Here is a 72,089-nt window from a genome sequence, read left to right on the forward strand (position 1 = left end):
CAATTCAACCTCAACTTAACTATCCTATCTCTAGCTCAAGTAATTAGATGGATTTAATGACCTAAATCCTTGCTATCTAACTTTTTTCCTAACTTTCACTTTCTTTCTCAAGCAAAGTAAAAGTACTTAGGCACAAATAATGTTTGCAACCATTAAGAGACATTAAAGCATGAGGAGTTGATAGAAAAACATTAACCCACTTCATTATAAGTAAAAAATGTTCAATACATAAGCAAAACAAGAGATTTAATTCAACTTCATAAATAAGATGCAAGTGAGAGAATAAAATACAACACACTTAAATATTCAATACATAACAAGGAATTGAAGAAAGGGTTAAGAGTTTGCTCATTAAAGTGCTCCAATCTTCTCTTCCAAAGTGTTGGTTGAAGAACCCTAGCTTCCAAAAATCTTGTGTAAAAATGGCCAAAGATGACAATATTTTCTATCTTATCTTCCTTTTATAGTCACAAATTTTTCCCAATCAAAATTAGAACAAAATAGCCACTGATTTCCGGAATTGCAGACCTGGCCCCTTTTAGCAGATTTAGCCACTTTTTTCGTTTTCTTCAATTTGACCTCTTTTTGACTTGTTTTGACTTGGTTTCTTTTTCGATCACTTCTAAATCATATAAACCTATAAAATAGGATTAGATGACATTAAATGCACTATTTTCTCAATCAAACATTGCAAAAGTCTAAGCTTAAAGAAGAAATAAGTTGGTAAAATACCAACTTATCAGTTCTATGAGAATTTATAACTTCTTGATCTTTGTTTGAGCTTTAGAAGCACTAAAGCTCCAAGTTTTGCATATATTCTTGAATTTCACGTTTTATTTAGTTGAAGAATTTTGAATATCTTAAGCTTGGGTAAAACTTGTCTTTACTTTAATTTGCTATCCTATTCGGTTGTTGCTAGTTAAATTCTTATATCACTATGTTTAATTGAGTATGAATATTTTGAGTCACTCGGAAACTTTGAATATCATCTGGTATCATGTGGAATACTTTTGTAAGACAAACTAACTTGCCCGCATATACGGATTGCTTGAGCATTATTGCATTCTTGTTGGGACTTTATCCTTCTCGTGATAGTGACTTTGTCACTTATATTAGCATGCCTCTTGAGATTATTCGGATCTTGTCCCATCTTGACTTTGTATTCACATTTCATCTTAATTATGGATCTTGGTCCATCTTAAGTATGAATGGGGAAGCCACTTTCAACATGGTTCTTGATTCTCTAGATTATTGAGTGACGACCCTACTTGATTTGGGACTCCGGTCCTTCTTGTTATTCGATTAGGCTTTGATGTGATTGCATGATGTATGTGTTGGGGCGAAATTAACCAAATGGTGAACTTTCTTGGATTTGCTTTGGAAAGCTTCTTGATATTTGAGATTTTGAATATTGATATCTTGAACTATTTTATTATTTGATATTTTATTCTCTTGAAAGGATTGTACCTTCATTTAGTTCTTGATGGTGATTTTAACAAGCTTATTTCTAGAATTTATTCATGTACTCCTTACATATATATTTTTATATTAATGTTAGTTAAGTTTATGTGCCACTGCTTTATGCTTAGCGATAGTTTGTTACTATCGTAGGTGATGTTCCAGGATGACCATTTGAAGTAGACTCTTTGGAAGCTTAGATGAAGATCACATTTGCATGAGCATGTTCATTTTGTATACTTTTGGGGACTTATACGTGATCTATTTGATACGCTTAGATACACACCTTAGAATGAAATTTGGTCATGTTGCTAATATTTAGTAACTTGGTTTTGATGAATGACTTGATTATTTTGGGAGTGTCCATGCCCAAGTCTTGTAATATTTTAAATTCAGTACTTGTGTTGAACTTGGGAAACTTAACTAGTTTGTATTTGAGATTGGGAGTTGAATTTCATTCTTGGTATGAGCCTTGAATGCCGTAGCATGTAAAATATTTCCCTACTACGTGTTTGATGAATTCTAAAGTGTTGATTTAACTCAAAATACGTGTTGTCCATTTTTATGATTGGATATTTCAATTTTTTTAAGGAGGTTTTTTTAGATCCTAATATGTTGAGATGTATTTTGAAACTTGTTCACATAGACCTATTTCTGCTACCACATGATAAAGTCATTGTTTTAAATTTGTTTTTTCTAAACTTTGTGGTACACTTGAATGACATATGTATTTATTATTTTGTTCTACTCGTGAACATGTTGTCAAATAAATTTTATCCTTAAATTTAGTTATTAGTGTATTTTGCAAAATAATTTCGGGACGAATTTTTAAATTAGTTAGTATAGATTAATTTCGTTAAGTAGCATCCTCCCTGGGGTTGCTACAGACAAAGTGCTCAATGAGATTTAATTTTATAGATTCTAGAGATATTTTACCTCCTTTTAATAATAATTTAAAGTTTCAAAAAATAGTACAATAACATACTTAATTTAGATTATACTACTGTTCAACCTTTGTAATTGCATAGAGCTTCGTGATTTTATAATAGTATAGATATAAATAGATAAAGATATAGATGATTAAATTAATAATATTTTAACCTATTTTTCAATTATTGTGAGTTGACTATTTATGTTTTTCATTTTCTTCTCTTGCAATTTTTCAAAATTGAATGTGAAAATTATTTATAGTAGTCCTAATTTTTAGGTGGTCATAATGGATTAAGAACCTTAGATAGTCAAAACATGGACTGTACTTTGAGAACTGAATTATATGTTTTTAGGGAAAAAAATATAAAAATTTACAAATATACATTAATTAAAATAATTAATCTAAGAGAAAAATGAAGGGAAATTTTAGTACAAAAAGGAAAAAAAAAAAACCAACCTAACAAATTCATGATCAATTGCAGGTAAAGGATCACTTCCTGTTTGGAAAGCTACTCAGGTAATTGGAATTGAGTGTAATTACACAGTTTGATCTGTTTGTTTGACCAAGTAATTAACAATTAGGTGGAATTGAGTGTAATTGAGAAAGAGTGTAATTACACTCTCCAATTCTCGGGGGTGGGGGTTGAGAATCGAGTGTAACTATAACTTGTAATTACAGGGTTACTTTTTAGTTTATTTCTTTTTTGTTTATTTTTAATTTTATTTTTAATTTTATTTTTATTTCTATCATCTCAATTTCTTTTTTATTTCTATTATTTTAATTTATTTTTAATTTTTAATTAGTTTTATTTTTTAAAATGTATTTTTCTTTTTATATTATTTAATTTTCATTTCCTTTCTTTTCAATCCCAACCTACAATTGCTCGTATTTTTTATTTTATTTTATTTATTTAGCATGACCGTGTTATTATTCTAATTTTTGAAACTACACCTCTTAATATTGAAAAGAATGAGTCATTAACAAATTTGACATATAACGAGTGACGTTATTAAAGTAGAATTTCGTTGTGAATGAGGTTAGAGACTTATATTTTCCCTTTATTTTAAATTATTTACTTAAGTTACATTGGAACTTACTTATGTAATGTTAGAATTTGACATAAGAGTATTATGTTAAACTTTTTCTTTTGGATTTTGAATTTATGTTATATTTTGAATTTTAATTTATTTGCTTCCACATTGCATGTTGTTTATTTTTCACTTATATTTGATGGATTTTTTGTGTCAAACATTTTAATAGTGTTATGACATTATATTTATAAATATGATTTTTTGTCAAACATCCAATCCATGAAGTTCTCACAAAAAAAGTCTTCTTTTAAGTTTTATAATTAATTAAAATTAAATACTATTAATTTGAAAAATATATATCAATTATTTTTTACAATATTAGTTACAAATATATGATTATTAATTAATATATTTTCAAGAAACAATGTGTTATTAAATAACTAATTTAATATCATTTATAAAGGCAAATATTTTTTAAATATTAATTTTAAATTTTTTATGATTAAATTTTATTTTTAAATTAAACTAACTGTGTAATTACACTTGTGTAACCAAACGACATGCTTGTAATTACACTGTAATTACGCTATGACAATCAAACAAATCGTTGTAATTACACAGTACTACTGTGTAATTAATAGGTTATGTAATTACTACCCTAGTAATTACACCAATTCCAATTATCCGGTGGCTTTCCAAACAGGCCCCTATGGTCATTGAATGAGGAAAAAAGATAAAATCTTTCGGGCACCATAAAGCTATCGAATTCAAAACCTAACAAAAATCCTAAAAAGAGCAGCAATATCTCTTTGGTGGATGAATTTTTTGTACAATTTGGCGGATGAGGTGTAATTTGATAAGAAATCTACAAATAATAATAATAATAATAATAGAAATATCAATGATTAAAGTTTATTAATGCCCCCACACGGATACCAACAAATCAACTTACATAAATACTTAGACGGTAAAATTAAAATGCAGCGGATAAAATGATCCCATTAAAGTCAAAGTTCAGTTGGTGTTATTACATGAAACACACAAAATGGTAATTAACAACAACCTTTAACATATTAACAATAACACCAATTTTTTTTTTAATTTTAACAAAAATAATATTTTTTTAACAAATTAACAATAAATAAAAAAAAAGGATGATTTGGTTTTTGACTTTACCTTGTTCATAAAGCAATCATATTATTTGACAGGTTTTTAAAAGAAACCAAACCTAAAACTTCTATTTATTGTCTCCTTGAATAAATAGAATTACCTTCAAAGAGTATGAAACCCATTCCAAATGAATTACTCCCCGTGCGTGAGCTGTACATCTCTTTATGGACATTTCATAATTGAAACTATAAGAAACGTTTTCTATATTAAAAAAAAATAAAAAATCCAAACCCATTCTTAAGGACTCCTACGACAATTTGTTTAGTTTTAAGGCAGCTTTTTTTTCCCGTCAAAATAAGAAAAAAATTATACAGATCTTATTTGGCCAAAAATAAGAGCAGGTTTTATTGTAGTTTTTATTTTGAAAGAAAAAATATATTATTAGTGTAGATTATTACATAATAATTTAAGAAAAATAGTAATTGTCTATTGTAGAGACTTTTAATGAAGGGAAAAAAGTTCAATCAACATTTCTAAGACCCTTCGTGCTTTTAATATAGTACTAGTCTCTATGAATGTGCCTTGCACGATATCCTCTGCCAATCATAACAAATTTTAGGTAATATTATTTGAAATTACATACTATTATTTGTTTTATGAGGTACAAAAATATTACTTAATTGTATCCACTTAATACATTTCATTAAAATATTGTTTTTGGTATATATCCTTTATGCTTTTACCTATGTGGAAAGATATGTTAAAACTAAAATAATCCAACATTAGGAATTGGGTTAGTGACCACGTAATGTATTTATTTTCATTACATACTGAAAATCATTACTAAGAAAAATTAAAAGAATATGAATAACTACAATTTTAAGAAAGAAAGATATAATTCTAGACCTAATTATAAATGCAAGAAACATACCATCGTAATAGCGTCTTCTTGCGGAGCCATGGTGTTAACTTTTGTCATTCTGACCATAGTATTTCTCTTCTGCATTCTGCAACAACACCAAAAAAATAAAATAGACACTTACCTATGCGAATTAATTAAGTAAAACATATGTTTCCTTAATGAGGAGTAAACCCTATTGACATCACAAGAGAAATCATCTACCCTCAGTTATGTGCTTCCTTTCGTAAACCCATTTTTCGGTTAATATACTGTATGCATAGCAAAGTTTTTAGTATTAATTAGCCACTGAAATGTCTGGTAATATTTTTGCATAATATCAGTTATGTGCTTGCCTTGTGAATTTTGAAAGAATCAATTTTTGATTAAAAGGGTGTAGAAGTTGTTATATAAGTTTAGGACTTGATCAATGAGTAGGATATAATATCTCAAATAACCGAAAAGTTGAAACTTAATTAGGATTTGAAGTACTCCGTGATTTGCGCTACAAAAGTTGTAAATATACAAGTTTATCCAACATATAACTATAGTTGAAGTATCCATACACGTGGCCAGTGACTCTCTTGCTCAAGGAATGAAAATTTTGGATACTAATATTTAGAGGAAATACAATAACCAGACTAACAAATCAAAATTCAAATTTTTGAGAGAGAATTCATGTGATTAAGGAAATTATGATGCTTGTAGAAAAATAAACCAATAATACCTAAAACATGAGTACCTTCAAGTAAAGAATTGTTGCAAATCTTTCTAATTACTCTCACGTTCTTCATTCTAGAATATGACGACTATTGTTTATTTACGCCATAGTCTGAATTCTGAAAGTCAAAAAATTGAACCACAAAAATCATAATTGTGATAGCAGGTGCATATATGTAGCTTGTTCAAAGCAAATACCTTCCATAAATGAAAATATGTGCCTCTTTAAGGTTTTCCTTTCCTTATAGAATTTAGTATAGCCACTTTAAAACTTCACCATTAGTAGGAGACTAATTCTAAAATAGCTAAAAGGTTGGAAGTTGATTAAACTTACAAGTTCACAAATTCACATTAGAAACGTTTTAATATTACAATTTTATCCAGTATAAAATTATTTTATTAAGATATGATTTAGTTTTAAAGGGTATAAAAATTGTTCAATATTTGAAAAGCATTTTAGTCAACCAACATTTATATTCATGCTTTTAAAATAATATAGATATAGATACAGATAGATTATCCGAAGCCAATAATAAAGAAAGATAATTTATAGTTACTACACTAGTACTTCCTCTGGTCTATTTTATTTGTCATTTTTTTATGCGCTTCTTAAGAAAATATTAACACAAAGGGTAATTTCATTAAATTATTTTTATTTATTATTTGATCTCAATTTTAATACTATTTTCTTTTTCATCACATTAGCTTCTCTCCACGTCAATTAAGGGTAAAGATAAAAGCTACTCGTACTACTAGTGGAATTATATACAAATTATGTATGTGAAATTACAAGTATCTTAAAGAGTCACGCGCACAAGCACACACAGATCGAGTCGTCCCTAATTTTGAAAGGCGATAAAGGAGTGGGAAATAAATCCGTCAGAGACGCACGCACACGGGCAAATTAAAGCGGAGGAGGAGAAATGGTTAGTTCCACCAAAGAGAAAAACGTGTCTTCTTCTTGTAGCGGCAAGAGCGAAAACTCGTCGGGTGACTCAAAACCTAGTCTCTACTTTGAAGCCGAAAAGGTTCTCGCCTATCATGGCCCTCGCATCTACGAAGCCAAGGCACGTTTCTTCTTTTCCTTCTACACACAAATTCAACGATTATGCCTTTTATCCCACGTATCTTCTTTCGGATTTGCTGTGTTTATCCAAATTGACTGAAACAAAAACCGTAGGTTGTTTCATGTCTACCAAGCAAATGCACGTTTATTTACTTGTTTTTTTTTCTTCTTCTTCTTTTACACTGAAATCGCTAATTTAGTTTAGAAACGCTGTAATTTGTAGCCGGATTTGACGGTTATGCCTTTTATTGCCACGTATGTTCTTTTGGTTTTGATTGTCGGTAACGAAAAACGTAGGTTGTTTCGTTTCTTCTCTGATTTTATGTTTGATAATTGGTTGAGATTTTACTACAACAACATATCCAGTGTAATCCCACTTGTGGGGTCCAGGGAGGGTAGGATGTACGCAAATCTTACCCCTACCTTGAGGAGGTTGAGAGGCGCTTTCCAAAAGACTCCCGGCTCAAGTAAAGCATTTCAAAGCAGGATTGAGAAGGAAAATACACTAGTGAAGCATTTATATATTCATATATATATATATATACACACTGATTCTGTAATTTTTCTTAATCCATGCAACTTTGGGTGATCTGAGTATAGGAACTGGAACTGAATTTTGGAAAATCTACTTCAGCTTTTGACCTATTCCCTGCTAATCATGTTTAAATGTAAGGAGAATGCAACTCTAGACAAGATATGGTTCTTATGCAGTGGACTGCTACTTCATCTCTTATAGTTATGTGGACTAAACGCACATCACAGGTTCGAACCCTACGCAGACAAAGCCCTGGTATTTAAGTGAAGGGTAGAGGGGCAAGCCGATTATGTACCGAGTTTCGAACTGTACACCACTAGCCATCGGAAATTTCTCAATTATAAAAAAGGTTATTGAAATTGCATATTAGTGAATATTTAATTTGATTTGTTGGGATTAGTTTTGTCTTCGTTGTATACTGGATCATTGAATTACAAACTTTACAAGTGTTGTTGGTAAGTTTTGTATTTTCACTAAAGCTCGCACTTTACTTTGAGAATGCGTGCACTTTGCTTCTTGCTTATAGCTCTCAAACTTGGTTACGCTTTTGACTTTTGAAAATACTATTTGTGTATAAGTTACATTTATTACAAGAGAAAGTTCCATCTTCTCTACATGGAAAATAATCATGATGACACAATGCTTGCCTTCTACTATTTTTAGCAACCCGTTTAAATTATGTTACTTAATGCTTGCTACAAGTTTTTTGCGCCAATGTGATCCTTGCTTTTCTACTGTGAAGGTCCAAAGAGCAGAGCTACGAAAGAACGAATGGAGATACTTTGTTCATTACCTTGTAAGTTTAATTTTCATCTTCTTTCACCTTATGATTTATCTATGACAAATAGATTTGGACTTTCTTTAGTTAAAAGATGTGAAAAAACTTGTAGTGTAGCCTTACATTTTTAGCTTGTTTAAATTCCTTCAATATTCTTAACGACATTGAGAAATAATACTCCTTTATTTATTTTACATTGCAGGGCTGGAACAAAAAGTAAGTTTATGAAGTTCTTGTAGAAACTTTTGAATTCAAGAGTATTAATTAAATAGAAATTCACATCAGGATTGAAAGGTTGACCAAGTGTGATTTTGTTCGTTGAATATGCTGCCTTAATGTTTTTTGGTTGAATATCCTGCTCCACAGGAGCTAGGCCTTGCGCAAGAGACCTGAATATAATTTGATGCTAACTTTTTGATTATGGTGCTTATCTTACAAATCAAATGTAAAATGATGTGCTGCTCTGGATGTAAAGTGCAATTGTGATTGCATGATTTTGATTTGCAAAGCATCAGGTAGCACAATGAATTTGGTCTTTGTCTGTTAATAGTGAAGTTCTATATCTATCATTTCAACTAAATGCTCCTTTTGTTTCAAATTGCATGTTTTATCTTTCCTTTTTAATCTGTTGGATAGAATGTCCATTTTCCGTAAATGGGAATTACTCAAAGATTTAATACTTTGCATGGGATCTACCTTTACTCTTATCCATAAGCACTTTCTCTATGTTATTCTACCAAACGTTTGCTCAATATTTGAAATTATCCTATCTCCGCATATAAATTCAAACCATGATTTTCAAATAGAAAAGGACGGATAATAAGTTTTCTCAACTTTTTTTGTCGTGTAGCAAGGATTTATGGAATAAACATTCACAATTTCATTGTACTCCCTCTATCCTATCTTATTTTACATGGCACTCTTACACTTTTGATAGTTAAGCTCTTTGGACTACGAGTTTTTCAAATATGTTTTAATTAAAAAAATTCATTTACAGTAGTTAATGTTTCTAACTGCTTAAATTTCTTCCAAAAACTAAGCAATTGATGGCTAAATTTGTACACCGAAAGTAGATTCTATGAACTTGATACTCCAGACCCAGAATTCTTTTTGGCCACAGGAATAAAAGCTATATTACATAGCTGTGTATGTCAGGTTCTGCATCAAAATGTGGAGCTAGTTATTTGTTTAATTGACACTGAATTTTGGAGGTTGTTAGTTGAATATTTGTTAATTGTTGGTGTATTCTGCAAAACTGATTACTGAAACAATGTCTTGCAACAGTTGGGACGAATGGGTAGGTGCTGACCGCTTGATGAAGCTCACGGAAGACAACGTCTTGAAGCAGCAGGCCCTGGACAAGAAGCAGGGCATGGAAAAAAGTACTAAATCTGGACGTTCAGCGCAGGCAAAACCAAAAAGCTCAGCTGGTGCGTTTTCGCTAGGTCCATGTTAGAATGTAGACTGTATAGGACCATTTTTGGTAGACTGTATAGGACCATTTTAGAAGTCAAACTCTATTTGGAGAATTAGCTGATTGGAAAACAATAATTGGTAGAACTAAATTCCAAAAGATTAGTTTCTTAAAGATGTTTGTTATGTGCCTCAGTAAAAGTATGGAAATGCCACCAAAGTTAAGGTTGTAGATCATATATAACTTAAGAAAAATGCATGAACTCTTTTTGTTGTTCTAACTTATGTTTTCAATTTCAAAAGTTCTCTTGGCTTATCTAATAGTGAACATTAATTCCAAACCAAATGCCTTCTGGTTATGTGTATCGTCTGAAGGAAGGGATCACGTAACTGAGTGGAGGGTTAGGTCTTGGGATTGAATGTCATTGTTGTTTCTGACTTACTTTTCATTTGCAGATGTTAAACTGGATAAAGAAGACACTAAGAGCAATGGTATGGTATCTTATGATTTTGATCCTTATTCTTTTCTTTGACGTTTTAGTGATTTGCTTTGAGTTAATTTATGCTGGATTGTAATAATAAGGTCAAAAGGTAAGCATGCCCACTGTCCTCCACATAAGTAAAGCAGGTTGGTCTGAAGATGTAAAATCCATTATTTCTTGGATAAGGATTTTTTTTCTGATTTTCAGATGCTCCCTTTTTACTTCTGTTTTTAAGGCAAGTTCGTAGATGCATCTTCATTTTCTGGAAAATCTACCTCCAAACTCCTTCGTGGTTCTCCTTCTTGCCTTTCTTCTTCTTCTTCTTGGATACTGCAGCGTAGAAAGGAAGCATCGAGCTTTTAAAAGTTTATTGGTCCTGAGTTCTATCAGAGCCTTGTAGAACTAAAATGTAGTTAAAGACTATGTTGCTCGGACTCGCGTGCGGGTACCTAATACGGGTGCGGATCTAGAGGTTGGATTCTTCATCACATAAATTTCAAGATTTGGGGGTATGGATTCGACCGCAGATACGAGGTCTGGGATATGGCCAATAAATGCATATTCGACACACACACACACACACACACATATATATATATATATATATATATATATATATATATATATATATATATATATATATATATATATCGATTAATTAAAGTTATTGAACTAAAACTAACAAAAATTTGATTCCTGATAAACACCTAATGTTTAATTCATGAGATATCTCGCGTAATGTTAAAACACCCAGTGTAATCCCACAAAGTGGGGTCTGGAGAGGGTGGTCCTGAGTTCTATCAGAGCCTTGTAGAACTAAAATGTAGTTAAAGACTATGTTGCTCGGACTCGCGTGCGGGTACCTAATACGGGTGCGGATCTAGAGGTTGGATTCTTCATCACATAAATTTCAAGATTTGGGGGTATGGATTCGACCGCAGATACGGGGTCTAGGATATGGCCAATAAATGTATATTCGACACACACACACACACACACATATATATATCGATTAATTAAAGTTATTGAACTAAAACTAACAAAAATTTGATTCTTGATAAACACCTAATATTTAATTCATGAGATATCTCGCGTAATGTTAAAACACCCAGTGTAATCCCACAAAGTGGGGTCTGGAGAGGGTAAGATGTACGCAGACCTTACCCCTACCTTTGTGGGTTGGGGAGGCTGTTTCCGTTACACTCAGCTCGAAAGAAAAGAAAGAATTTGAAGCAAGGTAGCAAGTAAGATTATGACAGCACAATAACAAGATACAAGGCAAATGAGACAACAAATAATACTATACTTTGAAGAAAAGAAACTACACTGTTACTAGCTAGATACTTCTAATAGGGAGGGCCCTCGATTATCTACTAACCTTCTAGCCTAATCCTCGACCTCTACACCTTTCTATCTAGGGTCATGTCCTCAGTGAGTTGAGGCTGTGCCATATCCTGTCTAATCACCTCCCCTAGTTCTTTTTCAGCCTATCTCAACCCTTCCTAACTCCTGTCTAGTTCTTTTTCAGCCTATCTCTACCCTTCCTAACTCCTGTTATAGCCAACCTCTCACACCTTCTTACGAGTGCATCCACGCACTTCCTCTTCACATGTCCAAACCATCTCAGTTTCGCTTCCCTTATCTTCTCTGCCATGGGAGCCACTTTCACCTTGCCCTGTATAACGTCATCCCTTATCATATCTCTCCTAGTATGCCCACACATCCATGTAAGCACTTCCACCTTGCCCTCTATAACTTCATTCATCTTCTAAATGTGGGCGTTCTTGACTGGCCAGCATTTTGCCCCACACAACAATGTCGGTTGAACAACCACTATATGGAATTTACCTTTAAGCCTCGGCGACACTTTCTTATCGCACAGTACCCCCGGATGCGAGCCTTCATTTCATCCACCCTGCCCCAATACGATGTGCGACATCCTCATCAATCTCCCCGTCTCCTTAAATTATGGACCCAAAATTCCACCTCCGCCTTATGTGCCACGTCACTGAACTTGCACTCCAGGTACTCTGTTTTTATCATGCTTAACCTAAAACCTTTATATAATGTATGTATATTGACAGAATAGGGGGCTTGGTAAATTTGCTCTTCTATTGTTGTAAAACATCATTATTTGTCCTCATCTTTGAAAACCATCTTTGATATAGATGTGTGTGATACTATATGTCTTTTTTTCTCAAACCGTGTAGGCTTATTTCTAAACGTGGTGTGTTTTCGTTTTTGGTGTTGCTATGCGTTGTTTTTTTTAAAGTAGGGTAGATATATCAAAAAAATTAACCCAAAAATTAAACCAAATACCCAATCAATCTATACTTCTCGATCATAGGTCTAGTCAAATCATCCACAGTAAGTTGTCCAAGTCCGATTTGGATTCCATACCCACACCCACGCCCATGTCCGGTCGACACGGAGGTGACAGGGATTTTGAAGAGTGCGCGCAACATAGGTTAAAGATATATTGCCATATAACAAAATCTTTTGGAAAAAAAAATAATTGCTCATCCATATGGGAAAGAAGCTGAATATAAAGCATTATCTAATGAAAAATGGGAAATAATCGAATGCTTTTGTTTTGAACTTAGACAAGCAAGGAAATCCCAGATTTACGTGGGAGGAATAATTGCTTTCCTTTTCTCTAATTATTCCAATTTCGACTGAGTTGGTACTTTGATAATGGGACATGGTCGCCTTAAAGCTCTCTCAGGTATCGTAACCACTCAATGTTGTGTGTGGGTCTGATTTGCGGTTTCTTTCAATCAAATTTACAATCTAAATATTTGGAGCGTGAATTTATTGGAAATTAGGACTTAATATATAAAATTAGCATTCAAAGGGGTGTACTGACGAATCAGGTATCCTAGACGTCAGCCCTAATTTCTTTAGAACAATTATCATTGCGTGTTCCTTTTTTTTTTACTTTCTTTTATAGTTTTAAAATTAATGTTTTAGACAGTAGTCTTCCTGCATATACTGGAAATCTTATCCCAAACCTAGTTATGATGTATTTTTTGACCTAAGTAATATACTTTATTGATGATCTTCTGATGCATTATACATTTAGGGAATGCACATTTTTCTCACGAAAGATTAATCTCATGTTTAAGCCGCCTAGATCAAATGTTTGATACAAGTATAAGAAACCAGTGTTAGCTAGTACGAGTAGTATTTCAATTTGTCTGGCAAATCAATTAGAACACTGTGGTAATTACATTTATGAGGATATCAAATGAAGCATGTCTGATGGATGCCATGATAAGACACAGTTTCAGTTTGATGTGACTGGGAAGACGTGATGCTTGTACTAGGATGTTAAGGAAAGGAAGAAAAATAAGAAAAGGAGGAAAATCAAAAGGATTGCCAAGAAGCAAGATGTGATTGCGGGGAAGTAATGATTGGCTTTGGTTATCACAAAGGCCTTACCTTAAATCTTCAATAGTTGAGTGTACTCAGGGAAAGTGGAGACTCATCTTTCTGTTTGTAATTTGTAAATTAATCGGGGTTCATAAAACACAAAGATTAGGGAAGAAAAGTGGTCATTACTAGAATCTCTCGCCTTCGCTTTCTGCTTTTGATAGACTTGCTCGCACATATTTCTTTGTTCTACCATTGAGAAGGGAGAGCTCACCCTCCAAAGTTCTGAAATGAATAGGAATAGTTAATTTTGTAGTCAGTGCTAGGGATTTTATTGTGGCATGGCAAGCTTCTTTCTTTTAATGTGGTCTAAGAAATGTAGATTATGATTGCTATTGACTTCTGTGATTGCTAGCATTGACTCATTAAACAACAAACAACAATATACCCAGTGTGCTCCCACAAGTGGTGTCTGGGGAGGGTGGGGGTGTACGCAGACCTTACCTCTACCTTTGAGGGGTAAAAAGGCTGTTTCCGATAGACCCTCGGCTCAAGAAAGCATTTTTCAAAAATAAGTTTGAAAATACAAGAGTAAAAAAAGCTATGATGAAAATAGTGAAGAAATAACAAGTATTGACAGCACAAATGATAAAGATACTAAAGTAAAAGAACCAATAGTAGTAATAAAATGGAAGGGGTAAGCTAATGATAAGAGTATTTCTAATAATAATGGTAAGGAAAAGAGGGAGCAGAAAGTCTGCTCTAAACTAGCATGTACTCATTATCTAGTATAAACTTTGGTATTAAAGGTCTAATTGAGGTGAAAACTTTTGGATATTTAACTGATGGGAGCTGTATATTGGCAGTATATAAACATTAGTGTAACTCGGTCACAGTGTCCGGTTCCATTCAAATTGTTATCCTCTGATGACAACTTATAGAAAAGATTTTGGGTTATTAGATCTTGTTCAATGTTATGAGTATTTGATGACTGTGAGTCCCCCTCAAAATTCTCACTGTTGTGGGTATCATCCTTGTGGAGTGGATATGATCGTTAGGAATACATTCAAGATGGGTAGGTGAAATTCATATAACTGACACTATTCTCCTTAACTTTCCTATTGGCATTTGTCTCCTATGGACACTGTAGAATATTGTAGATGAAATAGCCTTGAGTTGGTCAAGGTGACGACTTTGTTCTAGTCATATCATGCTACGCTGGAATACACCTAATTTATCTTAGGACCAAATTAGACAGATATATTCTGTCAAGTCTTTTAGTTTCTTCTAGTGATCTGCTTATAAGATACTTATCTCTAAATTGAACTTTTGTTGCAGTTCCAAAAGGGAAAAAGCGCAAAGCTGACTCAGGCACTGAGGTTTGCTTAATTTTGGACTCTATGACACAATGCTTTTTTTTTCTTTTCTCCTTATGGTTATCGTTGACACTTATCTTGTGGAGAGAGGCCCAACATTGCTTCCATATAAAATTGTTGGTCTAAATCGAAATGTAGAGTATTTACTTATCGCATAATACTCATTTATTTAGTCATCGTAAGCTGTGTGATTTAGGCACTGCTATCCCGTACCTCTCTCATCGCTCTTCTTTTGCCTGTGAAGATAATTTTATTAAAAACTTTCTCATCCATTATTTTCCATCTTGGGGAGGTTTCTTCTTGTCGATTATGTGCTGGATTAGCTTTTAGATAATCATAGTTTAGTGCTTGAAGATATTGATTCGTAATTTGGTCATTTGATGGCAGAAGGGCAATGTATCTGCAGAGAAAGTTGTGAAGATTCAGATTCAGATTCCATCTACTTTGAAGAAGCAACTGGTTGATGATTGGGAGTTCATCACGCAGCAGAATAAGGTAAATGTATGTAGATAATGGCTAGGTTTATCCGTCTTATTTTCTGTTGATAAGCTTATTAACAGTTGAAGACACAAGTGACAACACCAACTACGCTTCAGTCCCAAATAAGTGACAATGAGAAGTATTCATTGAGAAGTTCTCTGTTGATCAATAGGCTGTTTGTTTCTGCAGCTGACGGAAAACTCGTTTGCAAAAAAAACTTGCACGAGACCTCTATTGCAACTGGAACTACTCAGGGCACAAAAAACACCTTGGATTGCTCTGTTTTGAGTTCTAGTGTTTTGTGGGGATGGACTCCTATGATTTTTGCCTTTTTATCAAGTAATATAGCTCCAATCATACTATTAAGGTTGATTAGCGGGAGCCGTGCTCCAACAAGACCCAAGTCTCCAACAAGACCCGAGTCTAGTATTGTACACATTGTGGATGCTATTAAAGTGTTTTCTTGTGTTAGCTGTGTTGGAGCATAGGTGAGAGCCATGGAAAATGGGGAGCCCATAATAGAGCAATCAACTAGAAGTAGAATTGCTGTCTCATCTTAACTTGAAACCCAAAAATAAAAATAAAGGCACAGACAAATAGATATGGCGATGCCTTTGATTTTGAGATCTTTGCCGATTGACTAGACTGAGTTCCTCCCTGCTAATCTGAACCGGATTCGTTGGGATTAGAATACTGGATAATATGACACTGACTGTCCACCTACACATCTGTATTCTTCATTTTATTCTGACTATGTTAGTTCTTAATAACATAGCCAGTGATGAAGTCTGATGTGTTCTTCTTAACAGCTGGTGAAGCTCCCACGATCTCTTACTGTGGATGATATATTGACTAAGTACCTTGAATACCGATCCAAAAAGGACGGGATGTAAGTGCTCTGCCCTTTTCTTTTCATGTAAGGGTGAATTTATTGCTGAGGTTATGCATCTTTGTTTCATTCTTCCATCCCTGCCATTCTTCTATGGGGGATCCTGGCGTCATGTAATCTGCATGGTCAATGTTGGAATATATTGGTTCTTTCAAAATCTTTTTTTTTTAATGATTATGGTGTTTGGGCCAGCTTGCGCGCACCTTGACGAACTCTACCGATACCTGCTACCTTCTACCGGCACAAATATCGGGTAACTCTTTCCACCAAGGCTTGGGCAGATGGGAAGAAATCACCTAGTGTTCTTTTGTCTCCACTTGATTTGAATCTAAGACCTCATGGTTCTTTTCCACTTCATTGATCACTAGTCCACATCCTTCGGTTATTGGTTCTTTCAAACCTCAACTTTTAACTCTGTAAAATAAGCTCATGCATGCTTAAGGACCTATAGTCTAGTCTATTAAACTGTCGATTCACTAAATTATGCTTACTAGATGTCAAATTAGTAGTTGATTTATTGCTAAATGTTGAGGATATTCCAACTTAGAAAGTAAATTACACATGAATTGCTTCTTATGAGATTCATACTCACAACCAGTTAGCTTCAACTCCTATGTGTCTGCATTAAGTCATTGGTGATTACTCCAGTTTCAGAATAGACGTAATTTCCCTTCTTGTTGACTAATATTTGCAAAAGTATATAATATCAAAGACCAACACTATTTGCAGATGTATATCATCTCTGCTGGTCACAAGTACCTTTGCATGAGCAGTGGATGCAAACACAATGTATTTAGTATGTCATAAAAATGACTTTAGAGGTGTAGTTCATTTAATAAAAATGTCTTCCAATACCTGTCTTCCAAATGTTTTATCCGCGCAGGATGGCTGATTCAGTTGGGGAGATACTGAATGGAATTCGATGCTATTTTGACAAAGCACTGCCTGTTATTTTATTGTACAAGAAGGAGCGCCAACAGTATCATGAAGCAGTTCCAGATAAAGTCTCTCCATCTAGTGTATATGGCGCTGAACATCTCTTGCGTCTTTTTGGTATGAAGAAGTACTAAATGTTCATGTTGTTTGAATTAACCCCAAGATAAGATAGAGAATATGAACCTTAGAAAATATCATGCGGCATAGGATTAAGCATAATATCCATCATTTGTTTGTTTGCACATTTGTATATCTTTACTTAGGCAAAAGATTCTTTTTACAAGACTGTGAAGCATCCTCTAGGTCTCAATTCACCCAAATATGTTCAGCAATGTTTTACATGTGTTTACGTGAATTTGAAATATATATCATGCCAATACAAGTCTTACCTTAAATTGTTTGCTGATGTTGCAGTGAAATTGCCTGAGGTACTTGCATATGTAAAAATTGAAGACGAGACATTGGTTTGCTTGCAGCAGAAATTGCTAGACTTTCTCAAGTATATGCTCTTTTCCTCTACTTCTGGACTAATGGTTTTATTATTATTTTTGTTATATGTTTCGGAAATTTGTTATGATTGAATTGCTGCCTAGTAAACAGCCCACAAGCTGAAGTGGTCACTACGGGGGCTGTTTAAGGAGGGTCTAATTAGATAATTGCTGCATTGGCCTTACCTAGTCCTTTTTGACTACTGGTCTAATCACATTTATTCTCTTCTAGAAAGCACCAGAAGGTTCGCTAGCTTACGATGGATTCCCTATTTTAACTTCCCTGACAATTTTCAAGAAAGACATCTTAAGCATTGAGAATATTTAATAATATTCTTCTTCTTTAACTTCTGAATATTAGGCTAGCACGGCAATTCACTGCAACTTTTAACCACTGTGGTGACGTGCCTGAAAAAGTTGCATAAGATTTAAATGAACAGAAGAAGGGTGTGTTAGTTTATCTTATTTTAAAGGGCAGTCCAGTACACAAAGAATCCTGCGTTCACGCAGAGCCCAGGAAAGAGCCGCCCCCCAATGGGGTGCTTTAGTTAACCTTACCGAAAAGAGAGAGAGAGGGGGGGGGGGGGGGGGTTCATTTTACGTACCTTATTAAAAGAAAAAAATAAAAGAGAAGGGTGTTTTAGTATTGTAACTGATGAAAAGTGAAAAGGAATATGAGATATTCATATGGCTTCTGCCTTCTGTAAGTTACAGAATTCCATTGTAATTTTTTTTTTCTGGCAGAGATCCGGTGCTTTCAGGATGAGTTGGACTCAGGAACACTTATTATGTTGATGTATTATTTTGTGAATGAGCCTTTACTTTGTGCGTGCGTGGTTGCAGGTTTTTGCAGAAAAACCAGGGTACGTTCTTCCTGTCTGCTTATGATGGTCCTAAAGCCTCTATAGGAAGCTGTAAGGACAAAGAGAGTTGATCAGTCTACCAATTTAGCCATTGCCAGAATGAGTCGCATCAGAAGCATTGTTAGTATTTCTTGAACATAATGCTTACAGGCGATGGCCGGCAATTATAGGCAAACTGTTTGTTGTTGTGCGTGGTGGTCTGTAACAGTAGAACCATTCATTTTCAAGTTATATAATAGTCAGGTGATAACTTTAGAGAGGAGAGTCCTCCTTGTAACTATAGTTTATTGGTTGTTAAATTGTATGCACCTGTAGAGTTGAGTGCCATAAAAACTGTAGATGATCGCTTGTAGTTCGGTTACAATTTGTAGCAGCCAATGTACCATTTAGCTTTACCATAGCGTAGGTACAGGAAGTGTTTTATTGTTTTTTATATTGGAGTTTTAACTTGACATTAATTACTCTTGAAGTGCTGTTAGATCCCTTTTGCTATTATGTAGAGCTGTTCTTAAATTATTCAAATCAATACTTAATAAGTAGTTACGTGATGTTCCATTTGTTGTGTGGGAATTCATGTCATTATTCTCTTTTCACTTCCCTTGAAGGGCGGAACTCGTTTAGAAAAGATATAGTTATTTCTTTATAAGCACATTGCATAAATACCCGAGAATTTGGTTGGTAGTCCTAATAAAATAATTAATTCGCTGAATTTGGACCCACTTATTTCTCTTTCATGATCTCTCCCGTTTACACTTTTCAGTACTTGTACTTTTTACTTCATTTGCTTCCCTTTTTCTTCACATCAAATAGTCTAGTTCTTATTCGACCTTCAATTTGTGCTGCAAAATCCCATACTCAGTATTTATGTCCAACACTTGATAGGAATTAAAAGGTATTTTTAAGATATGAGTAGATTTTACTGTAAAGGGGAACAATAGATACGGAAATTTACCGGCGTTGAATTTTTAAACCTAACTCACCGGTAAAGGGATATATGGAGCTGAAAACTTACTAGTTTACGGAATGGACAGCAAACGGAAGGTCAACTTCTCTTTTTTTTTTTTTCAAAGTGGATCGTGCTATACTGCCATCCATTGTTAATTTGGTAACGTGAAAAACACAAGTATTAAATTTTGTCTCCCGCAGGACCTTAAAAGGTAGGTGAGGAGGTAGGTGCATAAGTAATGAGTAACATACTAGTAAGACAGGTAATTTGGATTTTTATTTTAAAAAAAAATGTTTGTTGTGGATTTATGCGGAGACGAATTTTAAAATAAACTCACTTATAGATAGCAGTGATTGTAAAGCCAATAATATTCAAATTTGAGTACGACACTCTGAGCTGTAGTTTCTTTTTGTATTAGTACTAGAGCAATATATTATCCCATCGAAGGGAGAGTTTTTATATATTCTTAATAGGCAACATTTAAACGTGCACAGTGCATCCGCGGTCAATGCGTTAGAGATCGCCTTTGGCTGATGTAAAGTGAGAATTATAGCAATCATTTTTACAAAACATATCCTCACCTTTGCAGAATAGACAAAAACTTGCTGAGCTAACCCACAATTGTCAAAAATGTCCCTGAAAGCACAAAATTTTGACAAGTAGATCCATGACTAGACCGTAACCCCCAATTCCAAAGTGAGCACATAGTGTTGCGCAGATGATACAACAATAGCCACACTCCACAATTGCAATTTGCAAGATCCCCAAAGGCCCCCACTCAAACCCCCTCCATTATTATTATTGAGAGAAAGAAAGAAAGAAAACAAAAAGAATGCGTACTCAGTGAAAAATATTGGAGCAAAAAAAAAATAAAAAAAAATGGAAGCTCTGCGTGTTTCAACTTGCTTCACAGGGATCAATTCTTCACTCTACAAATCTAGAAGGAAACTCAAAGTCAATCGTAATCTCCTTCTCTCTACAGTTAAAACCAACAAATCTTCAATTTCCATTCGCAATCCCACAAAATTTCGGGGACAAATCCACTGCTCTGCTTGCAGCTGCTCCTCCCATAATCATCATCATCATGAGCATAGTCATGGTCATGATCATGATCATCATCATCATCATCACGGGCATGATGGAGGTGATGGTAAACTTACGAAATTCCAGGAGGTATTTCTTAAGTTTGCTACTGCTATTAGATGGACTCAATTGGCGAATTTCTTGAGAGAACATTTAGAGCTTTGTTGTTGCTCAGCTGCTTTGTTTATTGCTGCGGGTGTTTGCCCGTACTTTCTTCCCAAGCCAGCTGTACTGCCTCTTCAGCGTGTTTTCACTCTCATTGCCTTTCCTCTCGTTGGGGTAATCATGTCTTTCCTCATATAATAACAAATCCTTTTAGTTGTACTGTATTTGACTTGTTTAATTGATTGATTATTTCTTATGCAGTCCTAGCTTATAATACAGACTTTGGGATGCTATTTTGGCTATAGAGATACTCGAATTTCAAATGCTTAGGCTCTTAATAGTTATCCTCATTATAATGAGATTTATTAAGCAGGAGTGTTTCGATATAATTCATAGGTCTAATCTGTTTTAATCACAAATTTTATACTATAGACGTAGCGCTTCTGAATTTCAGAATTAGTACCGCATACAAGGGGTCAAGTTCCCTGCATTTGAGAACAGTGATTTTAGGATCCTTTAAGTCCTCAGGATGGGGGTTGAGTTAGGCCCAGGTGCCATATGTTTACATGGTATCAGAGCCAGGTCCATCCAAACATTTGGGTTCTCGGTCCACGCTCCAGTTGGCCCTGAAGCGTGACGGGGGGTGTTAGACCGGGTTAGAGTCCCACATTGCTTGGGAATGGACTGGCAGTCTGCTTATATGGACTTGGGCAATCATGAGCTAGCTTTTGGAGTTGACTTAGCCCAAGTTCCATATCTTTACATCACTTCAACCGTGTTGTATGATGTTGTGGATATTAATTTGTGTAAATCCATGTATAAAAAAAGTACAATTACTGTGTGTTCTCTTATGATGAAATATTGTAATTCCATAGGCAAGTGTCATATTTGAAATTTCACTTTATTGTAGGTCTCAGCATCACTTGATGCATTAATGGATATTACTGGTGGGAAAATCAATATTCATGTACTGATGGCTCTCGCAGCTTTTGCATCAGTTTTTATGGGGAATATATTGGAAGGTGGCTTGCTTCTGGCAATGTTCAATTTGGCTCATATAGGTAAGTAAAGAGTTTGGGAATGTTTTCTGAAGGACTTAGAACTTCTTTATCTAATACACATTTGTCAGTGCAGCTGAGGAGTACTTCACTAGCCGCTCCAAGGGTGATGTAAAGGAATTAAAAGAAAACCATCCAGAATTTGCTCTTGTGCTGCATGTAGACAATCAAACCTTGCCTAGTTTCTCTGACTTCACATATAGTGAAGTTCCTGTGCGTGACCTGGAAATTGGCTCATTTATATTGGTTAAAGCTGGTGAGGTCTGTATCCACTTTTCTTTTGGGTTTAGTCGCATTTAAAACTCTTCTATTTATGTGTCTCTTTCTTTTGCATGAAATGTTATGTTCTCCACATCTGTGCAATTTATTCCTACGGAAAACTTATATCATAGGTTGTTTTTATAGCTTGCACCTTCTACTTGAGCCAACAAAGTGAGAGATTAAATAGCAGCGCGTCACGTGTGTTATGGGTTCCAAGTTCTCTATACATCTGTGGTCTGGCAACTTTTATGATTTGCAGTACAAGACATACTAATAATTTTTTTTTGATAACGTAAATAGTTTTATTGATATTAGGGTAATCCCAGTATACCAAAACGTAGAGAGCCTACAATAAAACATGGTTCTCTACAAAAGTCACGCAATCATCTATAAGGCATACCAATAATTAAACTGGTGACAATTGCTTCTGTTACGGCGGATTTGAATAATAAATCTGGTTTATTTGTATTAGGAGTCTTTGTTAAATTTAAATTTACTTAGATAAGTTTAATTGAGATAATTTAGGTCTTTTGAATTTTAATCTGCAATTTTTTTGTTTTCAACTTGGCTATTTAAAGCCCTCCATCCCTAGTTAAATTATTGAGAGACTGTTAGATGGGAAAGACCACTCCCTTAGACAATTTTTGGCCTGTTAAATATTTATACCTCTAGATTTCTTGGGTTAATGTATTTTGTTTTTGCTACTGTTTGAATCATTCTTTCTACTCTGATTCATAGAAAAAGTTACTGATGTTTTTTTTTTCATGATCAAATTTTGTTCCTACAAGGGCTACAACTTGTATTTGGTTCCCTTTAATTCTGGATTTTACTTGTACATTTTGTGCTTCAACCCTTTTATTGTGGTGAGCTTCTATACTTGTCTAACTCTTCCTGTTGCTTTGATCAGTCCGTACCGGTGGACTGTGAAGTTTCCCGAGGTAGATCAACAATTACTATTGAGCATTTGACGGGAGAAGTCAAACCTTTAGATAGGAAAGAGGGGGACAGTATTCCTGGAGGTGCACGAAACTTGGACGGTATGTTGATAGTGAAGGTATGCCCTTCAATGTTCGATTATTTGGATTGCATTCAATTGATTTAAAATGAAACAGGTTAAGAAAATAGTCAGTTTGTCGCCACGTTGGCATTAAAAAGAAGACATATATTTCTTTCTTTTTTCTTTTTCTTTGCGAAAAGGGGAGGATTTGTCTATCTTAATCTATGGTTTAGATTAAAAAAATTCCTTGCGTTTATTCCTTGACCCAAACCTTTTAGCATATCTCCTTATTTTACATTTACATTATCCTCCATGGTCTTTGCATAATCCTGTGTCAACTATCAGAATGATTTATAAAAGTAGAAACAAAAAGAAGAAGAAAAAGAGTCCATCTAGTGCTTGTAATATAGAAACTTGTTAGTTGATTGCTGAGTTGCTTATGCTCACTTTGATAGTCACATTAGCAGTTTGACATTTGTAGTGGCCTATACAATCACAGAGCATTACTAAAAAGAGGCGTTGGACATGTTCCCTATGTGGGATGGAACATATTAGTTTTGGAACAATGGTCTACTTTTAATATAACTGATTTTGCAATCTGTTGGTTTAATTTTAGCTGTGGAGTATTCAGATAAAAAACGGGGTTTACTATCTTCCCTCAGAAAGATTCCGTAATGAAGTGGAGACATATGCTTGATGAACCCGTATTCCAGACATCCATTTCTTTCCATCTGTCCTAAGAGATGTTTGAGTACAAGTAGTGTAAGCAAAAATTGCTGCAATAAGGAACTATGATGCATTATGATATAAAGTTTAATGGATAAGTGACTTTTAAAATTGATATCCATTAAGCGACTTCCTTGATTATCTATAATATTATAGATTCTAGAACTCCCAGACTTGCAAATCCACAAGGATGTCATTCAAGAGTCCTTAGATCAACTGGCGACTATTATCTAAAACCATAATGTTAAGCGACTTCAAAGTCGTAAAGTGAAGTTGGTAACTCAAAAGTTATAGTCCTATTTTCTAAACAATGTTAAGCAGTTAATTAAGGGATTTTGAACTAAAGCATTGTCATTTTAAAACCACCCACTTTAATTGGTCTAATTCAATCTTTGTGATCATTGATTATCTTATAGGCAAAGAAAACATGGAAAGAGTCCATGCTCAGCAGAATTGTGCAGCTGACAGAAGAAGCTCAGCTGAGTAAACCAAAACTCCAGAGATGGCTTGATAAATTTGGCGAGCAGTACAGTAAAGCAGTTGTGTTGTTATCTCTAGCAGTTGCTTTTCTTGGTCCATTCCTTTTCAAGTGGCCCTTCTTTAGTACCGCAGGTACTTTTAAGGAGTCTTATTTTGAGCATATACTTTTTTATTTGTGCTTAGTTTTTGCTATCCACAGCAGTCTTTCTACCATTACTACATATACCTTCCAATCAAGAAAAAGGGATTTTAATACATATGTTTTTTTAGGTGTTAAATGGATTTTAAAACAACTTTTATTGAACTTTGTGTGCATGCTTGGGCTCGGGTCTATGTGGAGGCATCTGCTTAACTGTTTACCTAGTATCAAGTAGAACCTATTTTATGATTTGTAATGCAAGTGAAAAGCAGGATGTTTCTATATGGATGTATCCATTTCATCGTATAATCTGTGTACCGTTTGGTTATCTAGTGTCTTTTTTTTTTCAGCTTGCAGAGGATCAATTTATCGAGCATTGGGCCTCATGGTGGCTGCATCACCTTGTGCATTAGCTGTGGCGCCATTGGCTTACGCAACCGCCATCAGTGCTTGTGCAAAAAGGGTAGCTCTTCAAATTGGCAGACAGTCTACTTATTAACCTTGTGGAGTCAAATCTTTTTCACCAGCCTTTTTAATTTTAATTTTTATGTTTTATATAGTTTCCTATTCTGGAAAACTTGTATAATACCTCATCATAGTCTTACAGTATGTTTGAACTGTAATCATCCCATTACTATTATAATGTTATTGCCAGGACCTGAGCAGAGCAATTATTATATGTTGTTTCAGCCTCAGCCATTTCTGTTCACAGGTTGTGATGTGGTGAATTTTCTTTCTAGGGGATATTGCTTAAAGGTGGACAGGTGCTTGATGCCTTGGCTTCATGCCATAGTATTGCATTTGACAAAACTGGTACATTGACAACTGGGGAGTTCACGTGCAAAGCAATTGAACCGATACATGGGCATGCTAGCAGTGTTGGAAAAGAATATGCTTCTTGTTGTGTCCGCAGTTGTGAGAAAGAGGCACTTGCTGTTGCAGCTGCAATGGAGAGGGGTACAACTCACCCAATTGGAAGGTGGTTTGACTGATAAGTATCTATAAATTTGTTTATTTATTTATTTATTCATAATCTTATTTTATCTGTTATTAATTTGATATGTCTCTTCATATGAATTTTGAATGCTCGCCTACTCCTTTCTAATGTTATGATTATATACTATCACCTTTTAGTGAGTCTAGCTTAGAAGTCCTTTAGACCTCTTAATGCTTCTTCATTCATGCAGAGCTGTTGTAGATCATAGCACAGGCAAAGACCTTCCTCCAGTTTCAGTTGAAAGTTTTGAGAATTTACCTGGTAGAGGCATCTTTGCAACATTTACAAGCTTTGAGGTAATCTTTTTCATATCTGCTCACTATTAATTTTAATTTTCTCCATTCAATATTTAAATTTGTTGTTACATAAAGCAACCCAGGGTGTGGCCTAGTGGTCAATAAAGTGGGTTGAGAACCATGAGATTTCAAGTAGCAAAAACACTAGGTGATTTTCTTCTCATCTGTCCAAGCCTTGGTGGACAGGGTTACCCAATACCTGTGTTGGTGGGAGGTAACAAGTATCCTGTGGAATTAGTCGAGAACACCGCAGTTGTCCCAAAAAAAAAAAAAATGCTGTTTCTTAATTTGATTAAAAAAAGTTAAGTGATTGTTCATTATATCTGTCTTATAGCCAGGACTTGGAGGCGGTAAACCATGCAAAGCTTTTCTTGGTTCTGTGGAATACATCACCTCACTTTTCCATTCTGAAGATGAATCGAGAAGAGTTAAGGAGGCAGTAAGCACATCATCTTATGGAATTGATTTTGTCCGTGCTGCTCTCTCTGTTAATAATCAAAAGGTCAGTTGTTTCTAATGAGTAGTTAAGACAGAAATATACATTGCTCTTATGACCGCCAAGGGTTTTCATTTTTTGATTTTTCGGTTTCTTTCAATTGGATTCAATAAGCTACTTGTACTTCATAACATTTAGTACTCCCTAAGTGTCCACTTAGCCTTTTTTACACCCCTTAAGAAAACACTAACTCCAAGAAAAAAATTAGGTATTTTGACTAAACTAACCTTAATTATTAAGACTCTTGCCTATTTATTGCCTCGAGTAAATAGGGTCAAATCTGGAAAAATAAAGTTAATACCTTCTTGATTATGTAAGTGGATACTTATATTGAACCAAAATAAAAAGGCTAAGTGGACACTTATTTTGAACCGGAGGGAGTAATATCTTAACCGTTCTTATGTAGAAATATTTGATACTTATCTCTTTGTAATAAATTTCCCTCAAGCTTCTCTCCCAAAGCCCAGTGCACAAACCATTTTGCTGATTCTGTCTTGGAGCCAGGTAACTCTTTTCCACTTTGAGGATAAGCCGCGACCTGGAGTTTTAGATGTCGTACAGACATTGCAGAATCAAGCTAAACTTCGTGTCATAATGTTGACTGGTGACCATGAGGCAAGCGCATGGAGAGTTGCTAAAGCAGTGGGCATCAAAGAAGTTAACTGCAGCCTAAAGCCAGAGGATAAGCTTTATCACGTTACAAGCATTTCCAGGGATACAGGTGAGTCACAAAATCCGGCAAGGAGAGATCCTCGTTTCAGGTTTTTCTGACCCATTTAGATTTCCAAATTTTAAACAAAAAGATTATTTGTCTTCTGTACATTCTCTCACTTAACTAGTTCATGTTCATATTTAACTTGCATCTGAATAAACATGCCAAGTGACAACTTATCAAAAACAAAGAAAAACTACTCATGCGAAGTCACCAGATTAATGTAATAAATAGACTGGGCAGCTGTGGCTGAAATTCCTCTTTAGAATTTAACAAATGTTCTATGAGCCAAGTAATATCTGTGTAACCGGTGGTTCTACGTAATGAGGTGTCATTTGCCTCTTTTTAACCCGTACAGCTTGCCTAGACTTTTAAAACATCATGGGAGTAAATGTTGTTGACCCTTCTGATTCTTCTTCTCCTATCAGCCTCGAACCCTTGACCCAGTGGTGCAGAGAGGACTCCTGACCACTATGAACAAGCAAAGGCGGTAAATATATAACATTAACTACGACAGAGTAAAAAGGTGTTGCCCTGATTTGGACAAATCCATGATACTTCTAGAACAAACTTTGAACGGTTTTCGGAGTTGTGCTTGGACGTATTACCCATTTAGGCCTGAAGTTCATGCAGTGAATTTGCTCCTTTTCTTGGGCTCTCATTTCATGTTATGTAATGACACTATAGTGAGTTCATAGCAATAGCACTCCTGAGCTGTTTCTTTTATTAAAACTTAATTCAATAAGTTTCCTGGTAAATTTTGCTTAATGAGTAGCAGCAAATCCCGAAAATCCTCTCGTTCTACTACTAATCTGACCTTCTTTGGTTTTTGTGCTGTACTTTTTAGAACTTCAAGTTTGTTTCATTCCTTGTAAATTCCCTCTTTAAGTTTTTTGGAGATCGAACTGTGTTTTAAGATCTTTGGATCAGTCGACTGGAAAATTAGCACCAAACAAGAAATTTAAAATGATATAAAATAATAAGTAGAAAAAGAGACATACAAATAAAAAAGAAAAAAAAAAGCTTCATGCAACAAATCATTGAACTGCGACTTAAAATATTGAAATTGTCGCAAAATTTTGATCTTGATTTAGCGACCTTATGTTAATGTTTTCAAAATAGCTAAGGACAATTTAATTTAAATAATGTTAAAGAAGTTTGAATAGTTTCATTTCTTGATCAAAAAAATAATGTTAAAGAAGTAAAGTTAACTTTAAGCACGGTAATCAAGCTCGCATATGCTTCTGCAGGGACTCACTCGTGTTAAATAAGAGGACCTTATAGGTGAAACTGGACGTAATAGAACATGCTCTCGAAGTTATTTTGATGTTCATGGCAACAAGGAGAAATCACAAATAAGTTAATCTTTGTCATAATTCTCATTTCTCTGGACTTTAGGGTTCCAGAAATGTAGATGTACCGGGTGCAAATTGAATAGATGCTAATCAACTAAAACTTTTCACAGTAAATCTCGTGTCCTTGCAGTGCTAGCTAACCAATTACTATGCTTCTGAGCAGGTGGCCTTATAATGGTAGGGGACGGCATCAATGATGCCCCAGCACTTGCTGCAGCTGATGTTGGTATTGTGCTGGCTGAGCGAGCTAGTGCTGCTGCCATATCTGTTGCTGATATACTGTTGTTACAAGACAATATTTCTGGTGTCCCATTTTGTGTTGCCAAGTCTCGTCAAACAACATCCTTGGTATTTCCTTTCCCTTCCTCTGTAATCAACATGTGTCTTTCTATTTGCAACTGATACTCGGCCCTTATTCTTACAGATCAAGCAAAATGTGGTACTTGCTTTGTGTAGCATTTTTGTGGCATCTCTTACATCAGTTATGGGTTTCCTCCCACTCTGGTTGACGGTATGACTCTATTCCAGATAAATGTTTCCATATTGTTTCGATCAATCCGTGTATCTGTTCAGTTTCCTGCTGTAGTCTTTCTGCAAGCTATTAGGTCCAACACAAGTTTACCTACGTGAATTTTTCTTATTTCTAATGATCCAATTCCTGCTATTCGTGGAAAAAGAGTAGTCAAGACTCATAAGAGTTACGTTCTGCTGGACTTGCAACTATGGAAAATGAGAAAGTGCTTTTTCGCCGTAGCTTTGGGTGTTATCTTAGTAAATTCATTTGATCTGGTATGTCAACATGCAGGTGCTCTTGCATGAAGGTGGCACACTTCTTGTTTGTCTCAATTCGGTTCGTGCTCTAAACCCTCCAACATGGTCATGGAAGGAGGATATTTCACATATCATGGACAGATTGCGTTCTCTAATTATGTTTTTGAGGCACGGCACACTACCTAGCACCATTCAAGCAGCACATTTGTGATTATGGACTTGCTCTTTAGCTGCTCACCTCCCAGTTGCGAGACGGAGTGGAGACTAATTTCTTCCTGTGACACAAAGTGAGGATTCAAGATGTGAAGAATACACCGTGCATTTTGAATTTCCTCATCAACTAGATTACCAGGTGGAGGGTTGAAGCTAAATCAATCATATGTATATTCTTGTCCATGTTTCTGAACTTCGCATGGTATTAGGTTGTATTGAAATTTTTCTGTAAAAAGCTGGTTGGAAGAAGTAACCAGCAATGCATCTAATTTTGAAGTAAGATGTTAGGGAACCATTAATCATGAGTTGTTCCTCTTGCACCACATTTCTACAAGTCTCCTATTGAATAACGGCTTTCTGGTCTTATCTTTATCTGAATAACTTGGTCAAACGTGCAACGTTCAATTTCAGTTATGATAATCCAACAGATTTTATTTCATGTGTTTACAGTTCCCACGGAACTAAAGACGGATAATGATTAACTGAACCTTAATGTCAAAGGTGGTGGAACTGATATAATTTGAGAACTTATAACTGACAAAACGCTTTCTCCATTGTGGAAGAGAGACCGATACAGATGGTGACTACAACATCAACATAACCAGTGTACCCCAGGGTTTGAAAAGGGCAAGATGCGCAAATCTTGCCTAACCAATGTACTCCCGGGGTCAGAGAAGGGCAAGATATGTGCAAATCTTACCTCTTGGGCATATGCACAATGAAAAATGCAGCTCTCCTCTATTTTTAACTCGTTTGCAATAATATAAGTTCACTCCACAGAGAAACAAAGGAAGTGATTCATGGTGCAGTTCTTATTCTTTGTCTGGTTAAATTCATTCTTTACCATCTTCTTATCATTTCCGGCTAATTAATTAAGCGTCTAGTTCGTTCACTTAAAACAAAAGCAATTCGACTTCCCAAATACCACATACGATTCGATTAAGCTATGACATTAGGCGCCCTCAATTCAATTCTCGTTGATACCCAAAAGGTTTCAAAGATATTCTATGTTCAAAGTTCAAATTTGAAAAGTAAAGATAAATAACTTGTGAGAGTAATAAAGTTAAGAACTTTGCTTCATTCAAATCCTTCCCATCAGATTTCATTTTCGTTTTCCTTGAGCAGTAGGTCTTCTCAAAACATAATATTTACTTATAGCTAGTTTTTCTTGGTTTCTAATCTGCCTGAATATAAATTAAAAAAACTTCTTTCTTTTTTTTTTTTTTAATCTTTTTGGTATTTTTTTCTTATTAGTTCCAGCCTTTGCATTTCTGCCATCACTGGAACTTGGCTTTATACTCTCCCCCTCGCCCTGTACAACACCCCAAAACTATTTGTTCTTTTGAAGCTTAAAGAAAACCTCTGCCCTAAAAAGAAAAAGAGAGAATGAAACAAAGACAGTTTCTTTCTCCTCTCATATCCCTAATCGATTTTGCTTATTCCCATGCGATTATTAGCAGCTCTACTATCCCTGAACCCATCAGTAGCTTGTTGCATACACAATCCTAGCCCTAATCCACTTGGCAATTGATGGTTTTGCTGCTGAAACTGAAACTGTTGTTGTTGCTGCTGCTGCTGATGAGGCTGTTGTTCAACTCCCATCATGTAGTTCCTCACCTCCGTCTTTATCATCTCTTGCATAACTCCCAACAACTCCTGACTAAACGGCACGAAAACCTTGTCTTCCTGCGGTGGCGGCGGCGGCGGCGTTGGCGGCAACTGAAACGGATTTCTCGACTGAGTAGACTCAGCCGAGCGATTCGATAACTCCGCCGAGTCGATTCCAGGTAGCGAAAGGCTAAGAGAAGTCGGCGGATCAATCGACGGTGGAGATGTGATATCAATCGACGGTGGAAAAACACCACCAGTTCTAGCAACAGGTTTAAAAACATGAGATTGCGATGACGATGACACGTGGAGGCTACCTGAATCACTATCCGAACCCGAGGGGCTACCTGGACTGAAATGGAAACCCGAAACAGGCATAGCAGATCCAGCGCTAACAGATCTCTTTAACGGTGGCTGTTGATTCTGAAATATTTGATCGGCAAGTTCGTTACCTTCATCAGCACTTAAAGAAGAGCATTTCCTCTTTAAAGTTGAATTCCAGTGATTCTTAATGGCGTTATCTGTCCGTCCATTAAGAAGTCGGGCTATTGTGGCCCATTTGTTACCAAAGCGAGCATGGGCCCGAATAATAGTCTCATCTTCTTCAGCTGTAAAAGCCCGATGTTCTACTTGTGGTGATAACTGATTACACCAACGTAACCGGCAAGATTTGCCGGATCTACCTGGAATTGATTTGCTGATAAGTGACCAATTGCGTGGCCCATGTTTTTGAACAAGGTGTTGTAAAAGCTCATCTTCTTCGGGGCTCCATGGACCTTTAACCCGATCCATATCTTTCTTAGAACTAATATTATTGGACATTTTCTTATTTTTTGGGTGTGGTTTTATGAAGAGGAAACCTGAAGAAGTGGAGATTTTATATATGTGAGAAGAGGGTAATATAAGGGAAAAGGGATGACCGGTAAAACCGGTGAATGAGGGTAGAGTTGTAAGTGTAATGGGCACCGATTTGTTTTTTTTAAAAAAAGGTGAGATAGAGAAAGCGGTTGATTATTAGAGATGGAATACAGCTGTAAACAGGACACGCGTCATAAAGATGGGATACACTGATTTGCACAATAACAGATGGAGTGGTGTAGGCTCCTGTTTTCAGTTTTAGGGAGAGCTGTTCATCCTTTTTTTCTATAATAATTATAAGCTGCGTGTGCATTACTCTTTCTTTTTCTTTTCTTTCACTTTGCCTCTTTTCCAATCACCTACGTACCTAAAGGAGATTTGTTTGGTTCTAATGGGAAAAAAACAAAGGTTGAAATGTAACGCATTCAACGGCTGTTACCTGGTCATTTGGGTGCGAGTTTCTTAGGACTAATGAGAAGCAAAATGGTGAAAAACAGTTTTACCCCAATTATACTAGATTACGGTAATAAATGTTTTTTTTAAATTTAGCATTCAGTATTCAAACACATATTGGCAGATTAATTTGAATTTAGCAGGTTTACTAAGAAGTATAAAGCGTTGTTTTAATAATCTTAGAGACCGCCGCTTTTGTGCACTTCTACCAATTTTAAGAGGCAGCTGATTCCTTGTACGAATATATGTATCGGGTAATTTTCCTAGTCTGCAAAAACTTGAACTTGAGATCTCGTAATTCTTAACCTACTTTATTAATCACTAAATTATTTTTTATAAAGTATTACGTATAAAGTGTTTCTTAGCCAGGAATTTTCTTTTTCAAAATACAACATCGGCATTTCTAAGAGATTTCACCGCTTCATAACACTCTTAGGTGAGCCGTAGAAGTTGTTTTAAATTAAAAAGAGTAATACATTGAATGATCTGATAGATATATTCTAGTTAAAGAAGTTGACACATGTTACTCCCCCCGATCAAAAAAAGAGTCTACTTAAGAAAATATTAACTCTTAGATAAAAATAGGTAATTTAACTAAACTACCTCTAATTAAATAGGCATTCGGATTTGATCATATGACACTTAATAGGGACAAATATAAAAAAATAAGATTAATTCTTTTTTGATTTGCTAAGTGAATTTTTTTTTAATAAAAAAAAAATTAAGTGAATTCTTTTTTTGATCTGGAGGGAATATTAACCTCAACTCACATGAGAAAATTTATTTTATACAGTATTCGAAGTTGTTATATTTCATTATGTTACACAGTAAATCAGTTAAAGAATTAATGATGAAATCCTCTGCAGATTTAAAACTTTTATTTAATGAAGAACTAAAGCAAGTGACTTATAACCGAAATCATGACACACTGCTTTAAAATTAATTTTTTTAATTAATAAGTATGGGGCTGAGTGGGAGAGAGAGGAAATTAGGGTAACGGTTGAGAAGATGATTGAAAGGACAAAGAAAAAATAGAAAGAGGCCATCAGCTTTGACTGAAAGCAAAGCAGAAACTGCAGTTGACAGCCTGGAGAGCATACTACCTTTAATTTGTTTTTCCTGGGGATGGGATATTTATCTACCCACTCCTTTCTTTTTTAACTTATTTTTTTCTTCTATTCTAATAACCCCCTGAAAATGAAACGGCCGCACGGATGTGCTGACCTGGCACTAAACGACAACATCGGTCGCCGAATCGGAAGGCGAATCATTACTACAATCCTGTCAGTCCAGCCTGTCTTTCTTATTTTATTATTCTTTAACCCCTTCAACTTCCTTGAATATGCACTTCCCATTCTATATTTCTAATTGCAACTCCAACGGCCTTTGTCCCCATTCTTATCACAACACTGACCTGCTATTACCCGTCATTCGGTCACCGCCTCTTTTTAATTTAATCAAAATAGTTATTTCATTTAATTCATCAAGCTCCGTCTCACACATTTGACTAGACATTAAATTTAAGATAGAAAAGAAATTTTCAAATTGTTTATTTGTTTATTGGTATATCACAAAATCATCCCTTTTATTCAAAATAATTTAATTTTGATCCATTTTTAATTTCATGGCAAATTAAAAGCTATAAAACTCAAAAATTAGTTTTTCTTGCATGATATGTGTTGTATCAAACTCCACCACAATAAGTTTTTCAATTTGAATGAGTAAAATATTTATTATAATTATGACCAATTTATATAAATATAAGAATTTATGTTTAACTGTGATACACTAAACAACAGTATTATGCAAAAAACGAATTTTTTTTCAAAGGTTTGAAAATTTTGCTCCTTTAAAGAAGGGCACGAAACCGTCCTTTCCGCATAAAGTTTACCTGTACGGATCAGGTAACCCACGCTCTCCCTCACGCATCCCAAAAACACTAGTCACTTTCCTACGACCTTCCTTCTCATCCACTTTCCCTTTATTTAAATCAAACTTGGAGTAATCTCAATTATAGAGCCCTAGATTTTAGTGTGAATACTGAAACGGGTAAAGGGAATATATTAAAATAACTTAGAGGAATATAAGTATAGTAAATTAAAAAATAAAAAGGTACAGAGGGGGACAGAGAGATTAATAATAAATGAGAAAGATAGGAGAGAGGAGGAGATATGCGTATCCGTTTCTGTTACTCGTACGTCGTACCTACTACCTAATGCCCAGCTGTTTGGCATGGCTGTTGGGTTGTACTCCCCAATTTCTAAGGGGTGGTTTGGTAGATAGTCAAAATTATTTCGAAATTATAATTTCGGATTTAATTTATCCTATTTATTGAAATTATTTTATATCATCTTTTAGATGGTATAAAATAATCTCAGTATAAATAGGATAAGAAGGTATAAGCTGGAATATCTTAACATTAATTTTTATATCATGTTTGATTTAAGGTACCAAACGACCCCTAATATTATCTTCTTTCTTCAACAAAATTCCCTCAATACTTGCTAGTCGGTTGTTATATACTTTACAACAAATTGAGTAATTTAATCTCATAAGTTAAAAATACTATATATGTGTGTGATCAATAAAATGTGTTTACTCCTACATCGGCTGGTGATGAGTTTAATTGTCCTTTTATACGGTCCTCGATAGTTCGATGTATATATGGGTGTGTGTGATAAATATATTGTGTTTAGTCTCCCACATCGGCCAGTAATGAGACTATTTGTCTTTTAAACGGTCCTTGTTCTGACTCTTTTGATCAACTTTGAAGTCGAGTTAGTCTCAAAATACATATGTTAAATCATGGTATCATAACAAGAGCTATCTCAATTCTTTGCTTACTCAATGTTATGTGTCCCTTTTTATATTATTCACAATCTAAATGTATAGTCTTTTTTATATTTGTGCCCCTCCCTAGAAGTTTTTACCGTTTTGCTCTTATGGTGATTTGATCTCGCAACCTTGGATTAGAGGTGGAGGCCTGGAGGGTCACTCCAAATATCTAGTATTGAGCATACGTCGAGGTGAGTCTCCCCGTAAGTTGGTGATGGAATTATTGTCTTTGTAGATGGGTATTAAATAATTCTTCCCTCTTGAACTCTATATTGTGGTTAAATTTGGTACAATATCCCCTTTTATTCTCATGGTATTAGGGTGAGGCTCATTTTAATTCTTTGGTTGCCCAATGCTAGATCGCTTATCTTATATTGTTCGTGCTCAAAATATCTTCTCTAGGAGTGCAGAGAATGTTGAATCTCATAAATCGATTGATAATGAGAATAGTTATTTCTTTACATGATCTTGAATCCCACCTCTTAAGCGAACTTTGGAGGCAGTGTTAGGCTCAACAACTATTCTCTTTTTTGTCCCCGTCAATTTTATGATAGCGACCTTTTCGTTGGCTCAAAATAATAATAATAATAATAATAAATTCGTGGACCATAAAAATTTCAACACCGTTGGCTCTCGAACTGCATCCTAAAATCCAATCCACCAACTTACTTGGGACATGGGTAACATTTCAAATTAGTGGTACCATTGTAGTGGGGTAGGCATAAGTCCCCGTATCGGGTAGGTAATCAACTCGTTCGTTAACTAAGGACCCGTTTGACCATAAAAATTATTCACTTTTTTTCAGAATCTTTTTTCATTTTTTTCAAAAATTAGTGTTTGGCCATGAAAATTTCAATTTGAAAAACAATCAAAAGCTTATTTTTCACAACCACAACCTTGTTGAATAAGTGCATTTCAACTACAAAATACTACATTTGCTATGGCCAAACACAATTTCAAAATTACAAAAAAATTGATTTTTATTTTTTTTATTTTTATGGCCTTGCCTACTAAACTTATGCTTTTTGAACGAGCATTCCCATTTTTTTCACTAACGTCTCTTGCAAATACCCAAAAAGAAATAATATCTAGAAGAATTACGAACATCTATACTTTTGTTTTCAGGTAAAATGATAACTCATCTAAATAGTTTTACAAATAAAGAGTGGAATTACAATTACCCTTTCTAAATTCGGGGCCTATACGTGACAAACTACTTTCTGGGGAGTTTAAATGAAAAAACGGAAAAGTAGGGACGGAAAGCGACAAAAAAAGAAAAAGTAGTCTAGTATGGGAAATCGTACTTTGTAACGCTTTCATAACCGTTAAAAGATGACACGTGGCAACAAGCGGTAACATCCCATGAATCATCCTCATCGACCCGTATTACTTCTCTTTAGCCGGTTATTTCTTTTCCTAACCCGCGTAATAAACCGTTATACTCATGTGGAAAGAGGGAACTTTATCACGTGCGGCAGACCTGGTTAAAGGAGACACACGTGTGTCTTGCATCCTCTGTAGCAGCAGACAGTGGAAAAATGGAATCTTGATCGTACTTAGTTGCACTATAAATTAACATATCTAACCTCACCTTCTTATCTATATATAGTGAGAAAGTCGAGGTTAACAGAGTAATTGGGGAATTGCACTTCCCGTTTTGTCCTTTAGTTAATTGGGTTCACGCAACTCACGTGGTAGACAAGGGTCCAAGAGCTTTCTAGGCACAATGGTTTCTTAACGTAGGCTGTAAGGGCAGTTTCTACTTTCTAGTAAGCATCAGAATACAAAAAATGGTTATTACAGTATATATAAAATAAATAATAGATAACTAACCATTGATCATTGACAAGGTCAGCTAGTTTCATTTATTTTTAATACTTTTAAAGTTAAGTTATTCTTATTTATAGAAATGTCACTATTGGGGCAGATAAAAAAAAAATGTCATGTAAATTAAGACGAAGAGAAGCATGTTTTTTATTTTGGTTATTTAGCTATAGAAGGAATTTAATATGTGATTTACCAAATATTTTATTTTTAATTGTAGTAAGAGAGAGCCTAATTCTTTAGCAATATGAAGAGTCCGCCGCTATGTTTATGTGGCTATTTAAACCCTATGATTATTAAAGGAGTTAAAGAAATACATTTTCATCCATATTTTCAAATTTCTTGTTGTTTGCATCTTTAAAAAAAAAAAAAAAACAGAATTTCTCCCCCTAATCTCGTTGTTGACATAAAAGATTTACCCGATTTATGTCGACCTCTACAAGACGAGCCCATCTTCAAATCTTAAGGTCCGTTAGAGGTTTTTTTGATGCTACTCCAACTTAAATCCTAGCTCACATCAATAAGAAGGTCACATATTCCATTGAAGAGACACCGGAAAAATTTCATAAAGTCATGGAATATTCACAATAAGTTCAAGACATCAAATATTATCTTTCTAAAAGCCGAAGTGATCACTGCGTGATAGTCTTGGCGATCAAACAAATCTCAAAGAGGTTCAAATCATCCAACATTGGAAAAATACGCTACTAATGGCTCTCAAATTATGAATAAAATTTAGGAGAGAAAAATCAAGGGAATATACTGAATTGTACTCTTAATCTTAATAAATGAAATTTCTTTTAATTTACTTATTTATTGTGTGATTACAATTTAGTTTTCATGCTTGAGAAAATTTGTTGCACACTCATAACATAATAACTTATAGATTAGCTAGTCTTCTTATACCTCTTTCGCATGAAATGTCTTGAGAATCTATTTGGGGACAATTGCACGAATAGTTACTTAAGATATCGTCAAAAACTTCTATAAAGATTTTAGCCGTCTCAAAATAAATTTCAGAATCGCAAGATTAAAGTTTAAAATCATGGATATAAAATTTCAAACTTCAAATATAAGGGTTTAAAGTTGGAAAGTGTCAAACATAACTGTAGAATTAATAAATGCTAAAATTGTTATACGTATCCTGTTCGAACTTCGAACTACAAAGGATCGCCTATATAGATTATTTGAAGTACCAGCTACTAGTTTCACCTAGGGGTGTCAAGCGGGCCGGGCCGGGCCGGGCCATTTAAATGTGGGCCACAAGGGGCCGGGCCGTAAGTTAAGTGGGCCGGGCTGGGGGCCGGGCTTGGAGAGGGAAAGGGTGTCCGGCCCAGCCCACCTCGGATAGGGGCTACACGTCGGGCTAACCGGGCCCGTTAGTGGGCCGGGCTGGGTTTTAGTTCATGGGCCGGGCCAAGTTTTAGTTAGTGGGCCGGGCCGGGTTTTAGTTAGTGGGCCGAGCCGGATTTTAATTATTTTTTAAAAAAATTCTAATGCTAAAATTTATTAAGTTTAATACTTTAAAATCTAGTTGTTGTCAACTTTATTTTAACCTTCAAGTTGCTTAAATTATACTTTGACCCTATTTTCAAACTATAAATACCATTCATTCTTCTCTATATTATCTCACAATTCCCTACTCTCCTCTTTCTCTAAATTTCCTACTCATCTAAATCGGAACTAAATGGGAACAATGCACATGAGTTTTGATACTAAACCAAAGTTCTTAATTTAATTATCTCATCTGATCCTAAGTCCTAATGTCATGTGCAGATTGTCACGTCCCCATCATCGGTGGAGACATTTCAATATGCTAAAAAATATTTAATTATTATTATGTATAAAATATTTGAAACTAATAAGATTATATTAATATATTATTATATATATAACTAATAGTTTATATTATTATATAGTATACTGTATAACCTATTGAAATATTTTTGAACTTGTGTAAGCCAACAGCAAGATAGTAACTTAAAAGGGGTATTTGATTTATTTCACGCATCAGCAATTTCAGAGGCTTGTCATTTCACTGATTTTGTCAGCCTATTATAATGTCTTGTTGCTTTTGGGCACTGATCAATGTTTGTACCTCCTTGCAGAAATTTATCTTGGAGTTGCTACTTGTGTAGGATTAGTTTTACACAATTACATTTATAGTTCTATTTTGACTGCGTACAGATTATTATACTTGTAAATAAAATTATAAATAAAATTATAACACAAATTTGAAAAGAAATTCAAAGGCTCAGTGAGCCTTTAGTTTTATTAATTGATAATTGCAATTTTGAAGAGAGCTAATTAGTTTTCATTTAGTAGCAATTAAATATTAACGAATCCGATTCCTCTTCATTTTTATTGTCTCCATTTTTCTCAAGTTCTTACTTGAATAAGAGACACATTACATGAGTTAAAATTAATGGTTAAGTTTTAATTAACTAAAGTAAGATTCTAACTATGGTTTGAATAATTAATAAATATTTCATATATTTGCTTCCAAAATTTTAAGAATCCCACAATTATAGCTACAACTATTTTATTGGGATACAATGTTTTTAAAATACTTATTATTAGTAATAAATGTAATACTTATCTTCTTTTTTTTTAATTTGAAGTGGGCCGGGCCGGGCCGGGCCGGTGCCCCGGTGGGCCATCACCCGGGCTGATGGTGGGCCGGGCTGGTGGACTGTCCACCTTGTCCGGCCCAGCCCCCTAATAAAACCCACCTAGCCCAGCCCCTTACACCTATTAGTGGGCTTGGGCCGGGCCGGTGGTGGGCCGGGTTTACCGGGCCGGGTTCGGGCTGGCCCGGCCCACTTGACACCCTACTTTCACTTTCACCTCTGTGATATTTTAATTGTTCAAATAATTAAGCTTTGTGGACGGTGAAGCAGTCACTTTCTCAGTGAATCACAATATACTTTTTTTAAAGGCAACATGTATAGTACAATGACCGACTCAAATTGGTTATTCACATGTTTTAGATAAATGCCAACAATTACATGCTACAATCTTGGCCTCAACTCTTGTTATCGACCTATATATGACGTGCTTATATAAAAATTAGTGGAAGACCATTTCCTTTTTTTAGCAGTATGTCGAATTGTTTATGCCCTAGTTCGTCTTCCGCCTTTTGTTTGATTAGGTTTTTCCAAATTTTGATCCCATTAGAGATATTTAAATAATTCCGTAGTTTAATGTTAATGACTGAGATGACCTGAGATAGAGCAATGGAGGAGGAAAAGAAAAACCCTCACTATTTTTATCTGAAGTAGTTTTTGGTAAAATGTCAATACTTTTAAAAATTGGTTATGGTTTAAATAGTGGTGCTCAAAGTGAATATCTTGTTCAATTACAGTACAATTTTTCCAAGATGGATTTTAATTACAACTGCAATGCTACTAGTGAGTAATTTAATAGAAGTGTGGTCTTCTCTAAGATATGTATATACTATCTATATACATACAACCACCAAATTGACCAGTGGATTATATTATATCTGCTTTTTAATCTTATTTTTTATTTTTTCTTAATTTTACGGTCTAAATTTATTTGCGAAAAGTTCCAACTTAACTTATCATTCATTAGAAGTTTGACTTATTCATATATTTTCGTCGTTACAATTTTGACTAAAGATTGTCATTGTCTACAATCACTAATGCATCAATTGATAAAGTTTTCGTGAATAATATGAGAATGAAAATAAAGGAACACGTTTGTTGGGAATTCGGAAAATAGCCAAGTCACTTTATTTTTCCATTTTATGTTTCTTCCCCTTCAATTTCGTGATGGGATCCTATTGATTTTTAAAGATAAATTTCAATCTAATTATCATTCTTTGGTTGTGTATCTTGATCATTATGATAACATGGTCACCGAAGACCACCTTACGGAATAGTAGTTCAATTCTCTTTAAGCTACAAAAACCATTTTCTTTCTTCATTAGTACTATTTATTTTCTCTTAGGTGCTTCTTTTGGCATATCACTCAAATCATAGCAAATCTATTTTACGGTAATTAGGGTCATCTGAGGAACCTTATTCCCTTCTCCCTTTGAAACATCTTGTTAATTAAAAATCACAACCAGTTGAATGGCAATCACGATCATATTCCGTATAGACAAACTTACTCTAATGGTGTGGAATTCTACAAAATTGCTAATCCTAGCATAAGTGGTCATAATAAGATCACTATCAAAGTCATATGAGAACATCCCAACAGGGGTAATTATAAGCTTAACACTAATGGTTCTTCATTTGAGTAATGGGAATGAAATTTGCAATGGAAAATGACCTAGCACCCCTGAAATGCAATTGACTCTATGGAAGTAATTAGAACGATTATTAATGGATAACCCCCTTACAACTCTATTATTAATTAATGTAGGTGCTTGATGCGAAGGTTGGAGCTCCGGTCATAAGGCACGGTTACATGAAGAAGAACAAGGTTGCTGATCTACTAGTAAAGGAAGGTGCATTTTATTTTTATTTTTATGGAATTAAGATTCTGGTACAATGTAGGATTCTTGTACGACGATGTACAAGGTATATAGCTATTAAGCAAAGTATCGTGCACATAAGTCATTTTTTACACTGTGTAACCGTTCTTCGGATTACTTGCTAAAACTAATGTATACGCAAATGGTTATCACTAGCTAGTTTAGTGGGTAAATCTCATCGGAGGTCATCCAAATTGAGGTTCATTATATTGCCCTAAAATCATTATATTAATTTTTGGCACTTACAAATAATTTAATTAAATTCGATAGGCCCAAAAAAGAACACAGGCTGGAATTTATATATTTTACATCGAAAAGCTAATGTGGCATACCGCATCATATTTCACTTAATTCCCCAAATGAATTAACCCATTTTGTGTACAATTTTAGAGATCCGACACTCCCACTCTGTGAATCTAATTAATGATTATAACCACATAAAAAATAATTAATTTTTACTTGAACCAACGATGAATTTTTTCTTAAACTACCGAGCATAAATGGAATTAGGAAAGCTTTTCAAACTCTCGTGGGGGTGACTAATTAAGGGAAGACAAAAACTCCATCAGGAGCACGTGCATAAATAAACCAAGATTAATGCGTGTCTGTTTAGGCGGCGGCGACATTAGAGGTATGGACACGCAACACATGTGGGATGTAAATGACTACCACGTGTTTCAAAAATTGAAACTCAGAACACCGGCCTCCAGCTCACATTGTCTTGTTTTTATGCAAAAGTTAGTTGAATAACTTGATATACGATCCGTCCCTTTGTTTGTCGCTTTCTTAGACGTGGCATTATTGCATCATTACACCATATTAATTTTCGTGCTTTTTTAGTTTATAGGATAACCAGTTAATTTGCCCGCGCTTAGCGCAGTATATAAAAAATCAAAATATGACTAAATAATCATTGGTATAAATAGATTTTATAAGAAAAATCAAATCGAATAAGTAGTCTAAATGATATAAATTCTATTAGTGAAGTCAAGGATCTAATTAAAGATTAATACCTTTCTGAAACATTTAATAAATAGCCTCGCCATTAAACATTGGAAAGACTCTTACGATCCATTATTTTAAGACTAATGAATATTGATCACTAACTAAATAAAAACCTTGATAAAAATTATAAATTCTAGTTCTTTAAAGTCTATTCTAAAGGGACTAATGAATATTGATCACTAACTAAATAAAAACCTTGATAAAAATTACATATTCTAGTTCTTTAAAGTCTATTCTAAAGGGGAAGGTAAAAGTATTGGAAGAAAAGGAAAAATTGTACAGAATCGATCTCATGGGAAATTTTTTATGCATCTGGTATCAACTGTGTATCTACCTCACCTTTGGGATGAGGTGTAATTAACAATATTTAAGAAGTGAGATTTCTTACATAGCATATAAATAGAAAAAATAGGGCCGGGGAGTGGGGGGGGGGGGGGGGATTTATAATTTGAGAAAAAAGGTAAATGTGTGTCCTGATCCGAGAGAAGTACCACTTCGCCTCTTTCAAAGTTCAAAAGTGACCGATTCTTTTACTATATCTTGATAATTAAGAAAAATGAAACAAACACTTCATCTAAATAAAGGAATGCACAAGTAAAAGAATTCAAGAAAGCAAGTGAATGTAGAAAAATAGAGAGTCATATTACCTTTTTACGATATATGATCATCTTTATCTAGATATTGGAAAATTTCTCTGTGAATTTGGTAAAATCAAAGCCAAAAAAAGTTTGAATTGTATTGTGTCAATGTTCCATATAAAAAGGCAAAAGGAAAAAAAAAATTGGTTGAATAATGGAGAGTTACTGTGGAATGACAAAGAGACACTTCAGTCGCCACTAAATGTCTTTGTGGTGACTTTTGAAGCTTTTGTTCGACTTTAATTAGTTGTCACTTAAGACGGTTTCTTGTAGTGCTTTGATTGTATTCTCCGAAAATCTTCCTCAAAATCTCGTCAATAAATTCAAAAAAGAAAGAATGATAATAGAAAAAAAAAAAAAGATAAGCAAACGATTTTAGTTATAATCTTTCGGTCCCACAACACGCCTTGATTTAAACCCTATCTCTATGTTTGGCTCTCCGCCCTCTCCCGATTAGGAATTTCCTAGAATATATTTTCTATTTCTGCTAGTCATGTGCGAGGATATAAATTCAAAACCAATCATAAAAAATAAAACAAAGTTTTATCATTCTAAAAAATGCATGCTTCAGCGTTATCATTGTTGATACGAATGCAGAGAAAAACGATAAATCACTATTTAGCGAACTAATAACACATTCAAGAAAAGAAACGACATTTAAATAAATAAAATAGTAAAGCAGGTAATGTATAGAATCGAAATTTAAAGCGGAGAGCAAAGGCCACAAAGTAATGTTTTATGCTTAAAACATTTTTGCAACAATAAAGAAAAGATATCAAATTCAGGATTAATTACCTTTAAAGAAAATCATCATACAGCAATGGTAAAGCAAATCACTTGCGTAAAAAGACAAAGCATGCATCATGTAGAAAAAAGGGACTTGTAGTTAGTGAAAATTGGAATCCGGATTTGGGTACGAAGAGGCTTTTAAGAGACGTGGGAAAGTGAGAGAATGAAGGCGTAATTAAATCAATTCAAGAGCTGGCTTTTCGGAGTTTGAGAAGTGACTGTTGAGTTTTTTTTGTAAAAGCAAAAAGATGTAAAAAAGGGAGAAAAATCAAAAAAATTGAGAAAAAGGAAAAATAACATTCTTTGCTCCAGAGAGTGCCACGTCACCGGCCCTATGTCCTCCTTTTATAGATATATAGATAATATTGGAGTAAATTGCACTTTTAATCCCAGCAATATTTTATAAAGTATGTTTAATTTTAATTAATTAAGATAAATTTTAATCATTTAATGTATGAGTATCGTTGTTTTTAGACTACTTTTAGAACTATAATTGCTATAAAATATGAATTTGGTGGACAAATTTAACGTAAAACATGAATAATTAAGTTGTAAAAAAATTGATAATCACGTTAAATTTATGAATATTCACAAGCCAAAAAAAATGAACATTGACTTATTTGAAGGTCAAATATACTCAGTCAGATATCAAGAGGATTAAAATCAAAATATATAAATAGTCGAGGGATCAAAAGTGCAATTAGTCCCAATCCCAAAGTTTAAATGACATTTCGTTTAATATTATTCGATTCATAATTTTTTTTTTTTTTAAAAAAGAGTTTGACATACCCACTAGGAACATCACTTAACAACAATCACTAAGAAGAATATTTGGCTAAATTTATCGTTTATCTCTCATAAATATTAATTAAGAAGGATTGATAGACTTTAAAAAAAAAAAAAAAATCAAACAATTCATTGGATCAGATTAAAAGACTTCTTATAAAATTATTCAATCAATTTAGACAAGAGTAAGTTTTAAAAAAAAAATTAATAACTTTTCAACTTACCTATTTCGGAACAAATTAAAAGGTCACAAAACCATTTATTGTAAATCGGATGGATTAAAAATGTATTTAAGAGCATTAACTATAAGGGATTAATATTATCAGTGTTAGAATTAACAAAAATTGTGAGAAAAGATTTATAGCCTGTTTGGATGGACTTATACCTATAAGCTGCAAACAGCTTATAAGCTAAAAAAAATAAATTGAGGTAGTCTAACATATTTTTTTTTAGCTTATAAGCTGTTTTCAAAACAGCTTATAAGCTGATTTAGATAAGCTAAATCAAATGGGCCCAATTATTTTTTTGAGCTTATTTTAAGCACAAAATGACTTTAAGCTGGCCGGCCAGCCAAACACTCAAAAAAGTTGAAAACAGCTTATAAGCTACTTATAAGCCAATCCAAACGGGCTCTTAATAAACTCTGCAAAGGGCTGGCTTTCCGTCTTATTAACATGGAGGAGAGAGTGAGAGATTGGGATATATACGTGATGCTGCCTAAACCACTCACATATATTTTCGAAAAACCAACAATAAAGCTTCGTTGCTCATGCCAATTTATGAAAAAGAAAAAAAGTCCTCCATTTGAACACCACTTTCTCTCTGCAAACTTCTATTTTTTTTATGTAGTCCAATGGGCAACTTGATGAATTGTCCATAGCTTTTCCTTCCCTTTTCATCTTTCTTTTATATATTTTATTTATAACTGGTCTCTCTCTCATTTTTTTATTTTCCTTTTTCATTCTCTAAGGTCTCTATCATTCGCTTCTGGAATTAGAAGCAAATACTGATACCAAAAGCGCGCCTCAATGCAAGTGGACTCGTATTTCTGACTAGATTTAATTTGCATGATTCTAATTTTGTAAAACTTGTTTGTCCTTTATGGAAAAACAGAGTAGCAGTATTCTGTTCGCTATTAATTAGAGGATTAACTACCGGTAGGCAATAGTTAAAAACGGTATGAGAGAAAAGGACGTCTAGGTGCGCTATCAAATTAACGAAGTTATAAATGATCAGTCATTCTCAATCTGGATTGCGATAGCTGGATTATGAAGGAGTATTTATGCAATTATATGTTATTTAATCGCAATAATCTTCTAACCTATTCTCATATACATGCAACCCTGCAGGCTTACTAGCATGAATTTTTTTTCATAAGGTATGATACAAAATTTCTATGGAAGTACGTAATACAAAAACTATATTCTAATCCGATCAAATTAAGATGAGTAATTGAGTGTTTGTTTCCATAGTTAGTATCGAAACTCCTCTCAGTGTAAAAATCAAATTCGATCTCCAGACTTGCAACTAACCTATAAAAAATGATTTATTTCGAAAACAATTTCTCTACCTCCCTACTCCCAAGGTAGGGATATATAAGGTCGGGTATACTCTACATCCAGAATATAAAATTTATGAATTTTAAATTTTAAATTTATATATATTGAATAATTTTTGAAAAAGATAAATATAAAATTTGAGTTAAAGTAATTAAGTTATGCGAAATCGGTATCTTAAATAGTATACCTACCCCAGGAACCATTTTTCAAGATCTAAGTGCAATTATTATTTTTTCTTGAGTTTCAGAAAGTGCACATACATTATAAACTTTTTTTGTTTATTTTGAAAAGAAAACTTTACCCCACGTGGTGGAATTTCACTGGGTTGTTGTTGTCGTTTGAAAAGAAAACTTTGGTCACGATAATAATTGTCAGTATTATTGGCGTCTGAAAATTTTGGTATCAGATGAACGACACACTATATGATACCAAACGTACGGTTTTCAGGTAGGGAAGTATTTGCATGGGTTCTATGGCTAGGAAAGTCACAATCAATAGAACAGGTGTCTTCCAATATATATCACATGATTAAACTGTATTATACAAACAAATGGGTCCACTCTTCACTTAATCTCCATAGCTGCACAATTAGGCAAAGCGAAAAAGATAAAAGCAATAAAGGGTTAAAATTTGGCAAGTGCAGTGAAGTAGAAGCATCAAGGTTATAATGACAGGTACATAAAGTACTTAAAAAAGGGGGAAATAATTTAATTTGAACATACTTATAAATAAATTACACTTTCACATTATCTAAAATATTTAAAGTGGCTGAATTTGTAACATAAAAGGTAAAGTATATTATTCCATCTATTAAATTTCAGCGAAATACGTTGACAACCCCTTAAAGCTATGAATATATTTTTTTAGACACTCGAATTAAAATCTGTTACAATTAAGCACCCGAACACATAATAATGTGTTCCTATTATACACGCAGACTTAGATTTTGAAAAAGTTTATGTGTGTGTTCTCATCGGTCCATTACGTGAATAAGTTAACAACTTAAAGTATGTCGCCTTCTTTAATTAAACATCAGCTAGATAAGTCATAGAACTCCTGTTCCAATTGAGACCGATGTGTATTGGTTATATCAAAGGTGAGATGACATACTTTAAAGTGATTAACTTATCCATGCAATGAATATTTGAGAACATGCACAAAAGTTTTTTCAAAATTTGACCTGAAAATGTTTAATAGGAAGATTTTGGCTTATATTCATATGCTTAATTGGAATAAGTATACCTTGTGTATCTAAATAAAATATATTGGCAAATTTATAAGGTGCCATGAATATTTCGCCTCATTATTTTTTAATGTATATATTATAAGTTAAAATTGAGTAAACTTTCGGTTCACTGATTAGACCATAGTAACAGTAGCATTGAAATAGAATTGGTTCATTGATTAGACAGTACAAACAGTAACTTTGATGATGGCATCGAGCAATCAAAACCCAGCACTATCTCCTTTCCCATGATGAAAGTTGAAACATTTAATTCGTCGATTTATCTTCAACTCCGCAAACTTTTTTTGTGGGCCATTATGTCTTGTGTAAGTGTAACTATTGAACTTTCTTAATTATTCGACCTAATCCATATCAACAGTATCAAAAGTCGTGGGACATTTTCCTTGATGTCCTGACATGAAGGATTAAAGAAATAAAAAGAAATGAAACACACAAACATTTTGTCCTTATTCAAACTTCCCATCTAAAGAAATTGCACCAGATTGTTACCTTTGTTTTTGGTACATGCTACAAATTAGAGCTGTAGAGCATTAATCATGGAAAATTGCATAATTGTTTTTGTTTTGGTTATTAAAATACTTATTACATCCATTTTTGATTGAAAATATTTATACTAATTTATTTGCAAGGTGCGCAAGAGGGCTAGTCCTTTTTATATGCTTTTTCATTTTTATTTTTTGTTCACTGGGGTATTATTATATATAGTACTTCATATGATAGTAATATTTATTTTTTGATTTATAAGCTGAGTATTTTAGTAAATGGGGACAACTTTGAATGGACTAAGCTCCAATGAGATCCTGCGATTGATTTAGTTCATCATCATATCAATTATCAGGAACTAGCTTTTACTATTTAAAATTAAACAGCTGATGTTCACTATCTTTTTGTCCTTCCAACTTTTTTGAGATTTTTAGTGGGTTGCCCTCCCTGATCAATTAACGGACACGCTGATGGCATCTAAGCAACAAACTCAAAGTTGATACATTATTGTTAATTAAAAAGGATTAAACTTATTCATGTCGAGATTCTAGATAATTTTTATGCTATTATTGTACTTTTAATATGTTGCAAGAGGTAATCTATCATATTTTCCGGGTTTGTGAATTCAATTTTCTTTTAACAAATGAAGGAGCAAAATGTCGTTTGATAGTAGTGGGGGAGGGAGGAGGTGCTAGCGGTGCAATAAGTTGAGAGGAGAGAAAATGAGAGCGGGGAGGTGACATGCCATGTGGTGTCTATCTAATCAAAACTTCACTGTTATGTGATATCATGCATCTACTTGGAGAACTTTAACAAAGGAGGGTATATTTAAGCTACTTAGGTAATATTGGGGTTATTTTTATTCGAAAAGTATAACATGGATTTTTTTTTTTGGGAAAAGGGTCAAATATACTCAATTTGTTTTATTAGTTAAATATACCCTTCGTTAGTGAAAGTTTACAAAAATATCCCCGCCATCTGCAAACTTCACACTTATGCTCCTATTTGGATGGAAATTCCCAAATCCTCTCAAATTACCCAATTTCAAAAAAATTACTCACTTTTTTTGTTGACCCGCCCGGCCTATCATCATCATCATCATCAAGCTCTAACTTCATCTTCTTCTATGGAGAAAAAAAGAAAAAAACAAGACCACACCCAAATGATAAAATCCCAAAACTCACCTCAAATTTCATCTTTAAATCCAACTCCAAATCTTGGTGCAGCCAATACTTGGAGTCAGAGTAATTAAACCTAAAAATCGATCATTTATGCTCTTGCGAAAATCAAACAGAGAACTTACAAAATGACATCAAATTTAAGTCTTTCATGCCAAGCACTAAAACCTCAATATATAGAATGATAAATATTTTACTCTCCTATGTTTTAATATGTTTTTCGCTCATCTCCAGTAGAAAGTTCCAAAGTTTAATTACCATTAATACTCAAAAAGTCAGTTTGTTAACCTAAAAATCGGAGTCATTATATGTTTTTACTGTGTTTTCGCTCTTCTCTAATAGAAAGTTTCCAAATTTGATAACTAATACTAAAAAACAGATAAACCTAAAAATCGGTCATTGTATGTTCTTGCGAAAATCGCACAGCAAACTATAATTGTAGCTGGTTCGATCATTATGCAGTGAGAAGTATTGGCTACACCAAGATTTGAAGTTGGATTTAAAGATGAAATTTGAGGTGAGTTTTGAGATTTTATCATTTGGGTGTGTTCTTGCTTTTTTTTTCTCTTTTTTTTTCATGAAAGAAGATGAAGCTAGAACTTGATGACGATGATAAGCGGGTCGGGCGGGGTAGGTCAACAAAAAAGTGGGTAATTTTTTTGAAATAGGGTAATTTGAGAGGATTTGGGGATTTCCATCCAAATAGAGGCATAAGTGTGAAGTTTGAAGACGCCAAGAATATTTTTATTAACTTTCAGTAACGGAGGATATATTTAACTAATAAAATAAATTAGAGGGGTATATTTGACCCTTTTCTTTTTTTTTTTTTTTTTCTTTCTGACCCGATTGGTAAGAACTAATAGAAGTTCATTTCTTATTTGTAAATAAATACTGTTTTAAGTCTAAACCCTTTTTAAGTGTTGAATAAGGATCTAAAGTAGTTTTTGATAATAGAAGCAAACACAAGCCAAGCGAAATTCAAATAAAGAAGAGACAAAAGAGGAAAAAGCAGATAGAGCCTACAGCCAACTATAAAAATGGGCCTCTAGTCAAAGAAGGTGGAACCCAATATATGGGTGTTAGGTTAAGAGTCATCATCTCTTTTTGCAGATGATAGCCTATTTTGACAAAACAAAAGTCCAATCTCAACTGTAAATGTTACATCATTCTGTGTTCTCAAAATTCAATCCACCTCCTAAGGAGCATGAATGCATGAAAGGGTCACATTTATTGGAAAGGAAGTACTACAGTCTTGCTATATTAAAATCCAATATTCCTATGGACCCCAAATTAGATTTGTTCCTAATCTTCAATAATTCTACCTCCCTTCTTAGCAGTTTATTTCTTTCTATTATTTTCTTTTCATAATGGTTTACCCTTTTCTTGACACAGTTAACAGAGTGATAGGAAGAGCTAATTAGGAGTCCGTTTGGATTAGATGAAAAAAAGTCACTTTTAACAGTAAGTACTTAAAGTACTTTTTAAGTGCTAAAAGATATTTATAAATAAGCAGTTACGTGTTTGGATAAAAGTGCTTAAAAGATTTTTAGAAATAAGGGTAGTATTGGAATTAACATAAAATATAAGGGATAAAAGGGTAAAGTTGTTGGTCAAATCAAAATGATTTTTAAGCCAAAAAAAATAAGTTGGGATTGAGCAACCTCTTGGCTTTGGCTTATTTTAAGCACTTCTTAACTTAATTTAAGTTATTTTTTATTTTACCAAACACCCAAATAAATTAAAAATGACTTACAAGCTGATTTGACCAACTTATAAGCCAATCCAAACAGGCTCTAGATACCGAAGGTTAGGAGGTCCTTAGGTGTTCGAATTCATAACATACACTTATAACAACTTTCTTTCTTTGTTTGAATCCTATGTTTTTATCATTTCCCTTATTATAGGACTTTAATGGAGGAAAATATTTTTTTAATAATCTGGTAATGAAGGAAAATATTTTATTAGAAAAATAAGTTTTTTAATAATCAGGAAAATGACTTCTTTGGTGAAAATAGAGAAAATAAACATAAGTGGCATTTCATGTTGATTGTTTCATCTGCACACCCAACACTTCACCCATCCCACCCCACCTCCTTTCTCCTCCACCTCGATTCCCTCTCCCACACCCCCCGCCCGAAACCCCAACTCACCCTAGCCCTCACCTCCATCCAACCCACACTGACCCTACCTCCATCCTTATAGTGTTTGCCTAGCTTATATATAAAGCTTATATATAAATGCCTTTGGATTAGTATTTTCTCTTTACTTATCAAACATTAATGAATAAGTAAAAAAATTGACTTATTTTTCAGGAAAACGTTTTCCTTCCTACCAAACACACTATAAGATTTAAGAACTGCACTTTTACGTATTAAGTATTTTTCAATTTTCTATCAGTAATCTTAACAAAGATTGTGGCAGGAATCATTAATTTATTTTTCAATCATAACTTATTATACACACACACATTGGTATACACACACTTACACTATGTTTGGTCTCAGAAGGGAAGGGAGAGGGAGTAGGAATGAGAGAGAAACTAATAATTGATGTAATTCACTTGGTTGAATCATTGACGATTTACATTCGATTGTTTGGTAGTTGAAAAGGAAGTACAACGAATACTATCCTTTTCCAGTATGTTTTTCATTAGTTGGAAAAATTGATATGTGCAAAGTATCTAGTCTCTTTGCTTTTAGTTCATTGCTCCTTCTACATTTTACTTTCTTTACTTAACGAGTGAAATCATTTGTACTCTTCCACTTTTCGAGTTTACGGTCAAACCTCTCTACACCCGCATATAATAGCACATCTCTATAATAGCTAAGATTTTTCGGAATCGATTTTTTATATTATATTTTACTTCTCTATAACAGGATTTCATCTATAACAGCAACAACCAACTTTATAGCAGTACGCTCTTTGTAAAATTACCCCCATATAACAGCTATCTTCTTTTTTTGGTAATATAATAATTAACCATCTTTATAAAAATAGAATATCTATGATTACCAATAATAAGAGTGAAAATTTTGACCAAATATTTGATCATTTAATACACTATTTATGACAAAAAATATCATATGAATATATATATTTTCATCATAAAACGATTTTCCTTCATTATATAAAGTGCGATTAAGCTTAGAATTTGACAATTAAAAATGAAAATTAGATTTTATATATCTTTTTTGCCTATAGCAGCGAAGTATTATTTAAATGTCAATGCTGTTATAGGTGTATAACAGTCATTCTCTATAACAGCTGAAAAATTTCGGACCCAACCATGTTGTTATAGAGCGGTTTGACTGTATGAGTTTAAGTTTTGTGCACCGTCAGTGTATAAGACTTTGTACACCATCAGGTAATTTTACTGATAAACATGGTATATTTCGCATGTAATTAATACTAATTTTTTATTAAAATAATTTTAATTTGTAGAAAAATAAAATTAGAGGCAAGTTGAGTCCTAGTTGTTCTCTAACCAAAATTAATTCCTAATTGCTCTGGTGTACATATTTATTTCCTTCTAACTCTGACGTTCTTGATTTTTTTATAAATATCATCGTCAAAACTCAAAACCAATGAAGTTCTTCAACGCTTCAAACATTCTTCAAAAATCGTGAATTCTCATGAAGTAATTCTTCGACCATCAAACATTTACATTATGGCTTAGTGAATGATTAAACTACTCCTCCTGTAACTTTGAATAAGTATGAGTAGTAAATTATATAAATTTAGTTCTGATTCAACTTTTAAAAAATATAAGGTATATTTTATATGTAATTTGTAAGAAATCTGAAGCTAAGATTCTGCATACTTGCAAGCTTTTACCAATTGTGCAGAAAGTTAAAATATAAACAAAAGAAATTTGACAATCAGCTAATAGCTAGGAAGACTCTTATTCTGAAGCAATTCAAAATACAAATATCTTATAGCTTTCTTCTTTGCTATGGACAGTTCAACAAACATCTAATATTCATGGAAAAATACCAATAAATCCCTGAAACAAACACAAAAGATATATATATATCCAATGAAGTTAGATTTGATTAAACATATGGAAATATAATTGGCAAAAACAAAGTTATGATTGTTATGGACTCATGAAGAAGAATAGCAAAAGATGCATCAGAGCAGTAATAGGGCACTTTGGGGGAAAACTCAGAGATAGATTTGTATCAAGGTGTTTGTGTGTATGTAGAAGGAGAGAGAGAACATTATTTGACATTCTTTTTTGAAAATATTTACCAAAAATAAAAATTTAAGAAAATATTGGTAACCTGCTACAGCAGGTCATTGTTACCTAATGATGTAAGAAAAATGGTACACTGACAGTGCATCAAATTTAAACTCTACTTAGAATCCTCCAAATTTTAAAGTATTCTGAATGAAGCACTAATTCGTTTGCTCCCTTTTAATCCTTCCAGCTAACTGAATGATCAATAATAAAAGGCATCCAGAATTGATTATTTAGGCCCCGTTGTGCCATAAATAAGTATTTCAATACTGATTGACCATCAGCATTTACAAATTTTGGACATCTATATTTGAAATATCGTTAAATTATTAAAAGAGCTTATTTGAGTATTTGAAAACTCAGCAAATTATTGAAAGGGCTTGTTTGAGGAGTTTAAGTTAAATAAGGTTTTCACGCACAAAATTTTAATTTCTCTTTCAATGAGATTGACGTTTAAACATGACTTTCAATACTTTTTCCCTACTTTAAGAACTCTTTATTCAACATCAATAAAATTATTTCTCGATTTTGACTTTGGGCTGTTGGTTTCGACTGGCTGAAAATAATTGGACGGCGAGCTTACGTTTGACTCTTTGAAAGGTGGAATAATTGCTTGGCATTGGTATTTCTAAGAACTAATTATTGATAATAACTATCTTTTAATTTATTTATATTTAAGAGCTATAGCGATTTTGTAAATTATCATTCGTAACTCTACCAAAATACATCAAGCTTCTGTGGCTAGAGTGGTTATTGGGTGTGGCTCTGTCCCTACCAGTCTAGGTTCGAACCCAGCCAATAAGGTAGTTATTTATATAAGTTTACCTTGAAAGACAGATTTGATTTTGTGAGCCTTTGGGTTGGCAGATATGATACATGCACAATAAATTTGATAGGCAACTTAAATAAATAACTACCTTTAATTTTAATGCTTGCTTTCAATCCGTAACTACCTTTTTGCTATTTACAATTCATAGCTACATTTAGGCATTTCGCTGTATTTGACTATATTTCAATGTATTTGAATATACTATTTAGTTGTATCTAACCTTATTTGATGTCACATGTATTTGGTTTTATTTGGATACATGCAACCTTCATTTATTTGAATACATGTGTATTTCAGCGAGCTAATTTGGTATATTTGAATGTATTCAAATATTATGTTCCGTTATATCTCAATATTTGAGCGCGCTACTTGGTGTATTTGACTGTATTAGAATATTTTGTTTCGTTGTATCTAAATAAATAACTACCTTTTAATGCTTGCTTTCAATGCATAACTACATTTTTGCTATTTACAATTCGTAGCTACATTTAGGCATATCACTGTATTTGACTGTATTTCAGTATATTTGAATACACTATTTAATTGTATCCAACCTTATCTGATGTCACATATATTTGGTTGTATTTGGATACATGCAACCTTAATTTCTCTGAATACATGTGTATTTCAGCGATCCAATTTGGTGTATTTGAATGTATTCAAATATTATGTTCTGTTGTATCTCAATATTTGAGCGCGCTACTTGGTGTATTTGACTGTATTAGAATATTTTGTTTCGTTGTATCTAAATATTTGAGCGAGCTAACTTGGTGTATTTGACTGTATTTATAATGTATAGATAATTGGTCCTAGTTGGTAGTGATATGGGTTATTACTGTATTTTTGCATTTTACTCTTCATATTAAGTACTATGTATATATAAAAGTTGAATACAGAAAATTCAGTCAGAAATACAGACTTCCGCTACAATGCATAAATACAGAATTGCATATATCCTACCATGCATAAATTCAGAATTGCATATATACTACCATGCATAAATTTAGACAAAATATACATGTATCTGTGTGAAATACATATGATATAAATACAGACTTCAATAGATACTACAATGCATAAATATACACAAATACACTCAGATCTGGAGATACAAGAAATATTCAGATCTGGAGATACAAGAAATACACTTCGGCGGCATTGTTCCTTTCAGATCTGAGTTCAATTTTATCTCAAAAATTACTTAGGGTTTTCATATATAGCAAAGAAAAAATAACTTAGGGTTTCAGATACATATATTAATTTTGCAAATCTGTATGAACCACAAAAAGACGGAGGGCCGGAAGTGATGGAGAACGACGACAGCTTCGGGTATCGAAAACCTTAACTCCGATCCTAATCACGCAGTTCAGATTTGGATTTTAACAGAGTAAATCGATTGGTGAGTCATCGAAAATATAAAGGAGGAGGAAAGGAACATCGATGGTGTCACCGGAGATAGGGAAAGGAGAGAGAGATAGGTGAGCGCCGAGGAAGAGAGAGATGAGTGAGAAATACAAGCCATAAACATAATATATTTGGTATAGCTACCAATGATAATTTACAAAATCAATTTAGTTACTAAATATAAATAAATTAAAAGATAGTAATTATCAATAATTACCTCTTAGAGGTAGCTATGCCAAATAATTTTTATAAATTTGAGGTATTTTGCTTAAGTGTTGGCGCTTAAGTTTTAATCCTGTTAAGTATGAACTCTTGATAATACGCCATGACTTTTGAAAAATTCATTCAATAGAAATTTCTAGTGATTCGTGAGGATATTTGTATCCAAACTTTTAGTGATCCTCCGTGAATTCTTACAAGCCCGTTCATCAAAAATAGCTGATGATCGGCCATGATATTTTTGTGCTAATTTTTAAATTTTAATAAAAACTAATTTTTTTCAACTCCTTCTTCTCCATTTCACCCCCCCCCCCTCCCCCCCTCTTCTCGTCCGTCTTTACGCCATATCACCCCCACTCCCACCCCCAAAACCCTTCGTCATTCACTGCACCGTATACGTCAAAACAAAAAGGCTTCAAAACCCAAATTTCAACTTGTGGAAATAATTTATAATTTATCGGCGATGATTCTTTGCATAATAATACTAAGAGAGAAGATTAGAATGAGAGATAGAAATATTGCTGAAGAATGACCGGAAAAAATGAAAGTTTGCCGAAGAAATATTTCCGGCCACATTTGTTGATGTTGTCCCTTTATAAGAGATGAAAGGTGAATTTTATGAGTAACTAACTACCTTTAGGTTGTTTTACCCTAATAGTGATTGTGGACTTAATTATGTTCATGGCCAAAATATTGAGCCGTTGCTAATTATCTATAACACCAATTTGATTTACTTTTTTTTTCTGGATTTTCGAGGAAAATAATCAAGGTGATTTTAATCTGTGCATTTGAATGTACATACGTAGCATTTGTGATTTTTGGTGGTGGTAAGTTCCGGTGGTGGATTTGGTTTGTGGCGGGCTGGCGGCATTGATGGTGGTTTAATGGTGGGATGGTTTAGTGATGAAGAAGATATAATTATTGGAGGATTTTAATTGATTAATTAGTGTAAATATAATTAGCAAAAGAAAATTTTATATTTATATCTATTTATATATAATAGAAAGTTAAGCATAAACAATGTGATGTGGCACCTACTAGCATTCCTATTTATCTTTTTTTCTCAAATTTTTAACATTTTCCCCTTCATTTCTCTACATTATTTACTAAATAATTGAATTAACAAAAACTCATACATTAAATATCCCATTGCAAGAGTCTCACCCACGTACAACTTAGTAGAGTAATAAATTCCAAGTAACCCCCACGTATCAACAATATTCATTGACACATTAAGCCAAAAGCCGTTTTGTCCTTGATATTGATCATTGATATGCCATTGTTTTTCATGATCAGAACCCTTCTGCTTAACCTCCAACTTCAAAGCCATTCTTTCACTAGAAATCACATTTTCCCATTTTGAAGCAACAATGTGAATATTTGACAAGTCTTCACTTCCAAATACTTGAAATTCCAGTAAGATCTCTGTGTGTGTGATATATGATTGTTTTAATTTTTTTTTTTTTTGATCTCCTCTTTGTTCATTGTTTTAGCTAAGCTATGTAACTAACTTTTTTTCACCATCAAAGGTTGCGATAGAATGGTAAGTACTCCTCCATCCTTAACTCGAAATTTTGGATTCGAGTTCTGGCATGGAGTCACTTTTGGTAGGGAACGCTTTACCCCTCAAAATGAGACTTCCAACATGAATCCTGCTTAATTGGGCCGCAGAATAGACACCGAACACCAGGTGAGAAATAAAAAATAAAACTAATTCGTTTTCTTTATTTTGGCGGGTTGTTATTGAAGATGTGATAAACTGTCAAACAATAACATTGAAAAAAGAATTGTCTACATAAATTAGCTGATTATTTCTTTTATAGTCATTATTTTGCATGCTAAAAGGTATGGTTAAGTATTAACAAATTACGCCAGTACAATAAAAATTTGAATCGGATTTTTTTATTTGTATTGTTATTAATTGCTATAAGATGAATTCTACGAAATTTAAGTTTTAATTTTACTTTTTTAGGTTTACCACTCCTTATAATATTTTTATAAAAAAGTTGCACAAGTTTTATTGATTACGTATATTAAGATGTAGTATATTTTATTTCATAGAAGTATAAGCTCCAAATAACACAAATGTATGAATTAGCAAATGGACTAATACCAAATGGATGTTGAACATCTTTTTCAATAGAAAAAAGGACAATATCTAAATTCATTATTGGAACTAATATCATTTTATGATTTCACTAATATATCAGTTATTTGCTTTCATTAGTAAAGTCCAACATATAGTGGTTTTCATTTTGCATTTTATTTGAAATTTCAAAAGCTTTTACTAAAGAAAAAGTGTCTTGTATTAAAGAGCACAAATTTAAAGTATAACTGACAGGTTTCAATCGACATGCTATTAAGTAATCAGGACAGATAGCACATAGACACATGATTTTTTTTTATATCGTAAAATCATATTAGATCGTTTACGATTAGAGAATTAAAAATTACCAGGATACCTCTTAGGTTTACATTTCCCCCCCCCCCCCCCCCCTCTTTTCTACATTAAATGAGTAATTTCATATTCGATCTTGATGTCTCTCAATATTCTTTCAGTCAAAAGATTACATACGGATTATCACAAAAATTACGAAGAAATAGTACTCATAAAAAAACGTATTGACTAATAAATATCATTTCTTTTAAAAAAATTATAACATTAATATTATAAAATAAATTCACGACTGCACGATGCGCGGACACGTACACTAGTCAAAAGAATAAAGAAAAGGAAAAGAATAGAAAATTAAAATTTAGAAGATTTTCACGTGGTGCTAATGTGGCAACAAGTGTATAACACCTCCTTTTGTGCAACTAATTATGTGTGCATCAAGGAGGTATTAAATTCACTTTTTATATGATCAAGGGGGTAATAGGTCCCCCAATTAGTTTGAGTGTTAACTCAACTTTTCAGGTATAGTTCAGGGGCCATTTGATGTATTTTGCCTTTAAGAAGGATCAAAAGTATAAACAGGGCACATATATGGCTATTCGTGTAAATCTCAATTAATGTGGGGTCCGTCAACCCGTTAGGATAGTTATGTGCCAGTCCATTCTTCTAGTGTTATCTCCAACTAGCGAATTAGTTCGCGCTTCGCGCGATGATAAGCCTGTCTTTATGAAATATTTTTTTAATATTCAAATAATAAAAGAACCTTTTTTTAATACTCAAATCAAATGGATTTTATGTTATAAAGCATTTTATTGTTGTCAATGAGTTTTATTCTTTACTTTAGTTTTTTAACAATTACAGATTTATAATCTTCTAGAAATACTTTGAGTCTTATATAATAATATAATCTATATAGGCGGAACATCATTTATATATGGTTTTCCTTTGTTCATTTTATTTTACTGGTTTTAATCTCGTTATGTCTATATGCATATAAATTTTAAACATAATTTTCCTTTTTTTTTTGGTAATAACTGTAAAATTACTATTGCAGCAACCTGATGAGTATTTACAAACAAAGAACACTTAGTGTCCTGACCATGATCAAGATCATCTAAGCCTCAGACAAAGCAAACAAAGAAAATACAGCTTTTGAACGACAAAGAAAATACTTCCCCTTCTTCATGCTATCCACTACCTAATCTTTGAAACGAGTACTGAAATTTAGCAGCTCTTTTTGTACACTTGAGTAGTTCTAGTCTTGCCCTCACCTCTTTCTGTATCTACGTAATTATAAACTCTTTGTTCACAGTTTTACTTCTGAAAATTGGCCAATTTCTTGCTTCCCATGTATGATATACCATGGCCCCCCATATTGCCACCATTACTTCCTTTTTAATCCTCTTCCATCTCATGCCCTTCCACCATAACAGACAGTGGGGCACATCTCTTTGCACCAAGTTGATCCTAGTCCATTTATTCAACTCAGTTCTAAAATTTGATATCCACTCACAATCTGCAAACAAATGTCTTGCAGTTTCCTCCACTCTAGTTGAGCATAGACATCATTCTTTGTCCTCCACCTTCATGTTCAACCTTAACATTCTATCCTTAGTGAGCAGTCTATTTTGATTTGCCAACCAGATGACCACTCTGTGCTTAGGCTGCATGAATTTATTCCATATCAAATCTGCCACATTTAGCCTAACCTGACCCCCTAGTAGAGCATTATAACTACTAGTCACAGAGTAAACTCCATTAGCAGTTAGGCTATACTGTCTGTGCTGATACCATTCCCCCATAATCTCCTTCAGAGAGTTTTGTTTTTCCAGTACCAACTGCAGTCAGTTGGTGGTATATGATCCCATATATTGGCATGATCCTTTATATACACTCCATGTATCCACTTTACCCAAAAAACATCTTGCTTTTATGAGACTTGGCACGACAGCTTGCCCACTGATGCTTCATTCCATTTCCTACTTCCTTTGAGGTTCAGCCCCCCATACTTCTTTGGCACACATAGTTGCTCCCATGCTACTAATGCAGTCTTCCTGTGATCCTCACTACTCCCCTAGACACAGTCTTTACATTTCCTATCCACTTCTTTAAGTATACTTTGAGGGAGTATGAATGATGTGCAGTGAAATTACGGCACATTCGATGCCAATTGTTTAATCTTTTGTGAATTCTCAAGTACTTTTGATGTCACTTTTCGTGTTTTTGTGTTGATTTGTAGAATAACAAATGTTGGAAGCAACATGAGGCAAAATGAAGCAATACAAGCCAAATTGGACCAAAACACCACCTGCGAGTCGCAGGTACTGCAGTAAATGATGAAAGAGATATTGAAGAACTGAAGATAGTTGGTGCAGCATATGCGAGCACCACATGCGAGGTGCATGTGGTGCATGCGAGCCGCACTTTCTGCAGCATATGTTGCACCACAGCTGCTTGCATAGGCATAACCTACGATACTTTTGGTGCAACCTGCGACTGGCAGGTTGCACATGCGACACCAGGTGCGATTAGCATCAGACGCGCAGGGGTATTTTTGTCCAGAAATTATTCCCGTTTTGGCAAGTCTATAAATAGAATTCTAGGGTTTTGGATTCATTATTCTACACTTTCTGAAGTTGTCTTTTTGTGGAGCTTATTTATTATTGGTGGTTGAAGCTTTTAAGAGATTCCCTAGTTTTGTCATTTTCTCCATTTAATACTTTTGTAAGCTTTATGAATACTCTTTATGCTATTACTTTACTTCTAATGAATACTAGTGCCTAAACCCATTAGCTAAGGTTGTGGGACCAAATGTGTTAGTTATGTGATTGGTTTCATATTTCATACTCCATTTATATGTCAAAGGTGTTTTCTATTAACTCTTCAAGCTTTAATATCTTGTGATGGTGTACAACATTACTTGCTCCTAAATACCATTACTTTTCTTGGAAAAGAAAGTAAAGGTTAGGAAAAGAGTTAATAGCAACAATTTGGGTCATTATATCCATCTATTAGCTTGAGCTAGGAATAGGAAAGCTAGTTGAGACTAAATGGGTGTTCTCATATAAAACATTCTAAGGCTTGGAAAAGCTTAGAATGAAATTTGCTAATTTGGTTGGAAAACTTTTGACAAGAATAAAGTGACCCTTGGTCTAATACATTTATGCATATGAATGAGTTGAAGTGATACCCAAGTGCATTACTTTCCATTGGAACCGCAACCTTAGTTCGACTTCCAAACAGTTAAATCTCATATTAATAAAGCGTAGACGTAATGGTCAAACACCAAAATCAAACATTATTATACTCTCCTTCCCTCGAAATATAGATTAAGAGTCAAGCATTACACTCAACAAGTATACTTTTTCATTGCATTCTCTGTGGGATTTGACCCAAACTCTTTGGGTTCTATATTTGACAACGACCGCTTACTCCTATTATTAAAGGTGTAATTTGGACGTATTATTGAACACAACATTGCATTTACTATTTGCAATCTTCTTGCATAGGATAAGTGCCTTACAGATGCACTAGTGATCCTAGCAATGATCTTCTCTACTAGTTGGTGGCATTACATTTTACTCCACCTCTTTGAAGATAAGGGCAATCCAAGATATCTAATAGGAAAAGTTCCCTTAGCATACCCTGTCAAAGCCAGTATTTCTTTATGCTTCTCCTTTGTCACCCCTGCAACAAATATACTAGATTTCTCCACATTTGCCATTAGCCCTGAGGTGTTACTAAAATGCTCCAGAGCCTCTTGTACTCTTTCAATTGACCTTGTTTCACCTTTACAAAATATCATGAGATCATCAGCAATTATTAAATGTGTCAAATTATGATCTTTGCACATGGGATGAAATTTAAAGTTTGGGAGTTCACACATTTTGCTGAGTATCCTTGTAAGGTACTCCATAACCAACACAAACAATAAAGGAGAGATTGGATCTCCTTGTCTAAGTCCCCTCTTCCCATCAAAGAATCCATATCCCTCACCATTCACTTTGACTGAGAACTTAGTGGATGTCACACACACCATTACCATATGCACAAATGAACTTGGAAAGCCATATCCCCTCAGTGCTTCCTCCACAAATTCCCAACTCACCATGTCATAAGCCTTCCTAAGGTCAATTTTTATCATACACCTTGTTGGCACCTAATTTTAGCTCGACGTGCTTAAAATTAACGTTTTGGGAGGCCCTGATTCGTTAAAGAGCACGAAATACATTTTTTTTACACATTTTTACATTTTTTATAATTTATTGATGATTGTCCTTATTTTGAGAATTTTATTAATTTATTGTCATTTTTTTTCAAGAGTCATTATTTTGCACAGGTATAGCGTAATATTACCATTTTCGTGAAATTAATAATTGTTTCTTAATTTTATAGCAATACATTTTTATATCTTGCACATTAATATTTATATTTTATACTTACGTTATTATTTATACATGTATTAATTAATTATATTTTAGTGCAGCCCGACAGTGCAGAGAAATCGGAGCAATTAATTTTTAAACGCAGAGCAAAATTCAATCAAATCAAGGTCTCATCATTTTTTTTTTTTTTAAAAGTGAACATTTCGAGGTAATGTGTTAGGTTTTGATTAGTTAAAAGAAATAAGGGGACAAGGGGGTATGGCTCCACATTTATTTTTTGGACTTTATGTTATAAAATAAGGGGAGGGGTTTAATTTTATGGGCACACAAACACACACCTACACAGCAAAAAAACAACACTCAGATTTTTTTCCTCCCCTCTAAACCCTAAACATTTTTTTCCTCCCCTCATTTTCTCTCAAGCGCCGACCACCACCCCACTGGCCGATGAAGAAATTTCCGTCGATTTCCAAGGCCTTCCATGTACAAAGACGGATTTTTATTTTAAGTTTATTCATTATTTTTTAATTTATCCGATAATTATTTATTCTCTTACTAACATTTTTATTAAGTCTCATGCAGGTATCCGAAGTTTTTTTTTGAAGATGACACTCAAAAGAAGTTCAAATAGCTTCTTAATTTCTTTGTTTATATTTGTTTTTGCATTCTTAAATTATACAAGCATAAAATATAGTGAAACTTTACTTTTTTTTAGGGTGTAGGTTAGTGGTATTTATTTATGATCTGCTTAGGTGATTTAAATTTTATGTGTTTTAGATAAATTAATATTAGACAGTTATTATTTTTGTAGCTTATATTCTTATAGTTATCATATTTTGCTAGAGTTTTAATTCGATAGCTTAGCACACTTAAGTAAATAAATAGGGTGATTTGCCTCAATATTTAGGCTTTAGAATATACTCTCATAATTAATTGATTAAGCGTACATACTTAGTTAGTTAAATTAGTTAACTCACTTCGAGTGCAAAATAATTTCATACCCATTTTTTATACGTTTGTCACATACCCAAGCTTCTAAGTTGCACATAACTTTTTTTTATAATAATTATTATATCACATATGTATAAAATACGTATTGCATGATTATTTATGTGAATATTCATATTATTCTTTAGTCTAAATTCTATTAATTTTTGTAAATAATAAAGCCTTTTTACACATCCCTCGTATAGTTTAAATTGGTCCAACCGGGAACCACATTTGTGGATTCTGAAGGATGCCTAATACCTTCCCTTCGGAATAATTTGAACCCTTACCTAGAATCTCACTTACTTTCGTAGACTATATTAAATTGCATATATTAATAATTTATAGGTACCCTAGTATACCTTAAATGCTAGGTGGCGACTCTGTACATAATTAATCATTTTAGAGCTCCATAAGTTGTGCTTTGTTTAACCTCGGGTAAAAATGAGGTGCAACACACCTTAGAGTAGTTTTCCTCTTATATGCCTAAGCAAATCATGACATACTAGTACATTGTGTACTAGTGACCTGCCCTTCACAAATGCATCTTGCTTGTCAGACACAATGCTAGGTAATACCTCTTTCAGTCTAACGCATATCATCTTAGAAATACACTTGTGAAGGACATTGCAACAAGAAATTGGTCTAAACTAGCTAGCTAGTTCTGGAGCAGGAACTTTAGGGATAAGGGAAATTATAGTGGCATTCAGTTGTTTCAGAAGTTCTCCATTCCTCAAAAATTCCAATATAGCTTGAATTACATCTCTTCCTACTATTCTCCAAGCTTTCTTATAGAAATCACTTCCATATTCATCAGGGCCTGGACTTTTATTACCATCTATGCTGAACATTGCTTTCTTCACATCACCTTCATTATACTCCTTCACTAATCCCAGTTGCTGCTGAAAAGTTAGAGCATGTCCATACTGAGAAAGCTGGGAAATGTACTGATTCTTTGACTCTTCTTCCCTATTAGCTCCTGATAAAAATCCAAGAATATCCCTACTATCTATCAGGATCAGTTTGAACCTCTCCATGTTTATCTTAAGTTGGACAACTTCTTGCTGTAGTTTCCTCTGCTTAATCACAAAGTAAAAATACCTTGTGTTATTGTCACGACCCAACCCCGTGGGCCGCGACTGGTACCCTAACTGGGTACCCGTACATACCTACCCGACCGACTTTCGAATCATACGGTTTTTTTTTTTTTTTTTTTTTTTTTTTTTTTTACAGAAGTTACAGAAGTAGGTCGATACAAATACGGCACGCGCGCAAACATACATATATATACATACATACCTGAACATACAAACATTTACATATAAGCCGATAAGGCTAACATACCGACGAAACCCGTAACCCACACATCTATCTACAGGCCTCTACAGACATACAGAATCATATGACGGGACAGGGCCCCGCCGTACCCAGAATTTCCATACATACAGAACATACGGAAGAACAGAAGATATATACCAAAAGTATATGCTCCGGATCGAAGGAGCTCTTCAAACAGCAGAGTTAGAAACCTACGCTAGCGGCGTATCACCTGGTGCGTCTGTACCTGCGGGCATGTAGCGCAGGCCCCGAAGAGTGGGGGTCAGTACGAAAAATGTACCGAGTATGTAAAGCAGAAACATAGCAGATATAAACATAGTCCGAACCGGAGTCACAGAAATATAACGGACAGACCCATAAATCAGACGGACGGACAGAGTCATGATCCAGACAGACATACAGAGTCGTGGTTCATACAGATAAACAGAATCATGGTTCGGACAGACAGACGGAATCATAATACGGACAGACGAGCAGAATCAGTATCCATACAGACGTACAGAATCAGAGTCCATACGGGCGTACCGAATAAAAATCCATACGGACATACAGAATCAGAATCCCTACGGACATACAGAATCAGAATCCATACGGACATACAGACATAGTCGTAATTCAGTCGGACAGACAGAAGTATGTCGGACAGAATTATGCATGCAGAGTAGTACAAAGTCATACAGAATCATACAGAGGCATGTGCTTAAATAAATACAGATGGCACACGCATACATTCATACAGATCCCGGCCCTGTCTGGGGGCGCGGTAACAGAACCCGGCCCTCTTAGTACGGGACGCGGTGGACAGACAGAATCAGATCAGATCATATGCCATCCTGGCCGCCATCCCCATACACAAATCATAATATCATACAGACATACAGATCCCGGCCCGCACGCCGAGGGACGCGGTGAACAATGCAGAGAAATATGCACGATAACAGAACCTGGCCCGGGACGCAGTGAAGGAATGCATTGAGACAGACACGAACCGATAAATGAGAAACTACTTACATACAGACTCAACATACAGACTCAATCAAACTGAAGGGTGCCAAACGGCGAGTCAAAATCAGAGTATCCGGATAGTATGCATAGTACGCGCCTATATCCTACTTGGGAAGGCACGACAGATTATTATCAGAATCAGATTCTCAGATGTTCAGAAATCATTTTGTAAGAATTTCATAAAAATAGTTGTATCATAATCAAAACAATAGTTCAGATGGTTTCTGAGAAAATCGGACAAAACGGAAGTATTTAAAGTATTACAGAAGATATCGGGCCTTGCGGGCTCGCCTCGGACCAACTCGAGGCAACATATGTAAATTATCGCTAATAGACCTTATGAGGTCATCCATAATCATTTGGAAGTGTTCCGACTCTGTTTAGGGAAGTTTTGTACAAAAACTCACTTTAAAGGCAATTTGTAAGAAAATAGCTTCAATTGAATTGAAGGAATTGGAGCGGTTTTCCGTCTCGAATTCCGGGGAACGGAGTCGTACTTAAGGCTCGCGGCCGAGCCTATCACATCCAGAACATGCCTAGGAACAAAGGGAAATGCTTCACATACCTCGATAGCGCCTTACGCTCGCTTGGCGTCGACTTCAATTTCGTCCAAAATCTAGAAATGGTCAAGTTTACCATTTGTTAGTTTCAAACTTTTCAACAATTCAACTTAACACAGACTTGCCTACCGAAATTTCGGCAGCATTTCCTCTGTATATAAGACATCCCCGAGACTTAGCTCGGCCCAATTCATCATCACAACAACCCAGAAATAGCTTCAATAACAACAATATGCATTAAACATACGATATGGCATCACTAGCCATCCTTTCGACATAACGAAACATTTTGCGTTTCAACCTTACATTTCCAACCTAAACTTATTATTCTCATATTCATCATCCATCAAAATCATTACAACATACGTCGGAGGCATATCATACCATTTCCACACAATATACACAAGATATGCAAAACATACCAACTTTCCATTAAGCCACTACTTGTCCAATTTTTCCTAACTTTCAACATACAAGTTAATTATACATTTCCATCTTCCAAATTCATCAACAATAATCATAATTTACCTCTTGATACTTTCATTTCCATTTTTTTACATAAACCATAACAAAGTTAAATAATTTCCTTCAACAACTTAATAACCATTCTTCCATAACAACAAAAACCATTACTCCTTCATTCATTTCTCAATTAACACAATTAACATACTAACAAAATTTAATTCACTTCCATTTCACTCCTTGCATCTCACGGCCACATACTATTTTTTTTCAACTTTCCCTAATTCATTCAACTTTCATTTCTAATACAAGTCCTACCTTAATCACAAGTAGATTTCAACATGAATTCAAGTCACCATAATTATGCAATAAATATGCATATATTCGGCCAACACACATCCAATTCCAACACATAAAATTTTCATGCTTTTCATTCATTTCCACTCACTACATCATACATACACCTCTCACAACATAACAAAAGCACAAAATTCTTACCTTCCCTTCAAGTTCTTCACTTGCCACTAAAGTTGTCCTCTTGGCAAGATAATTATACCAAGTTGTAGAGAATCTTGCACTTGGCAAGATTGCAACAAAATTAGAATTCTTGAATCAAGATTGAAGCTCCAAGGATTTTTTTCTTTTTTCTTTCTTTCTTTTTCTCTCTAGCCGAATTGGCTTCTTTCTTTTCTTGTTCTTGGTTTTTCTTGTTTATTCTTGAATGTTCTATAGATTAGGATGATTATATAAGGTCACATGGAATTTAATTAATCCATGGGCTTGGATCAATGGTGTGGCCGGTTGGGCCCTTAAATTTGGGCCTCACTTTCTTATTTTTTTATGAGTCCAATTGGCTTTATTTTGTAATTCATGAAGCAAGTTTCTAAAATTCCAATTTTGCCCTTGGCCTCCTTCCGTAATTCCACACCAACGTATTTATAACCGACACATTCACACCAAGAAATGTCCAATTGTGGCCTTATTCATTACAAGTCAATTTATCTTGAATTTTTGAATAAGCAAAAACGTCGGATGTAACAGTTATCATCCCCCAACTGGAGCTATGTCACCTTACTCCTCTGCTGCAAGAACACTTCTGCTAAGTAAGATGATCTCCTGAACTTCTGATTTTGCTTTCTTTCTTACTGCTGTAGTGTCTCATCAGCAGGGTTAGCATGCAATGCTTTTTGTAGTTTGTCCAGCTGCTGCCTATTCTCTTCTGCTTCAGTTAAGATGTTCTTGAAGTGTTGTTTATTCAATTCCTTCAGACGTTTCTTGAGCACCTTCATTTTCCTCACCACTTGGAACATAAGAATTCCTCCAAATGGTTGTTTCCACAGTTCTTATACTCTTTCCAGGAAACTTGTGTGCCTAGACCATACATTGCAGTATTTAAATGGTCTAGATCCCCCCTGCTTGTGTTAATCTGTTCAATCCTTACAAGGCAATGATCACTTATGCCCTCATTAAGGAAAGTTGCACTATGATCACATCTTGTTAAGCCATTCATTGTTTACAAAAACCCAGCCTATCTTGGAAAAATTATATCCTTACCATATTTGTAATTCCATGTATATCTGCACCCCTGAGGTGGCATCTCAGTCAGTGCACAATTCATTACACACTCTTGAAAGTCTACTACTTCAGTCACTGCAATAGGGTTTCCCCCTAGTCTGTCATCCGTGTTCAAAATGGAATTGAAATCTCCCATAATAAGCCAAGGATCAGTACATCCCACACTTACTGCCTCTAGGTACTTCCATAGCTCTCTTCTTTCCTCCCTAGTGTTATGAGCATATGCCACTGTTAATAGAAATTTCCCCATACCACCTCTATTTATTACTTGGCAAGTTACAACTTGAGAATTTCCACTCAACTCAACTATTATAATGGTATTGCAAATTTGTGATAAATTCCCACCCTCCAAACATTTTGTCTGCTACTTCTTTTATTTTTCGCACCTTTATTATTATTTCCACCAAACTAACTAGTCCTACTTTCTCTTTATTGCAAATGATTTTAACTTCCTTTTGCTCATTGGGACTATTAAGGCCCTTTGTATTCAAGCATAGCATGCTATCCATTTCCATCAGGTGGGTTCTTCTTGATCACCACACTCCTGGACTGACTGCATTGACTCTGACCCTCTCCATTTCCTGCATTCGTTCCCTTGGCTATGCTAGGTTCTTTTCCTTGTTGGTTCTGTCTGTTCCCCTGCTTGTTTGGGTTGATTGGTGTGACCCAAACAACAACAGTTCCTGCATGGCTTGCTCCATGTTTTGGTTTTATAACTTGCTTTTGATGCACCACTTGCTTATCATTTGGTTTTTTGCTAACTTCCTTTTTCTTGTTCATTATTTGTGTTCCTTGACTTAGTTCTGATGATGTTTGTGCTCCTACCTCCTTTGCTTTCCCTTTCTCATTCCTCTGCACCATTTGTTCATTTGGTTCCACCTGGGGATTTGGTGGGGGCTTCCTCTTCCTACATTTTGTCTCTGAGTGCCCGTATTTCTTGCAAAACTTACACAGAGTAGGTCTCTGATGAGATAAAAATATTATGCATAAAATAAGTATGTTATTTAATTTTTCATATTAATATTTATACTTTCTTTGCAGGAAATGAGACAATTTGAATAAAAAATAAAGACAAACTAAGAAAGCTAAAGGAAGAGGAAGCCAAACCTTATTCTCAAAAAAGAAAGGGGGCAGCTATGAATACATGCAAGTTGGCAAAAGAGTTCGTGAACACACCATTTTCTTTAATCAACATCCTATTGTTGATTGGCTAAATTGGAAGAAAAGTATTGCAAAAAACTTGTGTGCACACGGGAAGATTTTGCTGAAGAAAAAAACTCTATAAATATCAACATTTGAAGCTGCTTATGGAGACAAAAAACGGAGAGGAAGCAAAATAATACTTTGTTTCCATTCTAGAGCCTTTTCTTTATAGCTTCTTCGGTTATTCAGTGTAGGAAATTATTCTAGTTCCTGCTTTTAATTAAATAGTGGAATTATTCTTCTTGAATATTTCTCCTATTTTCTTATTTAATGGATAATAATATTTCCGTTAGTAGTACTAACTCCAATATGGAGTAACTTTCTTATGTGTTGAGAGAATGACTGATCTTAATATTTCTATATAATAGCAGTTATTATTCTTCAATTTCACATGTTTGAGCGGAAGCTTTTTATTTAACTATTTACTTTATAGTTAGATGTTATTTTATTTGTTAGCGTCTATCAAATTTATGCTACAAATTAACTTTTTACTAATTCTGTAATCGAAAGAGGCGGAAGAAGTAACGTAAGTTAATTGTCGCATTGACAGATGTTAAACGTTTATTTAGTAACATCTATCTCTTTTATGTTATAATTAATTTTACACTTGTTTGTAATCGAGAGAGGCAGATAGTGTAATAATTAGTTATGGCAAGTAAGGTAACCAAAAGGGACTTACTATAAAGAGAATGCTTCAGTTCAAGCATATATTTCTGGTTCTTCAATATTATTGTTTTGATAATTAATTTGTATAACCGAGAGGAGTGCAATTAATTGTTCAACTTAAGTAATAATATATAAATGTAATCGCGTGAGGCATTTATACATTTTTGAGAAATAGAAATTGGAGAATAAATAAATCTACTATATAATAGACATATTAAGTGAAGTCGAAATCCCAACACTTTTTATTATATTTGTGAAAAATTAAAATATTTCTCCATTGCTTTATTTACACATTTTTAGTTAATTAACTCACCAATCAACTCTCTTCTGATATTCTCAAATAGTAATTAAAATAAGAAAAGTCTGTAGAATAGATAAACCAATCTCTGTGGATTCGACATCTTTCTATACTATAATTTAACAGAGTACGAGTTAAAATTTCATATAAGCTAGACACTCATCAGTCTCCAATCGTACTGTACCCTCTGCTCTACTAGATTACCCCTCTCATTCTTGAACATCACTTTCTCAGGCAGGGTTGTGTCTATGTCCACTTCAATTAACAGTCTTGCAAAGCTAGCCCCTGCTTCTTCTTTGTGTGCCTATCCACCATTAGAGGTATCCCAATAAGGCTTCCTATCTTACTTAATCCAATTGGACTCCAGTACTTAAAATCAAGGCTAGGCAGTTTCATCCAAATCGATACCAAATATAATTCATCTCTGGTAAACTCCATTGATGGTGACCATGCTTTCACAATGAAGGGTTTGTTGTCAAAGTGATATATTCCCCCCTTGAATTGCTTTGTCTTTTCCCTCTGCTGAATCAAATTTCACCAACATAATGCCATTTTTCACCATAGCCACCTTTTTTATCCCACTGCTTGACCTGTGAATATATTCATTCATCACCTCAAAAGGGGGGTGTGCCCCAAGCACACAGCACATAACTGAGTGTTTTCAAAATTCGACTTCAATTTCAATGTCCTCTTCTTCAAGAAAGGATATTTACCTTTTCTTCTTATTCTTTCAACAGAACATCACATTTTTTATAACCAATAACTCCATTTTAAAGTTAGTCTTTTTCGTCCTCAAAATCATTGAAACTATACTAAAATTTCATAAAATCTAAAAAAAGATTGCTCATTTCTTTTAAAACATTTTCCAATGAATTCAAAACATTATATCGTTGAAAAAGGAGAGAGAATTCAAAATAGAACGGAATTTTCAATCTTCAATTTAATATTGAGGAATTTATCATTTAATATTTTTTTATTGAAAAGATGTAAAATTATTTGATAAAGCTAATTGTAAAATAATATCTTTACTTACTATTGTTGATACATTTTCCATGTTAGCTAAGTAGCAAAACCATGCTTACACTATCTATAAGAATACATGATAGAGGATTGAGAAGTGCAAATTATTTTTAAAACAAATAGAAAACAATTGATATAAAAAACTTCAGTACGTGAAAAAACTTGTTTTGGATTCAAGAAAATTCATACCTATTAGAGATTAAAATAAAAGGAAGAAGAGAGTAACACAAGTAAAAATCATAATAATCCGCTAAAAATAATCTATATTATATTAAA

At 34.1% G+C, this 72,089-nt stretch overlaps 3 protein-coding genes across 5 annotated transcripts; 2 read left to right on the forward strand and 1 right to left on the reverse strand.

The window, feature by feature from the left end:
* The first annotated feature begins 6,934 nt into the window (after positions 1–6,934).
* LOC132625220 (protein MRG1) lies at positions 6,935–19,284 on the forward strand. Of its 3 annotated transcripts, none has more exons than XM_060340059.1 (11): positions 6,935–7,215; positions 8,492–8,545; positions 8,730–8,743; positions 9,812–9,957; positions 10,397–10,432; positions 15,133–15,173; positions 15,561–15,665; positions 16,460–16,539; positions 17,423–17,592; positions 17,890–17,974; positions 18,807–19,284. In XM_060340059.1, the coding sequence occupies exons 1-11, from the start codon at positions 7,072–7,074 to the stop codon at positions 18,895–18,897; spliced, it is 966 nt and encodes a 321-aa protein (XP_060196042.1). In that variant the 5' UTR covers positions 6,935–7,071; the 3' UTR covers positions 18,898–19,284. The 3 variants fall into 3 exon arrangements, with proteins under 3 accessions (XP_060196042.1, XP_060196041.1, XP_060196043.1); XM_060340058.1 differs by having other exon boundaries at positions 6,937–7,215; positions 15,558–15,665; XM_060340060.1 differs by lacking the exon at positions 8,730–8,743 and having other exon boundaries at positions 7,029–7,215; positions 15,558–15,665.
* A 1,044-nt stretch (positions 19,285–20,328) lies between these two features.
* On the forward strand, positions 20,329–29,825 carry LOC132622677 (probable cadmium/zinc-transporting ATPase HMA1, chloroplastic). Its single transcript, XM_060337329.1, has 13 exons — positions 20,329–21,134; positions 21,871–22,021; positions 22,095–22,279; positions 23,187–23,333; positions 24,419–24,614; positions 24,972–25,084; positions 25,362–25,600; positions 25,809–25,914; positions 26,249–26,416; positions 26,915–27,131; positions 28,641–28,825; positions 28,902–28,988; positions 29,283–29,825. The coding sequence occupies exons 1-13, from the start codon at positions 20,652–20,654 to the stop codon at positions 29,457–29,459; spliced, it is 2,454 nt and encodes an 817-aa protein (XP_060193312.1). The 5' UTR covers positions 20,329–20,651; the 3' UTR covers positions 29,460–29,825.
* A 696-nt stretch (positions 29,826–30,521) lies between these two features.
* Positions 30,522–31,946, reverse strand: LOC132622678 (transcription factor MYB44-like). Its single transcript, XM_060337330.1, has one exon. The coding sequence runs from the start codon at positions 31,889–31,891 to the stop codon at positions 30,884–30,886; it is 1,008 nt and encodes a 335-aa protein (XP_060193313.1). The 5' UTR covers positions 31,892–31,946; the 3' UTR covers positions 30,522–30,883.
* Positions 31,947–72,089: the final 40,143 nt, after the last annotated feature.

The sequence above is a fragment of the Lycium barbarum genome, chromosome 12 (assembly GCF_019175385.1).
Source record: "Lycium barbarum isolate Lr01 chromosome 12, ASM1917538v2, whole genome shotgun sequence".
NCBI lineage: Eukaryota > Viridiplantae > Streptophyta > Magnoliopsida > Solanales > Solanaceae > Lycium > Lycium barbarum.

Coding starts and splice junctions, on each gene's coding strand:
- LOC132625220 (XM_060340058.1), top strand. CDS start 7,072: ATGGTTAGTTCCACCAAAGAGAAAAACGTGTCTTCTTCTTGTAGCGGC. Junction 15,666..16,459: donor TCATCACGCAGCAGAATAAG/GTAAATGTATGT, acceptor TCTTCTTAACAG/CTGGTGAAGCTCCCACGATC. Junction 17,593..17,889: donor ACATCTCTTGCGTCTTTTTG/GTATGAAGAAGT, acceptor CTGATGTTGCAG/TGAAATTGCCTGAGGTACTT.
- LOC132622677 (XM_060337329.1), top strand. CDS start 20,652: ATGGAAGCTCTGCGTGTTTCAACTTGCTTCACAGGGATCAATTCTTCA. Junction 21,135..21,870: donor TTGCCTTTCCTCTCGTTGGG/GTAATCATGTCT, acceptor ACTTTATTGTAG/GTCTCAGCATCACTTGATGC. Junction 25,601..25,808: donor ACAACTCACCCAATTGGAAG/GTGGTTTGACTG, acceptor TCATTCATGCAG/AGCTGTTGTAGATCATAGCA.
- LOC132622678 (XM_060337330.1), bottom strand. CDS start 31,891: ATGTCCAATAATATTAGTTCTAAGAAAGATATGGATCGGGTTAAAGGT.